Below are 60948 nucleotides of genomic sequence, written 5' to 3'. Positions count from 1 at the left end.
AGTACAAAACTTAAAATTCTAATAACTTTCTTCATCTTTTATATTAATGGCTTTTCCTCAAACCTTCACCAATATATATCATGATGTTTTTTACAACTTTTCTTTAGTTCCACCTCCCCGGGATGTGCATCTCCCTTTGCTCATGCCAGCATTCGCCCTTGGAAATTGAGTTTTGCCAGACGTGTATTAATCAGATATGACTATTTACGTCTGGGACTGACCTTTTGACGTCGCCATCCACAAGACGTTACCAGGGCTCGAACCTCGATTGAACGGTTTATTTCCAATTCGTCTAATGCCAATTCGTGCTATTGACTGCTCGTCTACTATCGTACATTGGCTGCGAAAGCCAACAAAATTAGGAGGGGTCCATCTGAAAAAAAACCTGTTATCAACTAAAATTTTGAGGTGGGGGACCATCCCCACCTCAAATTTAGGGGGGGGGTCTGTCCTCCCACATATACCCCCCCCCCCCCGCTTCCACCGCCTATGAATGGATATTAGACCAACTGGTTATGAGACGAAATGGTCGTGTTGGCAGTAGAAGAATTGGCAATTTACCGATCGGACCTCTCCATAAATTTGTAACTTCACCCACATATCTTGGATGACAGACGAGCGCCACAACGCCCAGTTAAAGGGGACATTCAACCCAAAAAAGTTTTGTGTATAGATAAAAAATATATATATTGGTGGATTGATGGAATGGTTTTCATCAAACCTTCACCAAGATTATGAAATATATTATTATACATGTAATTCAATTTATGGATTTGTGACGTCATAAACGAGCGGCTTCCCCGTACGTTATGTAATATGAAATGCATTCAGGTTTGTAAGGGCGGAAATCTCTCCCAAGAGGGAGGAGGGACCAAGGGCTGGAAAATTTGACAAGCAATATTAAAAAAAAAGGGTTATCACACCAAAAAGTAAAGGTCAAGCTCGTCCAAACTTCGTGTTTTATTTCGATTTTGAATGATGTATTTCTTTCTACCATAAAAGGCAGTACATAATAGGGGGACATTTTATATTGTGTCCCTCCTAATATTTTGGGTGGGGGGGGCACGCGTCTCCCTGCCCCCTGGGATTTCCGCCCAGTCAGGTTCGTGATGACTCGATTTGTTTTCTTTTAGGAACCGGGGGGTGTTTCACAAAGATTTAAGTATGACTTAGGTCGCACTTAAACACTGTTAAATGTCGACGCGTACATGAATTGCAACGCGCAATCTTATTGATCAATACTCGGTAGTGCGCGTCCTCTTGGCATGATCTGACCAATGCTGTCATGCATTTTATACTGCGCGCAACTAGACATTTAACCCTAAATAGACTGGGCTATTTCGACACCTAAGAAGACTGGGGGGGGGGGGCTGATTCAGCCCCCCCCCCCTTATGATCTCGGCCGTCGATCGCGCAATCGCGACAAAAATTGGCACACGTGTTACCCATGGCATTATCTACAAAACTATAACATCAAATTCTGCAAAAAATCTCATGTTTCATTAATTATGCTAGTTTATGCGTAAAATCATAAGTTTGCTCTAATTAATAAAATAATGCCCCAGAAATGCTAATTTTTGTTTCACGTACTCTAGATAAGCATCTGATCAAATTGATTTTTAAAAAAATTCAAAATCGCATTTATTTTCTTATGTATTCTATTGTTTTCTAAATTTCTTATGTATTTCTTTGTTTTTCGACTTTTTGTTTTTTCAATGGAAATTGTCGGGGACTTTATTTTGAGTAATTTTGGGTCTGCACGCACTTACGAAATGTTGCGTAATTTCGAAACCGCGTACCCGGGGGTCACGATTTTGGTCTCAAAAGTTGCGCGAGACTTGAAAGTAAAAAGTCAGCGAGCGACGCGGTCAAAAAATTTTGCGCGGCGGATTTATTGCGAAAAATGTCGAGGGGGGGTGATTCAGCCCACCCCCCAGTCTGTGCGACTCTAAGTCACACTTAAAACTTTGTGAAACACCCCGCGGGTGTGACATGATTTTGCAGCGTCATGCACTCTTCGGTAAATTGCCAACTCTTCCACTCACCAAATAGTCTACTTTCATTTCGTCTAATGCCATTCAGTCCATGAGCATTTCGTCTAACAACCATGTAGTCCAATCATCACTTCGTCTAATCACCATTTCGTCTTATAACCGGTTGGTCTAATATTCATGTTATTTTCATTCATTTTGCACAATTAATACTTAGTCCAATTAGATGTTGTTTGAAGGTTTGCATGGTGGCATGTACAATTGCTGATGTGGTTTATGGTACACCATGTGGAGTGTTATAGAAACAGTGGATAGAAGAAGAGAAGTGGATAGGCGAGAAAGTGGAGATTTGAGAGTAGAGTATTCTTTCTTGAAAATAGTCCTTGAAAGGACTGTAAACCAGAAGGAATGTTGAGTGAGAACAGCTTGAGTAGTAGAGCTGATGAGGAGATGCTGGCTTGAGTCGGCGAGTAGAGATGATGAGTAGTAGAGAGACTCGACGTTTCGGACAGGTTGACTGTCCGTCTTCAGGAGACCAAATTAGACCAAATGCAATATGGACTAAACGGCTATTGGATCAACCGGTTATTAGGCGAAATAGTGAGTGGACGAAATTGCAATTAGATCATGTGGATAATGAAGGCCTACAAATGGATGGTAGGCCAAATGATAGGAGACGATTTGGGAATTGGACGGACTGGAAATAACCCGACGCTTCTAACCTTATAAAGGGAATCATTATCCTTGCTTAGCGGATATTGGATGAAATCGTCATTTTTGTTTTGGAGTTATGACGTCATCATCATGAAATGGTTTTCCGTAGGCCCTGCACAACATTGTAGGGGCATTGGACACGACCCCCCCCCCTCCAAAGATAAATTAAATAGATAAATAAGTAAGTAACAAATAAATATATGAATAATAAATCAATGAAAATGAGAAGTATAACCGACCAATAAAAAAGGCGCCATTAGGGAAAGAAAAAGCAGTAAAATAAATTTGTTGATTAATATGTCTTATCTACCACCAAGAAATGATTTTATTATAAAAAAAAATTCGCACGCGCTCTTCCCTCACTTGCAACTCTTTTGATTTTTTTTATATTTGTTTATAGATTTTGAACAATGCACTACTCTGTACCCCAACAAAATTGTTGGCTGGTTATACCGATATGTTTTCTGTCTACTTCTGAAACTTCAAGGTTACTAAAGTTTGTTGCGGTTTTGTTTCTTCCTTTGTTTTCTGTTCAATACATTTTTTCTTCCTTTTGTTTCTCTGTCTGGCTCGGCGCACTGAAATCGATAGCCCAGTTATTTTTTCAATCGACGAATGTGTATTGGCGGCGGAAGCCAACAAATTTAGGGGGAGTCCATCTGAAATTTTGTGATGGACACAGGTAAAAAATTGGACAAGCCAAAAAAAGGGTTATCAACCTAAATTTTAGGAGGGGCTAACCAAGATTATTTGACAAGCCAAAGAAAAAAAAAGGTCATCAACCCAAATTTTAGGGGGGACCACTCAAGTTTCAGGGGGTCCACGTCAATTAAGGGGGAGACGCAGGAAAAAAAAATTGACAAGCAAAAAAAAAAACGAAAAAAAGCTATCAACACAAAATTTAGGGGGGGGGTCCCCCACCGAAAATTTAAGGGGGAAACGTCCCCCCATCCCCCCCCCCTTCCGCTGCCTATGCGAATGTGCACCTCATCCTAAAATAGCTCCGACATCATGATGAGAGATTAGGTCTCGATTTCAACTTCTCATTTTGATTGTTGTATATTATACAACAACATTATTTGCAAAGCAATTATTAATTACTTTGCAAATCACGAGTCATCCCGATCGCTCAAGCATTGAAATCGATTTAAAATCGATATCCAAATCAATAGGCATGCAGTAATCTTTCTCAATCGAATGTGCACCTCGTCTGATAATAGCTCCGAAATCATAACGAATAATTAGGTCTCGATTTTACCTTTTCATTTTGATTGTTGTATGATTACTTTGCAAATCATTTTCACAACTCACCCCAATCGCTCTAGCTAAACTTTTATCAAGGAAACTACTGATCGAAATTTGGTATTCGAGATCCTATTAAGGCACCAGACTGAAACATAATCGATAAAATGGTAAGTTACAACAAGTTTACTAGAATAAACAATTTTCTTTCCCATAATGATAATATTAATATGCTTATGATAGCGCATATCACTGTCAAATGCCTCCCAATTCGCTTATTGGAATGATTGGATATTAGTATAATGGTATTCTGGAACACTGTCATAGATTTTGTACACTATTTTCTTTGAAATTGAGAAATTATTACTTTAGTCTTTCTTTTTTTTAATCTCTCTTTGTATTTATTTTTTTTTCGTTCATTCTTTCTTTTATGCTTTCTTTCCTTTTTTAATTTTCTTTCTTTCTCTTTCTGTATTTCTTTCTTCCTTCCTTTTTTTTCCTTTCTTTATTACATGCATGCATTCATTCATTCATTTTTCTTTCTTTCTGTCTGTTTTTTCTTTTCTTATTTCTTCCTTTATTTCTTTTCCCCCTTTATTTCTTTCTTTATTCATGCATTCATTCATTTTTATTTATTTATTTCTTCCTTCTTTTTTTCTATTAACAGTATTTCTTTTTGATTTTTATTTTCAACAATTGAGACTATCAATCTCACTGGATTATTTTGCTCAGGAAAATTTATATTTTAATCTAAATGCAAAACCTGATTCGATATCTAGGCTTTTAAGATGAACCACTCTGTGTGTGTGTGTGTTTGAGTTTTGTCAGACGTGTATCAATCAGATATGATTATTTACGTCTGGGACCGACCTTTAACGTCACCATCCGAAAGACGTGACCAGGGCTCGAACCTCTGCATCAATTTGCAACTTCCCCACAGCTTGGATTACAGGCGCACGCCACAACGCCCACGATTCGACAGATATTATGTAAATATAGGATATAATTATGTAGTTATGAGGCCTATTCTTATTTCTTTTTTTTTTCAGATACGAATTTCTTTTTATTGTTTTGTTTGCTGTCTTGGTCGTTGTAGGTCTGATTTATTTAAGAAATGAAGTAGCATTTCAATTCAAATTTAATTTCTTATATATTTTTTTCTGTCATCACGATTAAGAGGCAAAATCCTGTTTCGATTTCTTTAAATGTACTGACTTAACTACATCAATTCTGATGATAAAATTTTCTTTTTTAATCGGTAATATTAATTTCACAGTATAAACTTCGGCATCAAAACAATATGAATTTGTGAAGATCTGTTCCTCTTCTATAATGAATATGCCATAACGCAATCACATAAAACGGACAAGAATCAAACAAAAAATGATAATGATGATTAAAAAGTGATAGCTTTCATTTCCGCAAAACCAAAATCGTTATTTTATTTTGTTCTTATACTTTTTTTGGTTTTTGTGATGTATGAATACCACAATCCCACTTCCGTCTTACGTGTGTAAAAGGTAACGGATCTATTTGTGAATCCCGAGATAATTTGGAAATTCCAAATTTTTAACGTCTATGACAGGGGCGGAAATGTTTCCCAGAAATTTTGACAAGCAAACAAACAAAAAAAAGGTTATCAACCCAAAAGTAAGGTCATCTAGTCCTAATATATATATTTTTTTATTTTGAATAATGAAGTTGTTACCATCATAAAAGACCAGAAATAGAGGGGGACATTTGATATTATGTCCCTCCCACTAGTTTGAGTAGGGGGACACGTTCCCCCTGCCCCCCCCCCAGCCTGTCCCCTGGGATTTCCGCCCATGGTCTATGACAGTACGTGTCATTGTCATGATTCTATAACTTCCCCCATTCGCCAGTGTTTAACTCTTAATTGTTCAGTTTTTTTAAACGATCTTATCTTTTCCGTAGGAACGCTCCGTGAAGTCAGAGGAAAACAATGGTAAAGTAGCATTTAAAGGGGAAATTCACCCTGACAAAAAGCTTATTGTAAAAATAGCAGCAAAAATAATCAAAAATATTGCCGAAGGTTTGAGAAAAATTCATCAAATAATAGAAAAAGTTATTAAAAATTTTGATTATTTGATTGGTGACGTCATATGCGAGCAGCATTCCTACATAGCGAATAGTCATATTAGGTTTTTTTATTTGTTGAATTGTGTTCCTTAAGTCTAAGATTATGTTATATATATTTTATTATGTTTTGCAGTATTTTCGACCTTGTCATGTTATATTTATCATACTTATGTTGTGAAACGGAAATCAATAAAATCAAATCAAATGGTAAAAAATAAAAAAATGTCATTTTCTCAGAAAATTGAAAATGGTTTTCACTGTACCTTTTGTATATCAATAGACAAATCATTTAACACCCGATCATGAATAGAAAACAAAATTAAGTCATCAGGAACCATACACAATTTGAAATTCATACATTTTATATTACATAACATATGGAGCAGCCGCTCGTTTATGACGTCACAAATCCAAAACTTTGAACTCTAATAACTTTCTTACTCTTAAACGGATTTTCCTCAAACCTTCACCAACATTTTTCTTTCTGCTATTTTTACAATAGAGGTTTCTTCAGGGTGAACTAAAGGTCAAGTCCACCCAAGAAAAAATGTTGAATTGAATAAATAGAGAAGTATCAAACTAGAACAACACTGACAAATTTCATCCAAATCGGATATGAAATAAAAGTTATGACATTTTAAAGATTTGCTTATTCTTCACAAATGAAAATGATATGCACAGCTCAGTAACATACAAATTAGACAGACGATGATATCCCTCACTCAATATCTATATTTTATTGTTGAATATTATACAATCATTTATTTGTTTACATGCAGATTTGACAATAAGGACCAAATTGATTGAACCATATGGTATATCAAACAATGCTCATTCCACATGTCGCGAAACGGGCTAATAGGATTATGAAGTGTATTGTACAATGTTGTAGATCTGGATGTGATATGTGCATAGGCGTATCCCCCCTAAATTTGAGTTGGGGGACGATCCCCCCTAAGTTTTTGTTGATAAACTTTTTTTCTTTCTTTTTTTTGCTTGTAACTGTAGTTTCCTGCGTTCCCCTAACGTTTTTGGTTGATATTCGTTTTTTTGTTTGTTTTTTTGCTTGTCAAAAAAATTTGTGGTCCCCCTCTAAAATTTTTGGCTTCCGCCGCCAGTGGATACGTGAAGGAAAGATTGTTGACAAAGCCCAAGCAATAGTCGGTGATCACTCCCATCCATTTAACAAGAAATACAAACTACTTCGTAGTGGAAGAAGGTGGGAATCAGTCAAGGCAAGAACAAGTCGTTACGGAAATTCTTTTATTCCTTTCTCAATTCGTCTTATGAACCATTAAATAGAGAACAAGTCACCTAATTGCAGAATTACATTTACCCTTCAATATTGCCATCTATGTCTCCTCTTTAATACAATAACTGCCACAAATTTAAAGAGTAATGATAGTTGTAGTAATAAAACTAATGAAAATAATAATAATAGTAATGATATGATAATGATATAACAGCAATTATACTGATTACAATAATAGTATCGACAACACGGTCAATGTAGAGTTGTGAATTTTTATGTGTGAATTATGCTTCAAGTTTATGACCTAATACTTTTACTCATCTAACAGTTTTAAAATGATGATAATTACACTGATTATGCCTACTTGTTGTTCTTATTTTAACAATGATCTCTTTTTATTCTTTTAATACGCCAATATTTTGTATTTGTCTCTCCCTGATTATGTGTAATTCCTTCTGTGTTGTAATTTGTATATTTGCATGTAAACAAAATGTATTTCTATCAAGTTGAACAATAAAACAGTACATATATGAATGATATATAAATGTTCAGGGAGGGATTACTAATTGCTTTACTCGACAATGAGAATATAAGTACAATATTTCATATTTCATATAATGCAATAAAAAGAAATAGTGAGTGTTTGACGTCATCAGTCTCCTCATTTGCATACCGACCAGGATGTGCATATAACTGTTTTGTGAAATTAAGAGAAACTTTCAAATGTCGTAACTTTCTTATTCTATAGGCCTATCCGATTTTGACTGAATTTGTCAGTGTTATGCTTGGTGGATTTTTTGTATCTTTTTATTCAAATCAATTTTTTTGCTGGGGTGGACGAGTCCTTTAGTGGTTTCTCATTCATGTCGGTTTAATAAATTTCAATTAAATGAACAGTGTGAATATTTTGGTGACTAGACTTCTCTTACTCTCATCGATGCTATACTGTAATTGTACTGAACATAATAACCAATAATATAATAACACGTGAATGTCTAATATTTAAGATAATAACGATGAAATTCCATCCAAAACAACTGATGAAGTAGATAACACCTCACTCACATATTGGTGGAAATCTCATATTGGTGGGGACATCCCCCCCCCCGGGATTTCCACCTGTGCACCCCCCGCACACACACAAAACAGATTCGCTGCTCGAAGGTAATACATGAAGACTTTCTAATGTTTCAATGTAAAACTTTATTTACAATAAAAAAATTACAGATTAGAAGAAGAAGAAGAAAGAAGTAGAAGAATAAGAAAAAACAAGGAGGAGAAGAAGAAGAAGAAGGAGAAGAAGAAGAAAGAGGAGGAGAAAAGGAAGAAGAAGAAGAGGAGGATTAGGACGACGACGACGATGAAGATTATGTAGTAGCAGCAGCATCCAGTTGATAGTGTTTGTTTCATTCTAGAGGTAGCAACAACTAAGGCCATACATCTTGTAGTTCATTTTTTGTCTCTCTCTACCCAGGGCTAGAAAATATCTTCTCGCTTTTTGCCAATGAATCAACCGGAGAGATAGGAGTTGATGACGTCAACAGAGCATTGAGGTCATGTGGATTCTTACCAACAGAAGAAGAAATTATAGACATGATCCATGAAGTTACGGGAAATAAAGGTATTTACACATTCGTGCGATTATTGTGTTTCAATAATTTTATTTTTTTCTTTTCACTAAGGAGTAAAGGACGTCATTTGTATACGTTCGGTATTTCGTATTCCCATTATAATCAATTTACTTGTAGCAAATGACAATTTTATTTGTTGGAGTGCATTTCGGTTATGCCTTTTTTATCAATTTTGTTTGTATTATCATTATTCTATTATTATTATTATTATTATCATTACTACTACTACTACTACTACTACTACTACTACTACTACTACTACTACTACTACTACTACTACTTCCACTACTACTATCATCATCACCATCATCCTCATATCACCATAACCATCATCACTATCATCAACATCATCGTCATCATCAGGCATCATCATCTTCATCATCATCTTCATCATCATTATCTTCATCAACCTCATCATCATCAGGCATCATCATCTTCATAATCATCATTAACATGTATTATCATTATTATATTATTATTATTATTACTACTACTATTATTACTACTATCATCATCCTCATATCACCATAACCATCATCATTATCTTCATCAACCTCATCATCATCAGGCATCATCATCTCCATAATCATCATTAACATCATCGCCATCGCCATCATCAGGCATCATCATCATCACCACCATTTTCATTTCTTGCAGTAGTGGCATCAATGACATCCTTTTATTCTTCTTTCCTTACAATTTTCAGAGAAAACTTCCCTGACCTACTCAGACTTTTTATCACTTATGAAGGAGGAGGATTCCGAGCCCGACCTGAAAGACATGTTCAAGGTTTTCGACAAGCATAACAGGGGAACCATCAGGTCAGTTACCCGTAGAGGGCGTCAACAACTCTGCTTCTGGAAAGTGTGTGTGGAGGAGGAGGGGGGCATGTGGGCTGGTAATAGTTAAAGCAATGATGAAATTATAACGATATCATGATAATTGTTATACTGAGAAAATGAATACTGCAATACTATATATAGCCAATTTACCAGCACATGCACAAGTCATATATAATATATAGAATTACCACATTTAAAAAGATAAAAAGAAACAAGTCCCACAAAACGTTATATTTGTTTTTTACCCCCGAGAATGCTTCACATATATTTTGTAAGGGACGTTTGATTCTGTAAGTTCCGTTAAAGTTTCGAAAATGATTTCCACAGATCCTTCTTCTCACTTGAACGTAGCGTGTACGTTTTAAACGTCCATTTTAGACTGTTAACAAGTGGTACTGGACGTCATAAAACCGGTTAGGTATCGATTTGAAAATATTATGGTTGCTTGGGCTCTTCCTAGCTCCTACGTTTAATACGGACTTGGGATTTTTTTAATAGACCCTTTAAAGGGCATACGAACCAACAGCCTTAATAACACGACCGGCCACTGGTCAGAATCATTACCCATAATGCAACATACGGAGCAGTGTATTCATGTAGTCTTGCGATATAGACTCAGTCGAATGATAACAGATTTATATCACAATAATTATGTTACCAAGCAGCAAAACAGATTCTTTTCCTGGCAAAAACATCTTAAGGCCATCGCACACCGAATTACGACTGTTCGAGATCCGATTTTGGAACAAATCGCATTTGGCTAATTTTTTGAAAATGTTAATTGAATATGTCATTTTATTTGAGGGTTGATTTAATTGAAATAATACTAGTATAACCATTTTGTAAGCCTTTATTTTGGAGTAAAGCTTAGCCAAATTAGTTTCAAATCGTAGCCACTCTTACGTTTTATTTCAAAATGGAATAGCAGACCAATCGCAAGGTGTGTTGTCGCCTTTGGAGTCTGAGTCTACACTAATAAAATTTGAGGGTAATTCGTCCTCGATTTATAACACACAGTCAACGATGGACAACACGCTTTACAAAAAAAGTGCTGACTAAAAACCTTTTTTTACACCCCCCCCCCCTCCCTCCCAAACTCAAACTCCCATTTTAACCAGTAGTGCATCGGATCTACAGGAGGTCTTGGTCGATTTCGGAATCAAAGCGAACGACCGCGACGTCGACGAGATGATCGAAGAGGTCGATGAAGATCTGAACGGACACATCACGTATTCAGGTAATTTAATCACGCGTCTAAGTTTCCCCACAGTGTGGTCACAGTGTGGTACACAATATGAAACCACCTTCACACTGTTACATTTGAGCATTTGAACAATGTGAATCACATATCCACATAGTCGGCCATGTGAACACACTGTGAACAGTCACACTGTTGAAGTGTCCACAGTGTGAAAATATCTTCACACTGTTAGAATGCTCAAATTCAACAGTCTTTTGAAATTTAATCACGCGTCTAGGTTTCCCCACAGTGTGGTCACAGTGTGGAACACAATATGAAATCACCTTCACACTGTTACATTTGAGCATTTGAACAATGTGAATCACATATCCAGATAGTCGGCCATGTGAACACGCTGTGAACAATCACACTATTGAAGTGTCTACAGTGTGAAAATATCTTCACACTGTTAGAATGCTCAAATTCAACAGTCTTTTGAAATTTAATCACGCGTCTAGGTTTCCCCACAGTGTGGTCACAGTGTGGAACACAATATGAAATCACCTTCACACTGTTACATTTGAGCATTTGAACAATGTGAATCACATATCCAGATAGTCGGCCATGTGAACACGCTGTGAACAATCACACTATTGAAGTGTCTACAGTGTGAAAATATCTTCACACTGTTAGAATGCTCAAATTCAACAGTCTTTTGAAATTTAATCACGCGTCTAGGTTTCCCCACAGTGTGGTCACAGTGTGGAACACAATATGAAATCACCTTCACACTGTTACATTTGAGCATTTGAACAATGTGAATCACATATCCAGATAGTCGGCCATGTGAACACACTGTGAACAGTCACACTGTTGAAGTGTCCACAGTGTGAAAATATCTTCACACTGTTAGAATGCTCAAATTCAACAGTCTTTTGAAATTTAATCACGCGTCTAGGTTTCCCCACAGTGTGGAACACAATATGAAATCACCTTCACACTGTTACATTTGAGCATTTGAACAATGTGAATCACATATCCACATAGTCGGCCATGTGAACACGCTGTGAACAGTCACACTATTGAAGTGTCTACAGTGTGAAAATATCTTCACACTGTTAGAATGCTCAAATTCAACAGTCTTTTGAAATTTAATCACGCGTCTAGGTTTCCCCACAGTGTGGAACACAATATGAAACCACCTTCACACTGTTACATTTGAGCATTTGAACAATGTGAATCACATATCCAGATAGTCGGCCATGTGAACACACTGTGAACAGTCACACTGTTGAAGTGTCCACAGTGTGAAAATATCTTCACACCGTTAGAATGCTCAAATTCAACAGTCTTTTGAAATTTAATCACGCGTCTAGGTTTCCCCACAGTGTGGTCACAGTGTGGAACACAATATGAAATCACCTTCACACTGTTACATTTGAGCATTTGAACAATGTGAATCACATATCCAGATAGTCGGCCATGTGAACACACTGTGAACAGTCACACTGTTGAAGTGTCCACAGTGTGAAAATATCTTCACACCGTTAGAATGCTCAAATTCAACAGTCTTTTGAAATTTAATCACGCGTCTAGGTTTCCCCACAGTGTGGTCAGTGTTGAACACAATATGAAATCACCTTCACACTATTGAAATTGAGCATTTGAACAATGTGAATCACATATCCAGATAGTCGGCCATGTGAACACACTGTGAACAGTCACACTGTTGAAGTGTCCACAGTGTGAAAATATCTTCACACTGTTAGAATGCTCAAATTCAACAGTCTTTTGAAATTTAATCACGCGTCTAGGTTTCCCCACAGTGTGGAACACAATATGAAATCACCTTCACACTGTTACATTTGAGCATTTGAACAATGTGAATCACATATCCAGATAGTCGGCCATGTGAACACACTGTGAACAGTCACACTGTTGAAGTGTCCACAGTGTGAAAATATTTTCACACTGTTGAATTTGAGCATTTTAAACAGTCTTTTGAAATTTAATCACGCGTCTAGGTTTCCCCACAGTGTGGAACACAATATGAAACCACCTTCACACTGTTACATTTGAGCATTTCAACAGTGTGAATCACATAATATGTGATTCACACTCACGCGTCTAGGTTTCCCCACAGTGTGGAACACAATATGAAATCACCTTCACACTGTTACATTTGAGCATTTGAACAATGTGAATCACATATCCAGATAGTCGGCCATGTGAACACGCTGTGAACAGTCACACTTTTGAAGTGTCCACAGTGTGAAAATATCTTCACACTGTTGAATTTGAGCATTTTAAACAGTCTTTTGAAATTTAATCACCCGTCTAGGTTTTTCCACAGTGTGGAACACAATATGAAATCACCTTCACACTGTTACATTTGAGCATTTGAACAATGTGAATCACATATCCAGATAGTCGGCCATGTGAACACGCTGTGAACAGTCACACTATTGAAGTGTCTACAGTGTGAAAATATCTTCACACTGTTAGAATGCTCAAATTCAACAGTCTTTTGAAATTTAATCACGCGTCTAGGTTTCCCCACAGTGTGGAACACAATATGAAACCACCTTCACACTGTTACATTTGAGCATTTGAACAATGTGAATCACATATCCAGATAGTCGGCCATGTGAACACACTGTGAACAGTCACACTGTTGAAGTGTCCACAGTGTGAAAATATGTTCACGATGTGAACACAGTGTGAACAGACTGTGTGACACTTTGTTCTATCCGTCATGACCATGGAAATATACTCCCATAAATCACCCAACATTCCTATGACTTTCAAAAACATTTCCAAATGAATCTTACTCTTTGTGGACCCCTTTGAACTTGCTAAAACGCTTCCAAATCATTTAGACGCCATGGCCTGTATTCTGAAGTCGGGTTTAACTTAAACCCAGGTTTAAAATTGTGGTTGAAGTATGGACAGCCAATTGTTACATAATCAGTCACAGTATCATACTCTGTTCATTCGGCTCTCAAATAATTATAATTGTGTCAGAAGTATAAACAGATGATTGTCTTCCCAATCGATGAATCAGGAAAGAGCGCAGTACAGTAAACATATTAAGAAACATACAACTTGATACAAAATTTAAATACGCTTGGCCTCCCATACTTAAACCTGAGTTTAAGTTCCCATACTTAAACCTGAGTTTAAGTTAAACCCGACTTCAGAACACGGGAACATGGGGAACAAGTCCTTTCTTCTCCTATAGACTATATAGCGAGAGCATTTGGAAAGTCCTGAAAATGTCTTCATATTTTATAGATTTTCTTGGAAAGTGTTTAAACGTAATGAAAAAAGTCTAAAGGATATGAAACATGTAAAACAGACGTTGCGAAAACATTTAAAATTCTTTGGACTTTTCGTAATTATCTTGAACGTTGTGAATATGTTATAAAATCCTTTAGGTGTTTAAAAAAGCCTTTGAACGTTTTAAAAACGTTTTGTTTGTTGGAATATAAGAAAAGCATATTAAAGCCGAAGACATTCCCTATATTATACTAAATGCTGAAGTTAACCAAAGTGTATAAATTTGCACTGTTTACCCGTCGCCCTTCCCGGAAAATGGGCGATTCATTAAACACTTTTGAATAGATCAAAATTACAACGCCATCAAGACAGAGATGTCTAAAGACAAGATCTTAGAGATGTAATTAATATCATTTCATTATTGCCGCAATCTCACATCTAACTACTTTTCAAAATCAATGCTTATATATTTATCAATTAACCTTTACTTTAATTCAGTTTCAATTTATTTCAATTATGCCATTAACCCAATGCAATTATTAATGCATCAATGATTATAGTTACCTTTGCAATTATTAATGAATTTGCATTTTAATCATACCATCGGGTATTTTTATTCAACAATATTTGCGGTTTTTAATTATTATTCATTTCAATGATATGTATTCCATTTTTAATATATTGATTTTTTGTAAATATATGTAAATGCATCACAATTCGGCTTAGCCGCTATGATGTATGAGTTTTACCAAATAAACCATTTATCTATCTATCTATCTACCTAGCAATCTATCTATCTACCTACCTGCCTATCTATCTATCTATCTATCTGTCTGTCTGTCTGTCTATCTATCTATCTATCTATATATCTATCTACATCTTTTGTCCATATAAGCAGTTTGTTTAATAGAAAATGACCAATGTGAAATTTGCCTGGCTATTTTGTATTGTAAAGTATTATGAACAAAAGATGTCGACTTCAAGTCCCACCCCCCCCCCCCCCCTAGATCTCTCGTATCGTCCAACCGGTTCATTTCCAATTCGTCTAGTGCCAATTTGTCCGATTGCCAATTCGTCTACTATCATTTGGTCTACCATCAGTTCGTCCACTCACCATTTTCGTCTAATAACCAGTTTGTATAATAGCCATTTAGTCCATATAACATTCGGTCTAATTGAAATAAATGGTAATTTGTGCAAAATGAATGAAAATGAAATAGACATTAGACCAACTGGTTATGAGACGAAATGGGCATAGGAAATTAGACGAAGTGATAATTGGACCAAATGTGATGGACGGAATGGCATTAGACTAAATGAAAGTAGACCATGTGATGAGTGGACGAGTTGTCAGAAGACGAATTGGCAGTTTATCGTCCTATCACCTTCAATATCTCTCTCCCTTCTCTCTCCCTGCCCCCTCTCATCTTCCCTCTCTCCCGTATTCTGAACTCGGGTTTAAATTAAACCCTTGTTTAAAGTTGTGGTATAACTATGGAGATCCAATCGGAGCAGAAATCCCTAACAGTACACATTCTATACATCAAGTTCAGCTCATATGACACCAGAATTGTTCATGATTGTCTGGGAATATTAAGTGATGTATTTTTCTTCATTATGAAAGCAGAAGGAAACAAAATACTAAACATAAAAAATACAAACAGAATTTTGAACTTTTGCAATTTTAGCAGAGTTAGACCGACTTCAGAATAATTGCCGAGTCTGAGTTTCTCTCCTCTCAGTCAATCTCCGTTTTTCTTTCTTCCTCTCAACCTCCACCCCCCCCTCTCTCTCTCCTTGTCCTTGTATTTCCCCTTTATCTTTCTCTGCTAATATCCCTTTTCCTCTATCGCTCGACCCCCTTTATTTTACTCGTTTTACTCCCCTTCTCTCTCTCTCTCCCACTCTCTTTCCGTTTCTGTTTGTGGTAACTCCCGTAGGAACTCGACAGGACAGCATTTTGCTCGTAAACGCCAAGCTGGTATATAACCAGTTACCTCGGAAACATTTTACGTCTAGGTTAATCAGTCATAGTGGCTGACGTTATAGAAGACAGATGTCACTCTCGGGCCTTTTTATTAAAGTGGAGACAATGGCAGAGTTGGGATTCGAGCCCACAACCTTGCGATTATGATCGTATCGTCAGCAAATTAGAGAAAAGATAAGATATTGCTATAACGTTTGGCAAGTCATTATAAAAGAAACAATAAGGGTCCTAGTACTGATCCTTGAGGAACACCAAGTAATATGTCTGCACGGCACCACGGGGGATTGGCCTGGAAAGGTCTTTGGCCTTTGCCAATCCCATACATCCACTGCATGTTGGTTCTACTCTTTCTATTTGTAATTATATTGATTTGTTTATGTATTGATTGTTTCTTATTGTTCATTTAATATTGTATGCTGTATATTTTTAATGGATGTGAATAAAGTGAATTGAATTGAATTCCAATGCTCTAACCACTGGAGCCCACACGACCAGTGGTCCCTAACCCTTCTCACGCCAATCGTCATCTCATCCATTCTAATTAAATGTCTTCTCTCTCCCCCTTATTTTTGTATTTCTACAGAATTCGAGAGGATCGTGACATCCCCATGAAACGTTCTTTACATTCAAGTGAAATCAATTGATAAGAAATAATAATAATCACAAAAATTACATAAGAAAATTTGCTCTTTTTCACAATTATGAAATCGTGTCTGTTTCTGTGTGGTACACTTTACAAACACTGAGTAAAATGTTACCCAACATCGGGTAATTTTTTTTTACCCGATTTTTTTTCAACGCAACACTGCGTAAAATTTACAAAATATTACCCAACATGCATGTCCCATTTTACCCAATATTGGATAAAGCTTTGTTTTACAGTGTTCACTTCAGAGGATGCAAGCATCATCATAACTTCACCGTAGATGGCGTTGTTGCTGTTGCAGGGCGACAGGTAAAATTTCATGATTGTGAAAAAGAGATTTATTAATGAAATTAATGTCATCACACCAATCTGCTGAACTGTTTCATAGAACTATTTACCAAAATGTCAAATGCAGAACGAAAAATCAAGGACAAATCATGAATTCAATTAAGAGGTTATGATAATACTGTGTATAATTCAGAATAAAGATATAGGCCTACGAGTAAAATGTTAACTTAAAAAAATGGTTGAAAAAATAATTATTTTAATTTAGAATAATCAATCATTTCGTTTTACATCTGCTCATGCGCAATTTTGTTTCCTCTTCAATAATGAAGCTCTTCTCAATAGGTTGAATATTTCGAAAGAAACTGTCACAGGAATTCGAAAAAAAAATGTTACAATAATGTATAGAGTAAATAAGTACTGAAGGATTTTTGAATTCCACATCAGAGAAGTATTGAAACAACGCCAGTTTGGAATCAAACCGATGCTGTTTTAATACTAATTGGTGTTGTATAAACACATTTCTGGTGTTAGACCAAAACGAAACTGGTGTTGTTTAACACTTCTCTGGTGCGGACATATATAGATTCCGGGCTGGTGTTAAATCAACACCGGAGTTTTTGCAGTGTACCAAAATGCCTACAGAAGTCAACCAAAAGCAAATTAAATCATCGAAGACAGAAACCTTCAAACTGATTATTTTTCACCTTAAACAGCAAAAACTGTGGTGTTAACCGGTGTACATAGAGGACCACACCAGTTCTTTTACACCGGTGTTAAATTGGTGGTGTTAGTTTTACACCTATAGGTGTTATTACAACACCTTTGGTTGTTACATTTTTCACTCTTTGGTGTTACGTTCAATCTCTAGGGTGTAGGCCTCAGGGTGTGGTCCTCTATTAAAACCAATTGGTGTCAGTTTTAACTCCGAAGCTTCGTTATACCGAAGGCCGAAAGCGTCAGTGGCCGAAAGCTGACCAGGTGCTTTGTGATAAGTTTATTTATACAGAGAAAGTATCCTCCCGAACAACTAGAAGCAGAAATAAGATGATAATCTAGGTGCCATATGCTCGTACAACCTTTTATCAGAAATCATTTTTTGTCACAGGTCCATTACATTGGAATAAACTACCCGAACACCTCCGATTCATAGAAAACATTAAACAGTTCAAACGAGAAATGGCTAAATGGGGAAAAAAAACCTTTAATATGTAATAGAGACTAATGTTGGAATCTATTTTATTCTTTCTCCTCATTTTGTACATATTTTATCTCTTTTCATGTGCATATATTGTTTTCGTTTAGTCGTTTAGTTTTAGGTAACATCTGTACAGTATCATATTTTATTTGTTCTGTTATTTTCCATAGTTAATTATGCTTATTTAGTATTTATACACTATTCTTTGTTTATATATGAATATGTTACCATGTTTTATATTTGTGTTTGTTGACAAAGGGCCTCAACGAAAACCAGCTTATTGCTGATTGAACTACCCTTCCTTTAAATATTTGAAATAAATAAATTAAATGAGATATGATTCAAAACTACGGCTAGCGTCCATGCCTGGATTCTTTTGCTTCTACATAGAACATGATGCACTGCAACATACGTTGTGCAATGAACCCTCTTCCTTTATATATATATATATATATACATATATATATATATATATATATATATATATATATATATATATATATATATATATATATATGCAGTCATAAATCAAATACAGTGATGTCAAATATGTGCTGGTCGTGTTGACACAATCATGTCGTCTCATGAATGTTGATTGAATTCCCATATTTCTGTATGGCATATAATCTGTATTATAGAGCGCATTATTTTCTCATCATTACATCATGAGGGTGGGAGTTTCTTCGGTGGATTTTCACGCAGAACCACCTTGAGGTACGATTCGAAACCCGGAGGCTGTTCGACCAAGACTAGCAATCCATTCCCTGTTCATGCTCTCAGCCGTCATGTAGAGATCTGTTGGGGTAATTGGACAAGATATGGTTAAAGTGATTGGTTAACATTGGTTTGACTTTTAAAAGATCTGAGCTAGAAGGTCACACTTGTCACCTGTGTCTGTGATTTTTTACAAAAATGAAGCCCAGAAAAAAATCGCGTTCGAAAATAATTATTTAGTGCGCCAAAAATTGACATATAAAGTGACCGGAAACACCATCTTAATTTCATCCCATACACTTATGTGTACTTTTTAGGTGTCTGTAAGACGCCTATTTGTAAATCAGGGTTTGCCTTGTATTTTAGCTTTTCATTCTCAATAATGGTTGTTTTCAGGGTTTATTAGTTCTAATACATGCACTTGTACACATGTTTCATCTTGGTTTGAGAATTTTTTAAATCAGCTGCTCACAAAGTTAAACAATACCTTTAAACGGGCCTAATTTTTCGACAAAGTCCTCCCCAGCTGTGCTTTGGCATTTGTTAGGCATTTTCAATGTATTTACTCTGTTAATGAATCCTCCGTATGTCACTGAGCGAAGAAAATCCGTTATAATAATTACTACACTCTCATGCAGATACGAACCAATAGCGCCATCTCGAGTCCTCAACTACTCATACTTGGCCAGTTTCATTACCCATATTGCCAGTGTAGTCTAGTATGGACCCACTTGAACGATAACATGCTAATTAACTACTCAATTAATTTATAGAGGTGCCGGGCCGAGTTAGAGGTGCCGTGGCCGAGTGGTCTAAGGCACCATGCCGTGAGCATGCAAGGCATTTATTCTACAATGCTCTTTTATCCTGCTTTCAAATAAATGGAAATGCTATATGCATTATTGATAACTAAGTGTGAACTTGTTTTTTTTTAATAATAAATAAATAAATTTACGCCGCAATAATTATGTTACCAAATAGCAATACAATTATTTTTCCTCTAAAAAGATTTGTAATTACAGGTCAATTTATTCTCTATAGTTACTGTATTAGTAGATATCTGAAAACGTATATTTTAAGACTGTGTATTTATAACACACAGTTAATGAGAGACCACACACAGTTCTTTCCCCCTTTAAGTAGAAACTGTGCTATATTGATATAATGATAATTGTTATTTGAATGAGACAGGAAATAAAACAAAGCAAACATGGCACAACACATGCCCTAAGCTATACAAAATCAATGCCTGGATATATATTGAAACTGTTTTAAAAAAATATTTTGAATAATTGATATGGGGGGGGGGTTGTTTTACAAATATTAAGTATGACTTAAATGCCTGTTACGCGCGGTATAAAAGGCATGGCCGCATTGGTGAGATCAATTCTTTTATTTTGTCACATATATCATATTGCAACATATTGTGGGGTAATTGCAACAAAACCAAAATAGACTCAATTCTACGCCTCCAAAAGAAAGCACTCCGCATTTCTCCGCACTCGCAATTTCTAACACATACTGAGCGTATTTTTTCGGAACCTGAAAACATTAATAATTCATGACATTTATACTTTCTAAACTGCCCTTTTCATGTACAAGTTTTCCACTAAATCTATACCTACACTCTTTCAACATTCATTCATATCCTACACGCCACTCATCCAACATCCACCTCACAAACCCGATAACAATATTCGCACATAAAACGATCAGACATCACGGCCCAGACATCTGGAATGATTTGCCCAATGATATAAAACTCACTGCATCTATCTTTTCTTTTATAGCTTCATTGAAAAATATCTTTTATCGAAGTATTCTTAGTTTCACACCTGCACGTTCACCCACTTGCACACACACGCACTCTTCCTTTCTCCTTTTCTAATGATCTGTGACGTAACATTTTCTTCCAGACCAGCACCAATAAAATATTAGGTTTCCATGTAGCGCTTTTCCCCCTTTGGCTGCTATTGCTCAAGCATTTTTGTTTTGCTTATATAGTGTGCCACTGCATTTGTTTGTTTTTTCATTACTTTGTCTTATTCTTTAATTGTATTCATGTCTAAATTTTGTTATGACACTACTATAAATCTGTCACATTACAATGTACTTTCATGTCGTATTACGATTATGCTTTATGTATTGTAAAATTTATTTTTGACTTTACAAGAAATGCAGAAACTCCTGCAAAAAAATAAATCATGCGAAGAGAACCTCCCACTACTGCGTATTGACCAATAAGATTACGCGTTGCATATCATGTACACAGTAAAAACGCTGTTTAAGATTTTACACAACGCTGTTTAGTAAATGAACCTTGCAGTATTTGTTTAACAGTTTAAACAATCATGTTTAATTTATGAAAGATTAGATATTGAAAATTAAACTTTGTTGCTTAAGATTTTAATAGACACTAGTTTAAACTGTTTAAACAATGACTGTAAGGTTCATATAGTAAACAGCGTTGTATATTTATTTTTACTGTGTACGCGTCGGCATTTAAGTGCGACTTAAGTCATACTTTATTCTTTGTGAAACAGCCTCATTGTCTTACCGTCGTTAGTGTTTGCTGCCTTGATACGGGTTGAACCGGTAGGATGCAATGTCAAGAAAAAGAACTTGTTATTCTGTGGTATCTGCCTACGAGGATCTCTCATCCAACTAGGAAACGCCTGACAAGAGAGAGAGGGGGGGGGGGGGTTAGTGGATAAGTGCTAAGGCTGTGCATTGTTTTACTTTGAAAATAAACGGGATTCCCAGCTACATTTCTCAAAATAGCCAAACGATTAATAGTGTTTTATTTTTCTTTTTCATCCTCATAACATTCAGGTTTTCTTCTTTATTTTGATATCATACATGAATATTTAACGTCAGACGTAGGACTAGCAAGAAGAGTTTCAAAATTCAATGTAAGAAAAACCAGGTTGCGCAGGAAAAATGGGTCGAGATTTGTTAAAATCTTTATTTTTTTAAAAAAAGTTTATTTTACTAAAGATGGGAGTGGGTTCAGATTCACAAGTGAGTTTCTACGCAAATTGTTTCTGACAAGCTTCCGTGTTCATTTTTATTCATCCAACGTCTGAACAGTTCACTTAGTAATTGATCTCGAATCAAATCATAATAGAAATTCCACTCTTAATATTGGTGTTTAATTTTATTTCATTTCTTCTTTATTTCACAAACCGACTAATATGTCAGGTTATTAACAGAATAGTCAGTTGCTGTGATATCTTTCTCTAAAGACACGTTTCCAATTCTTTTGGACACACTTTATACAATATGACAACCATGAGTGTAACTATTAATGGATATCAGACAACCCAATAAGCAGATTAAATGAAAAGGCCGTATTAGACATTGTGTTAGTTCGACCAACACAATGATGGTGACGACGACGAGGATGATGACGTTTGATGAAGATGATGGTGGTATTGATGATGGCGGTGATGATGATTTTGATGATGATGATGATAATGGTGATGGTGGTTGTGGTGATGATGGCAGTGATGATGATGTTGGTGATGGTGATGATGATATGATAATGATGATGATAATGATGATGGTGGTGATGATGATGGCAGTGATGATAATGTTGATGATGATGATAATGATGGTGATGATGATGATAATGATGATGATGATGATAATGATAATAGTGATGATGATGATGGTGATGATGATGATAATAGTGATGATGATGATCGTGATGATGATGATGGTGGTGATGATGATGATGATGATGATGATTGATAATGATGATGATGATGGTGATGATGATGATGGTGGTGATGATGATGATGATGATGATAATGATGATGAGGATGGTGGTGATGATGATCACGATAACTATGATGACTTTTTCGGCGTTGAAAGCGATGAATAATGACAGTGTTGCAAACATTCTCGATTATTATGACGACATCTAAGACGACCACGTAGGTCAATTAACTTACTACCACGTCAAGGGCGCCCGCACTGACACCCTCAACGCACATCGGTCTACGGGGTGACCCGGGTTGGGAGATGACGATTGGATTTCCAGGAGGGTTGCCACCACCTACAACTTGATAGTAGTTCAGGGTCACGTTTTCTGTTGACAAATTCACAAAGAAAAGAAAAAGACGTCTGCACCTAAATCTCTATCAGATTGCAGGGGAATTAGGGACATGATGAATCTCGGTATTTACGAGATATTCCCGTTTTAATGAGGTGATACCGTTAAAACGAGAATTAAAAAAATACTTTAACCACCATCCGCCCCGGACTCCGGTACATTCACCAGTACAAGAGGTGCGACTCTGCACATTCACGAGTTCAAGAAAAGGCATGTTTCTTCACCGTCCTGCCAAATTTACACACGTCACGCCATTGCACTCGACTCAAAGTTGCTTGACGCCATCATGTTGCGGTTAAGTGCCATCGGCTTGAGGAGATGGATATTTTTTTTATTTGCACCGCGACACATCATTTACATATATATAAGAATTTGAAACAATAATGATTTCATGTAATATCATAAGAAAAGGGAGAGTGGGGGGTGCGACATAATCAGCCACCTAATGAATATTCATGAAGACATGCCCAGGGAGCCTGTTGCAGAAAGAGTCGCGTTTAAACGCAAGTCAAAATATTAAGCGTAAAAGCCACCGCAGACCTCACGACCCGACTGGTCTACGACTGGCTTGCGACTGAGTTGAGATGAATCGCACGGGTAGTCATAAGCCTCGACACCGCACACCTTGCGATGTTGTCTTCGAGTCACGCAAGCGTTTTTTGCTCTTTGCCATAGCAACTGAGAAAATGGCGCTTACTATGTGTATGTGCGTTAGCGTCGTGCAACTCTGCTGTCTGATTGGCTGGAGGTTGGATTGAGCTTGCGATCCAGTCATAAGGATTTGACATGTCAAATCCTTCCGATTTTCTTTGCAGCTTGTCTTTGCATCTCCCCTCACTCAGTCGCAAGCCAGTCGGAGACCAGTCGAGTCGTAAGGAGTGCCGGTGGCCCTAAGTCCCGAATACTGGTGCTTCATTGGCTAAAAATCAAGTTGCACAAAATTTTTTTGAGTTGCGTTTGATCGCAACTCTTTCTGCAACGGGCCCTGGAACTGTTTCATCAGAATAATGCAAATCTTTAAAATTCAATAACTTCGTTATTTGCTATCCGATTTTGATGATATTTTGAAACAGTTTGCTGTATGAATTTCATTTTATTTATTTTGATATAGATATCTTCAGCTTGGAGCATCCTTTTAAATATCCCCGTATTTAATTCTTTATATGCATGAAGCTACGTCTATTAGCGTCTATGCCTGAATTCATATATAATGTATATCCACCTACACCCCGCAAAGGAAATTAAAATTAATATAGTGTCGAAAATCTGTCTATCTGACGGTCAATCGGATCGGGGTCGTCCTAGCCGCTAACCCGTCTCTGTGGTCTAGTGGTTAAGGCACTGGCGTTCAAAGCTAGGGGCCTGGGTTTGATTCCCGGCAGAGACATTTTTCGGCATGACCATTTTTTTTTCCAAAGGGTAGGTAGCTCGGGGGAACCTTGATTCAAGCTACGCCTACCATTCTTCTGTTAAAGGTCTAGTCCACCTCAGAAAAATGTTGATTTGAATCAATAGCGAAAAATCAGACAAGCACAATGCTGAAAATTTCATCAAAATCGGATGTAAAATAAGAAAGTTATGACATTTCAAAGTTTCGCTTATTTTCAACAAAATAGTTATATGAACGAGCCAGTTACATCCAAATGAGAGAGTCGATGATGTCACTCACTCACAATTTCTTTTGTTTTTTATTGTTTGAATTATACAATATTTCAATTTTTACGAATTTGACAATTAGGACCTCCTTGCCTGAAGCACAAAATGTTAAAAAAATGGAATTCCACGTGTTTAGGGAGGAATGAAACTTCATTTTACATGACAATGACGAGAAAATAAAAAATATTTCATATTATTTTCATATAATAAAATACAAAAGAAATAGTGAGTGAGTGATGTCATCAACTCTCTCATTTGGATGTAACTGGCTCGTTCATATAACTATTTTGTTGAAAATAAGCGAAACTTTAAAATGCCATAACTTTCTTATTTTACATCCGATTTTGATGAAATTTTCAGTGTTGTGCTTGTTGAGTTTTTCTCTTTTATTCAAATCAAGTTTTTGTTGGGGTGGACTTGTCCTTTAAATGTTCAAAGTTGAATACATATTCTCGCAAGAAATAAACTTACGTGTTGTCGAAACGTACGTTGCCTGTGTTGTACCGATCTCTGTGAATCGATCCAGCCTCATTTCAATGAGTTCAACTTGTGCTGACCTCCTGTATTGATAGGTCGGTGTCACATCAAATGCAGTCTCTACCGGAAGCAATTCAATGAAAGAATTGTCCTCACTTCCGCTGTCCAACAGATGCCTTGAAATGGTTGCTACAATCGGTCGTCCATCTATCAACATGAAGAACAAAAGGTCCTATCCACATTTCTTTTCTTCATAAATTCGACTCATCACATTAAAGGTCAACTCCACCCCAGAAAAATGTTGATTTAAATAAATAGAAAAAAAATTAGCAAAACGCTGAAAATTTCATCAAACTCGGATGTAATGTAAGAAAGTTATGACATTTTTAAATTTCACTTATTTTTCACAAAACAGTGATTTGCACAACTAGGTGAGTCAGTTGATGATGTCTATCACTCACTATTTCTTTTGTTTGTTTTTTATACAATATTTGATTTTTTATAGATTTGACAATAAGGACCAACTTGACTAAACCGTATAGTATTAAACAATGCTTATTTCACAGGGAAGAATTTGTCATTGTATCACTTGAAAATGAAGGGGAAATTAGAACATTTCGTATTTCATATAATAAAATACAAAAGAAATAGTGAGTGGATGACTTCATCAGTTTCCTCATTTGCATACCCACCAGGATGTGCATAAATGATAACTGTTTATGAAATCAAGCAAAACTTTAAAATGTCATAACTTTCTTATTTTACATCCGATTTTGCTGAAATTTTCAGTGTTATGTTTGTCAGATTTTTCTCCGTTTATTCAAATCAACTTTTTGTTGGGGTGGATTTGTCCTTTAAATATTTGTAAATAGCTGTGGCACATATAATTTGTTTGTTCGTTTTATTTCTGTGTGTAATCGTTAGATTTTAATTTTTAGTATTCTTTTATATTTATGCACGTATTTCATATATTCGAAGGTGTCAGACAACTCAAGCATCTGCTTATATTATCATACCACTGCATGTCTGCAACGTTGGTATAATCAGTCATAAAATGATCATAATTATACATTATTATTATGTAAAATTTAATGTATTTAATTTCGTGATGGTCATACAATGTACATTGTCATGACATGCAAAAACGAATAAGTAAATAAGTAAATAAGAAAATAAGAAAAATGTGAGCCGTATACTGTATCCTCAATTATAATTGACTATCTGACTATCAAAACGGCCCAAGTCCAATTTTTGGCAAAATTGGGTTAAGTATGGGAAATTGATCCTTACACACTGACTCATCTTGTGTATAAATGATAAATCTGAAATCATCTCAGAAATGCCTTGACTTAAGGAGGAAAATCTGGTATGAGTGCAAGAAAAGCCCAATTCCAACTCTAGGATTTGGGCTTTTCTTACATTCATATCATAGCGCCCTCTCTCATTACTTCTACTACTTACTACAGAATTCTACCACGTATATATGACTGTAAGAATGACCCAATCCACCACACAAAAGACCTGCCTACAAGGAACGTGAATATTAATGTTCATAAAAATGTACACTAAAATTTGTTTTCATGATTTCCTTCCTTATTTTTTGCCTGTTTTTTTTTTGGGGGGGGTCGTATTTTCTTTTCTCTTTTTTTGTCTTGGTTGTTTATTTGTTCGGGAGAGGGGCAAGCGCACCTGTCTACCCCCCCCCTACATCTCTACTATATTTTGTGAAAAATAAATGTCACACCTTTTTCGTCGAGATGGAAAGCATACAACCACTTTTCCTCGTCTTGGTCCTCTTGCCGTTTGATAACCTACAATTCAAAGAAAGTTGAGCAAAACACTTTTTAGGGCTACATCAGACTTAGGCCATTCGGAACTCGTATTTCGAGTCCTCATTCATTTGTCTCTCTAATTACTATTCTTAATTCAATTATTTATAATTGGGGGCAATTTTATGTCTCAAATACAAAGAAAATGCTGATCATTAGAAATACTAACTGCTTGTAAACTTAAAGTATGCAGATATTATAATGCCCTTTCCTTTATTATCAGATACGATACTACGTTCATTGACAATAAATGACATTTGACCTTGATCATGTGACCTAAGACTTGTGATACTTGATGACCCCTATATCCACATTATATAATCTATGTCTATAAACTTTAAAAGTTATGACAACAATCTAATAATTACCTCCAAAATTGCCAAAGTTCAATAACCTTAAATGACCTTTGACTTTTGACATGTAACCTGAAACTCGCATGAGATGTACAGTTATACTTGAGTACTGTACATATTCAGAGTTATGATGGTTATTTAAAAAATACTCCCAACATGGCAGAAATTCATTGACCTTTGCCTTGGTCATGTGACCTGAAACTAGCACAGGATGTTCAGTGCCACTTGATTACTCTTACGTCCTTGTTTTTATGAACTAGACCAACATACTTTCAAAGTTATGATAGTAAGTCAACAAATTCCCCCAACTTGGCCAAAGTTCATTGACCTTAAATGACCTTTGACCTTAATTATGTGACCTGAAACCTTCACAGGATATTCAGTGATACTTGATTACTCTTATGGCCAAGTTTCATGAATGAATGAATAGATATCAAGAGAGTGAGAACAAATAAATGAAATTATTCTATTTTTTCATCTTTCGATACATACTGAATGTAATAAATCATCATCAACAATTAAAAAAATAGGTACAGATACAAAATTACAAATCATGTAAAAATACATATTCTTAATTTTGCAATACTCGTTGCAAGCAGGTCATGCTGAATAACTGTTTTTTTTTCTTTCTTTATATTCTCGGCGTTAATGTATATGTGTATTGTATGCTTTCATATTATATACATATACATGTATAATTTGTTATTGCTTTTTTCTTTTTTAAATCGCAATTAGCCAAAGTACCTGCTCCTGCTGCCCGCTTTCTTTCTACGTCATGTGCACTGCACTTCTCTATCCCTCCCCTCTTCTTCCCCTAACCCCCCCCCCCTTCCACCTTAATGCTGTTTGTATTTATTTGTAAACAAAAGCTCTACATATCATTACGACTCAATGTTTTTTTGTGTGTAATGAAACTAAGTTTATTTAGGGTCTTGCCTTTTGTACAAGCTTGGCTTTTTTCGGCAAGACCCTCCGTTTTACTTTCAAATACAAATGTCATATTAGGTTTTTTTTTATTTGTTAAATCATGTTCCTTAAGTCTAAGATTATATATGTTATATATATTTATTATGTTTTGCAGTATTTTCGACCTTATCATGTTATATTTATCATTCTTATGTTGTGAAACGGAAATCAATAAAATCAATCAAAAAAATCAATCTATCAATACACAGGAGTGAAATATTATTGAAATTAGGTACTCAGATCAATATTTGCGACAGATTGTAATAATCCAGAAAATATCTTCGAACTTATTCAACCCTATACCATCTTCATTTCTTCTACGTGTAATTTAGTCCCTTTTTCGGTGTCGCTCGTAGAAGTTTTTTTCTGGGGGAGGTGAGGTGGTGCACCCGGCCAAGCCCCCCCCCCCCCTCCCCCGATCCGCATTCATTCGTAATTTCGAAGCTCCGTTATTCCGAAGGTTCGGATATTCCGAAGGTTCGTTAGTTCGAAAACAAAGTGAGGTTCGTAATTCCTAAGGTTCGTTAATCCGAAAACAAAATGAGGTTCGTAATTCCCGATGGTTCGTTAGTCCGAAAGGTCATGATTAACGAACCTTATTTCGTTTTCGGACTAACTCGGAACAACGAACCTCATTTCGTTTTCGAATTAACGAACCTTCGGAACATCGAACCTTATTTCGTGTTCGGATTATCGAACCTTCGGAATAGCGCCACAAATGTTCGGATTAACGAACCCTTTTACGTTTTTGGATTAACGAACATCGAGGTATAGGCAATTTACGTGTTTCGGAATTACGAACCTTCGGAATAAAGAACCATCGGAATTACGAAGCGTAACTCCCCCCCCCCCTGGTCGCCAGAGTGTGCCTTACCAATCCAATACGAGTACCGATATCTGCCAAACACTCAAGGACTGCTAACTGAATTGTATTGGTCAAATCAGTCTCTATGTTGTTGATACTCAGCAATTCATCATGATTTCTGTAGCAAAGAAAAAAAATAAAACGTTTTTTTTATATATATAACTGAAAATAATAATTACAATAATACTAATAAGAACAACAATACCGATTATTGTAGTAATTGAATGATAATAATAATAATATCAGTAATGAGTATAATGATTATAATTATAACTCTAATAATAAAAGCAATGATGATAATAATACCAATGTGCTACTACACGGTGCTTTTCAAGTCTCTAGGTATTAACCAGAAACTATAATAATGATAATAATAAAAGTAATAATAACAATAATAGCGTTAATGATTATAATACTACTATTACTAATAATAACGTGCTCACATAAAGTACGTATCAAGTCTCTGAGCGCTCGACAATTATTCTGCATAATAACCCTGGCTTAGCAGAGCATTTGTTACGCGCACTTCATTTCGAGGATTAAATTCCTGCCATGTACCATTTTACATCAACTGGGGGCCGTTTCATAAAGCTGTTCGTAAGGTAAGAGCGACTTTAAGAACGACTGGTGAACTTTTCTTACTCGCTATATAATCGTCAATCAACATTTAATGGTGAATATCATTTGCCACAAGAAAGGATCACTACAAACTAAAAATAAAAGTTCAAAATTGAACCCCGAAAGGTTGATGCAAAATCAGCACGCTATGGGTTCAAAAATTGAACCCCTGATTTGGGGTTCGAAAATTGAACCCTGCGGTTGGGGTTCATTTTGGCACCCTGCGGGTTCAAACCGCCCCCTAAATTTTAATTTGAACCCCTAGGGGTGCAGTTTTGAACCCGCAGGGTGCAAAAATGAACCCCAAACGCAGGGTTCAACTTTTGAACCCCAAATCAGGGGTTCAATTTTTGAACCCATAGGGTACTGATTTTGCATCAACCTTTTGGGTCTCACAGGCCTAATTCATTCCCCATAGACTCATGTGTTAAATTGGCACTTTAAAAAATTCATAAAAAATAAGGATGAAATTCGGTGGTCGAATGTTTACTACCAGTGGATAGGATTTATATCTGGCAATCCATATCTGACCAGAAAAGGGTCCCTCGACCGGCTCATTTTAAAAATAAATTGGCGTGTTTGAAGACACCGTCGGGTGGAGCAGATTCATCACCTCAAACAGCAAAATAGCCCTAATCCTTTCGCCAGTCAAAATATAGTCCAAAATTGGTGATATTTCTTCCCAATTTGGGAAAAGGAAGTTCAGTAATTACCAAAAATAGAATCAGTTTTAGATGGACAATCATATGCATACACTTTGTCAATCAGCCATATCAAAATAAAAAAAATAGCAATGGGTTGGCTCGAATGAATATCTAGGGCCTGCCACTAGTGATTAGGCCCGTGAGACCTTTGGAGTTGAATTTTGAACGTTTATTTCTTAGTGTGTAGCCGTTCTTAAAGTCGCTCTTAAAACCCCTTTTCCACTAGGGCCAGGACAGCGTCAGGACAAGGCGCGGAATGTAATAATTGCAATCCGCGACCCTTCCGCAACCTGTCCGGACATTCCTGGGAGTGTCCGCACGCTGTCCTAAACCCTTCCTAGTGTTCGGGAAATCAAAATTTGTCCGCATCCAAATTTTGGTCGAGACCAAAATTTGGACGCGGATATTTAATTCCTGACACCTTCGGGACCCTGTCCTGACGATGTCCTGATGATGTCTTGCCCTTCCTAAACCCTTCCGCGTCTTCCGGAAACCATCCGCAATCAGGTCAGCTTCAAGAAGGAAAGAAGAAGCCATGCGGAATGTTTCAGGAACGTGCAGATTGGAATAAGAAGGCAAGCGGACAGTTTCAGGAACGTGCGGACAGGAATAAGAAGGCAAGAGGATTGTTTCAGGAACGTTCGGACTGGAATAGGAAGGCAAGCGGAGTGATTCAGGAATGTGTGGATCCGATGCTAATATGTATGGAACGAGTACACAAGTAGCAAAAGCCATTTGTGGTCAGTACACGAGATGGGGCAACGGGATAATACAAGACAAGAAAATTATTAAAGATAACGAAGTAAGGTGTCAAGGGGCCTAATTAGTATATCGCTAAACAAATCTGATAACTTAATATTTCAAGCAGTGTTTTATACAAATTACGCGAGCGCGAAGCACGAGTTGTTTATTTTTTTTTTTTTGGGGGGGGGTTACAGACTTGAATGAGGAATATTTCAAGCATATTCTACTAATCCGAAAACTGGACTTTTCAAATATTTCTTGCAGTAGTTAAGCTGCAAATGATGCGAGCAGATTATTTTGTTCTGTACTGAACATAAAAAGATGCAACGTTTGATTATGAACTAGATTATTTTAATGTACTCGACTGAAAAAAGGACCGTATAGGCAGCGCTTGACTTTACGAATAGGACAAATATCATAACAAAATTAATAATACAGGTATAGATTTCAAACTGAAATTCAAGTTTATATTCCTATTGCATTTTAAGCACTTTGTTTGATCATGAATGAGGTGTCATTAATAAGAAATAATAATAAATGATAGCAAGTTTGTAAATAACGCTTTTCTCAGAACGGCTCAAAACGGTTTACAGCAGGGGCAAACCGATTTATCCCAGGATTCATTTCAATCCCACATGAAAAGTGCACGATTTCCACACCAAGGGAAGCATTCCTTGCGTTCATCGCACTCTTCTTCCTTTTCCCCTCTTCTTTGGTTATTCTATTTTTCCTTTTTTACGCAGCCATTAGGGCGTAGCGATCGCATTCGGCCTCCTGGAATTGCCCATTTACATTTTCTTTCTTAGTCTATTTCATTTAGTACAAGAGGAGGCAAGGTAGATTAGACACTGGCATGGGCGGAAATCCCAGGGGGGACGTGTCCCCCCTACTCCAAATAGTAGGTGGGGGACACATTATCAAAAGTCCCCACTACTATTTGTGGTCTTTTATGATGGCAAGAAAAAAATCATTCAAAATCGAAATAAAACATGTATTTTAGGACGAGATGATCTCACTTTTTGGATGATAACCTTTTCTTGTCAAATTTATTTTCGTCGAAATCACCTTAAATTTGGTGTGATAACTTCTTTTTTTTTTTGCTTGTCAAATTTTCCAGCCTCTTGTCCCCCCCTACCTTTTGGGAGAGATATCCGCCCCTGGACACTGGATTCACATTTTCGTCAAAAAAATGATAAGCGTGTTTCTAATCTTATACATTCATAATCTCGGCCAATTATTTTCTGTTCATTATCGCGATTTTTTTCCTACTTGATTCTATTTCACCTCATTTCATTCATCTCCTTTGTTTATTCCTATTTCTTTTTTGCTGTTTGTATATCTCTTTAATACAGGGAGGGGTAAGCCAGCAGCAGAGAGATGGGGGCCGTATCAGCACGGCATCCCCCTTTTTCTTTTCCACCGTATCATTTTTTTAAAGGGGGAGCAAGACCACCTCGCCCCTTGATCTGCATGTGCCTGTCGAATGCAATTTGCATCCTAACTTCCTGTTTTCTTCCTCTTTTGAAGTATCAATTTGTGGAAAATTATAAGAAAGCAAAGAGAGCCCCGACTTTGCTATGAACATATGCAGTCTTTCAAAAGTTACCTTAGTTGAAAAAATCAAGATCCGAGATAATTTATTGTTATGTATGAAAATTCACAAAATCTGCTTTCAAAGAGTGAATACTACATTACACCGACAAACACACTTTCCTTTAGCCTACATATTTCAATAATCAAATAATGCGAGCGCGAAGCGCGAGCTGAACATTTTTTACATTCCGACCAAAATACTGGGCATTCTAAGCACCTTTTAAAAGCATGAACAGGATAGGTGTATGACTATGCACCTGATATGTGGAGCGTTGTGGCCCAGTGGATTAGTCTCCGGACTTTGAAACAGAGGGTCGTGGGTTCGAATCCCAGCCATGGCGTAATTTCCTTCAGCAAGAAATTTATCCACATTTTGCTGCACTCGACCCAGGTGAGGTGAATGGGTACCCGGTAGGATTTTTCCTTGAACGCTATAGCGCCTATTAATATGGCGGCTCAGCTACAGCCGGGGTAATGATATGATACCAAGTATCAAAGCGCAGTTGAGTATATGCACATAGTAACTGCGCTATATAAATGGACATATTATTATGATATGAGCGCGAAGCGCGAGCCGAAACGAAATTCGACATCTCACGTTTTGTAAATGAGGAAAAGGATGGATAATTAGATAAATAGATAATATTCCTACATAATTTGATAATCTGATCTGGAACTGGCACAAGATTCGTATCTAAATAAACATGCGTGCGTGTGTTTAGATTCAGACCTAGAATTTGGACATTCTAATTACATTCTTTATTATAATATCAATAATAAGAGCGCGATGAGCGAACTAAAGATATTTGATTTCCCGATCTAAAAAAAAAAAAGAATTTAAGCGCAGTTACGAATTGGATATGGTCCACGCTTAATAAATGACGCGAATGCGAAGCTCAAGTTTATTTTTTTTATCATTACATATATTTTGAGTTGCGACTGGGACATTTTAAGGACATTTTTGTCTTCATATGACTATGATGACTATCTTCCTAAGAGAGAGGTGAAACTTGTCGATATTCCATTCTAAAAAAAAACGGACAATGATTATATTGGGATATCATGAAAATATTATTATCGTAGTTATCAATCTAATAAGCCCAATGAGTGCGCAAAATTTATATTAAGGTCAGAAAACTGGACATTTTATAATCATGAATAGGATGCATGGGTTAATATAGTTTTAACAAAAATAATGCGAGCGCAAATTGCGAGCCGAAAATTTTGATCAACTGTCATGAAAGAGGAATTTATAATAATTCGTTACAATTGATACAGGTATACATAACTCCCCAATCAAAATGCAAGCGCGCAGCTTTAGCTGATACTATTCACAATCAGACCATTCTAAAAAGAGATATTTTTCAAAGAAATTATGGAATATACAAAGAGAATATTTATTTGACAAATCAAATAATGCAGCAGCGCGAGCGGAAAATGTTCATATTTAGATTATAAAATGTAGTTATTTTACAAAAAACTATAAGATCTATTTGTAAATCAAACAAATTGAAAACTTAATGTAACTTAATGTCCGGGAAACTTTTTTGTATATTTACTTTAAAACTTGATATTTTAAGCTCAATATAAGTCTATTGAACAAGTTATGTATCTCATAGATTAGGCAATGCGAGCACAAAGCGTGAGCGAAAAACATAGTAACATGAAAATCCCCCCCCCCCCATTTATTTGATTCACTCGTTTTTATCCTCTTGTTTTTCCTCTTAATTTTCTCTTCTTTTTTCCCTTCTGGTTCTTTCCCTCTCTTTCCACTTTTTTCTTTTTTGCTCGTTCCAAATAGTGGGGAGGGGGGCAATTGATATCAAATGTCCCCCCTTTCCAAAAAGTGAGGGGACGCGTCGCCCCTGTCCCCATGGGATTTCCACCAATTTATGCAATTTGATTTGAAATAAAATAAAATCCTATTTAGTATTTGTAGTCGAAAAAAACAAATAACACCCCTAAATTCATTAAAAAATATATGAACGATAATTTTTATGGAGTATTCGCAAGTTGTCCGATTGTCCTAGTCCTTGAATTTACCACTCGTGAGGTTGTCCTAAATGTCTCCGGTTCTGTCCTAATACGATCTGCATGTTGTCCGCACCGAACGCCGACAAATTTATTTAGATAATCTTGTCCTAGGACAGTCCCAGGAATGTGCTAAGACAATACGCAGACAGTCCTGATCGTGTCCTAGGACAAGATCATTTGCATAATCTTTTACGGAATTTGGTTGCGGACAGCATGCCGAAATGACAAAAGTAGCTTCCGCAACCCTTCCTGGTCTTGTCCGCGCCCTAGTGGAAAACCGCCTTAAGGCGGCTTACGAACAGCTTTATAAAACACCCACTTTGGTTGAGCGCAGGCTGTGCAGCACAGGATGACTCAATTTCTTGCTGACGCCATGGCTTGGATTCGAACCCAGGATCCTCTGTTTCAAAGACCGATGACTAATTCACTGGGCCTCGATTAAACATGAGTTCTTTTACTAGGTCACACTTGGTAATTCCGAAGGTTCTTAATTCCGAAACACGTAAATTGCCTATACCGCGATGTTCGTTAATCCGAAAACATAAAAGGGTTCGTTAATCCGAACATTTTTGGCTTTATTCCGAAGGTTCGTTATTCTGAAGGGTCGATAATCCGAAAACGAAATAAGGTTCGTTATTCCGAAGGTTCGTTAATCCAAAAACGAAATAAGGTTCGTTGTTCCGAAGGTTCGTTAGTCCGAAAACGAAATAAGGTTCGTTAATCATTTCGTTTTCGGACTAACGAACCTTCGGAATTACGAACCTCATTTCGTTTTCAGACTAACGAACCTTCGGAAATACGAACCTTCGGAATTACGAACCTTCGGAATAACGAAGCTTCGGAATTACGAATGTGTGCGCTTTTACTAACCCTTCGTCCACAAATCCATATAATGTATACTTTTTTTGTCCGAAAAGCAATTTTCTGTTTTTTGCCCTAGGGTACAGTTCACTGTTCCTTTCAAATACCGCAGACTAGTAATATGCCGCAAAATATTTTCTGCTTGTATGGAAACAATGAAAGCTTTTTTCATGAATCAATGACTATCTTTATGGTTATAAATGCCTCGATAGTATGTATTTTCCATGATTTATAAGTCTACCCTATTGCGCGTTATTCATGCATGCTTACGCGTGGAAAGCTAGTATTCCGTCTGCTTTGAATGTAAAATTAGTTGGGTTTTTTTTTTTTTAAATGTAAGGTATATGACAGCAATAAAGTGATTCAGTGTTTATAATGCAATTTTCCTTTAAAACAATGCAATGAAATTCATTTGCAAAGGTTTTTTTTCATTCGATTAATGTGAGAATTGTCATTTAAAAGTGCGCATTTAATGATTCTTATGTTCAATCTAATTCAATTCAATTCATTTACAAAATATAACGTTTAAATCATTTCATAATACAATAATAGCATGAAATCGAAAGAGAAGACCAACTAAAAAGCAGGGCTTGTAGGGTGAAGGTCACATTTTATGAATAAAAATAAGATAAAATAAAGAAACAAACAATATATACATATATATATAATGAATAAGAAATAAACAAATAAAATATAAATAAATAGATAATAATACAAATCAATGATTCAGTATACACTGTAAACAGTATACAGAAATCATAAATCATAATTGAATTCAAAAGGTATTGCAACGAATTTTACTGCATTTCTTGTAGGTTATTGGCTGTTTGGATCGTGAATGCATTCTATGTAGTCATGACATTCATTGGCGGAAATAATATTTCATATCATTATAATATCCTTTGATTAAATCCAAACTTAGACATATAAACCACGGAAAGATGGTATCATATTGTTTGAGAGAATATGTCCATTGAGAGCCCAATAATAGTTATTCATTCGTGACAGAATTTCTCCATAAATTGTGCTTTTTAAAATTTATTTTTGGGTTTAGGTTTAAAGTATTACTCATTCAAAATGTCATTCCATGTAAGAGAATAAGTCGTTGTGCAGAGTTAAGAGAGATATGGGCCTATTTCGAAATAAGGGGAAGGGTCCCCGCCCCCCTCCCCATTTATGGAGCTCTGAAAAAGTGCCCTTTTTACGCAAGAAAAATGACCCCTTTCGAACATGTTGTGCCCCTTTCACCTGAGAAGGATCCGTTTTATACCTTCTTGTAAGTGCACTTTCTCGAAACAGTACCCCTTTTTACCACACAAAAGTGCTCCCAGGAACATGTCCTGTGCCCCTTTTACCTGTAGAGGACATGTTTTGTGTGTCAACGAGTTACACTTTGCCTTCTCCGGTTCTTTATAATCAGATAAGTTGTCCTGAAAAACACATTTTTTCGTGCCCGGTGTGCGCCCGGTTTTTTCTATTTAGCGCCGTTCTGATCCCTTCTGCAAGTGCATAATAAATAAAAAAAAGTTGGGCAGGTGGTAGTTACCCCAAGATTTTTTTTTTTGAAAACTCACATTTATTTTACTGCAGATTTTTACAAAATTCACAAAAAGTATACCAAAAATCATTCAATTTCACATAACAAAATGCGAAAGCACCTCAATGATAAACTCGGTCGCTTCACTCCCTCACTTTTAAGCTTTTTCCCAAAAGTTTACACGTGCTGCCCCCAGAGAAAATTTTCTGCATACGGCTATATTTAAGATAGTACGTTTTCGGACTAACGAACCTTCGGAATTACGAATCTCACTTTGTTTTCGGACTAACGAACCTTCGGAATTACGAATCTCACTTTGTTTTCGGACTAACGAACCTTCGGAATTACGAATCTCATTTCGTTTTCGGACTTACGAACCTTCGGAATAACGAACCTTCGGAATATCCGAACCTTCGGAATAACGAATCTTCGAAATTACGAATGTACACACTAAGAAATAAAGGTTCAAAATTGAACACCGAAAGGTTGATGCAAAATCAGCACCCTATGGGTTCAAAAATTTAACCCTGCGGTTAGGGTTAATTTTTGCACCCTGCGTGTTCAAAACTGCACCAGAAATTTCAAATTGAACCTCTAGTGGTGCAGATTTGAACCCGCAGCGTGCAAATATGAACCCCAACCGAAGGGTTCAATTTTTGAACCCCAAATCAGGGGTTCAATTTTTGAACCCATAGGGTGCTGATTTTGCATCAACCTTTCGTGGTTCAATTTTGAACCTTTATTTCTCAGTGTGTATGCACTGTCGAGTAATGCCTTGCTCACGGTCATAGGTGCCGTGGCCGGGGATCGAACCCCGGTTTTTCAAATGTCTAGTCGGCGCCTTAGACCACTCGGCCAGGGCACCTGCTTACCTCAGTCCGACTTCCTCTGCCAGTCCGGAGCCAGCGATATCCCTGATCACGTGACGACAATCACGAGAGTGAAGCCGAGCTCCAAAGTAAGTGACAGCGTACGGTTTGTCAGGGACGTACTGTACGAAGATCTTTCTTGTTTTGGGAAGCTGAGTGTAGATTAAATTTTCAAAAATTTGAATTAAAAAGATACGTAAAGATATACAAAGGTAAACAAAAAATTAAGTCAAAAATATATGGATATGTATATTCCTAATAATTTAATTTCAGATGCATATATGTGATTATATAAAAGATTGAGCAGAAAATGTTACTAGAAATATTAATTTCATTTCATTTATTTTCCACAAATCAATCAAAATACAAAAAAAAAACATACAACTCATTCCGAAATAGTATGCATAATTACAATATAAATGCAGATTCTAAGTGGATGGACCTAAAGTAGAGCAAAGGCTTGTTGTGGATAGGCCCTTAACAAATAATTCGTGTGTAATCATTGATAGCTACAAATAATTATAGAAAAAATAGAGCTGAGGTCGGAGAAAGTTACAGAAACTGGGCAAGGACGAAAACAGAGAACTGTTCTTTCAGGGACACACAGGTTATTAGACAAGACAAGGAGGACAAAACAAGACATAAAAGAAAGAAAGAAGGAAAGAAGACCCGTCTATTATATTGCTGTTCACGATTGCGAGTAAAATATTTTGACAGAATTGATCGTATGCCAGTGAAATAGAAAATAGTAGACGTGCCTTTTGTAAGGGTATCTGCAGCTGTAAATATGAATACATGCAATTTATTTACAATGACAAGAATACGGACATCGTGAGAGGATGGAGCACCTGGCAGACGAGGAAAAGAAAAAACTTGATAGTTGCTAGGTGAGAAAAAGTATCAAAATAATAAGATGTGAATAATAGTCCGATATATACGTATAATATTGTGCAGTTAAAACCATCAAAGATATTACAAATATCAAATTACCATATGTATATGTTTATACTGTGCATATCAAATAAAAGTTTACACTTTGAAAATGTCCTTGCAATTATAAACAGGGGCGTGGTTATTGGGGGTGGGGGCACGTGTCCCCATGGTCCTCCCCCCCCCCCCGAAATAAAAGCAAAACAAAAGAAAAAAAGGAGAAATAAAGAAAAAAAATCAGGCAAGCATAATGCTGAAAATTTCATCAAAATCAAATGTAAAATAAGAAAGTTAAATGATTTTTTTAAGTTTCGCTCAGTTTTCAGAAATGGTTACATGCACAATATTTAGTCACAAGTAAATTCAAGAATAGATGATGTCCCTTAGTCATCATTTCTTTCGTTATCGGTTTGAATTATACAATATTTCAATTTTTACAGATTTGACAATAATGACCAACTTGACTGAACCATAAAATGTAAAAAAATGGTAATTATACAGATCAGGAAAAAACATTGTTTCACATGACAATGAGGACAATTTAGAATATTCTACATTTTATATATTAAAATAAAAGGAAATAGTGAGTGGTGTCATCAGTTTCATCATTTGCACACCGACCAGGATGTGCATTTAACTGTTTGGTGAAATTAAGCGAAACTTTAAACTGTCATAGCTTTTTTTTACATTCGATTTTGATGAAATTTCAGTGTTATGCTTGTTAGATATTTCTCCTTTTGTTCCATTCAACTTTTGGTTGGGATGGACTTTTCCTTTATATAAGCACATAAGATTAAAAAATAAGAAAATAACATTTTCATAAGTTCCCAATAACTAAATTGGCCCTTTTCAAAATGGAATATCGACAAGTTTCATCTCACGCTTAGGAATAATAGGAAAATAGTCTCCATTTTCATATGATGACAAAATGTCTTTAGAATGTCCCGGTCCTTGGTCAAAATAATAAAAAATATCAGCTCGCGCTTCGCGCTCGCATAATTTATTAAGTGTGATCCCATCCACTTAGTAATTTTCCTACACAGTGCTTGAAATAGTGCTTAAAATTATTTGAGACATTCAGTTTAAAGTTAGGGTTTTCGATCCATATTTCGAATTGAGGGCTGGGTAAAAAGAATATTAAAATTTTCGTCGCGGTCAATCTGCAAAATTTTAAGAAAATTTTGCACAAGAAGAGCTCTTAAATCATGATGATTTTCTGCGTATAATAGTATTTCAATGTCAAGTAAAATGGTTTCACAGTGCCTTCAAATGCATTTTCAAACGTATTTTGCACTGGAAACTAGTTTAAAAAATATTGGAGGAGAAAATTGATATGTTCGGCCCTGCTCCCCCCCCCCCCAAAGAAAAAAAACAGGCCTCAGGTGAAATTATTTTGACTCTATTCTCTGCATTAGTACAATAGTCTAATTTTGTACTACTTTGTTATACATGGGCAGAGATCGTGTGTTAAGTTCTTTTTCAGAATCACATGCAGGAATTTAAAGCAGTTGTAGGTTTACAATTATATAGAAGTTTATGATAAAATTCTCTCAGGCCCGTCACCACCTTCCTTAATGAAGGGGGCCCTTTTGAGGTCTTATCCCTGAAAATTCAAAGTATCACTCTTGAAAATACGAATTTTAAGGCCGGTCACACCACCCGAGCGTTGTTGGAGCGGTCGTGGAGTAGAGAGAAAAAATCATTTGCTCGCTACCGTTCACCATTTTTTATTTCGATTTTTTTTTTGCTTTCAATTTTTTTCTCGATTTTCTCCAATTTTGTGAGCGAAATTCGACCCTCTCTCCCTTCCGCTCCCCGACCGCTCCAACAACGCTCGGGCGGTGTGACCAGGCCTTTAAGTTCTTTGATTAGGCTAACTCCTGTCAAGTTAAGTAAATGAAAAGCCTTAAAAGTGTCACATTGCACGCCATCTTCTTAATCGCTGGCCCTTTTATCGTGAAGTGAAATCATATACACCCATCAGGTACTCAGCAAAAACTGTGGTGTTAACCGGTGTACATAGAGGACCACACCAGTTATTTTACACCGGTGTTAAATTGGTGGTGTTAGTTTTACACCTATAGGTGTTATTACAACACCTATGGTTGTTACATTTACTCTCGTTGGTGTTATGTTTAATCTCTAGGGTGTTATTTTAATACCTCAGGGTGTGGTCCTCCATTAACACCAATTGGTGCCAGTTTTAACACCACAGTTTTTACAGTGTACCTTCCTTAATGAAGGGGGCTCTTTTGAGGTCCTTGAAAATTAAAACTATCACTCTTGACAATGGGAATTTTACGTTCTTTGATTAGGCTAACTCCTGTCAAGTTAAGTAAATGAAAAGCCTTGAAAGTGTCAAATTGCACGCCATCTTCTTAATCCCTGTCCCTCTTATCGTGAAGTGAAATCATATGCCCTCATTTACATTATATCACACCAATCACTAGCTTATGGGTGTATATACAAGTAGATATAATGGTTATGACATCACTCTGTTGACGTGCCTAATGTAAACATTAAAGGTATGAAGGTATGTGGAGGAGCCGTGGTGTAGTGGTTCTGACTCTCGCCTTGTAAACAGAGGGTCGTGTGTTCGAATCCCACCGCGGTCTGGCGTCCTTTGGCAAGGCGTTAATCCACACTTTGCCACTCTCGACCCAGGTGCTAAATGGGTACCCGGTAGGATGTGAAAGTCATTGTAGCTTGTCCAGTATTGTGTGCGCCTCACAGGCGACTGACTGGAATACTCCCCAGGGAGTGGAGGATGTGCACACATTGTGTGCGGGAATGACTGATTGAATCCGATGACCGGGATAATAATATATCTGTAAAGCGCTTAGAAACGTCGTTCCGATGGATTAAGCGCTATATAAAAGCGGATTATTATTAAGGTATTATTTAACTTTGTGAGCAGCCGATTTGAAAAATTCTCAAACCAAGATGAAACATGTGTATACGTGCATATATTAGAACTAATAAACCCTGAAAACAACCATTATTGAGAATGAAAAGTGAAAACTACAAGGCAAACCCCGATTTTGTAAATAGGCGTCTATAGCACACGTAAGTGTATGGGATGAAATTAAGATGGTGTTTCCGGTCACTTTATATTTCAATTTTTGAAGCACTAAATAATTATTTTCGAACGCATTTTTTTCTGGGCTTCATTTTTGTCTCACCTGCGAAGCAAGTGAGACTATAGGCGCCGCTTTTCCGACGGCGGCGGCGGCGTCAACATCAAATCTTAACCTGAGGTTAAGTTTTTGAAATGACATCATAACTTAGAAAGTATATGAACCTAGTTCATGAAACTTGGCCATAAGGTTAATCAAGTATTACTGAACATCCTATTAGAGTTTCATGTCACATGACCAAGGTCAAAGGTCATTTAGCGTCAATGAACTTAGACCATGTTGGAGGAATCAACATCGAAATCTTAACCTGAGGTTAAGTTTTTGAAATGTCATCATAACTTAGAAAATATATAGACCTATTTCATGAAACTTGGACATAAGGTTAATCAAGTATCACTGAACATCCTGCATGAGTTTCACGTCACATGACCAAGGTCAAAGGTCATTTAGGGTCAATGAACTTTGGCCGAATTGGGGATATCTGTTGAATTCCCATCATAACTTTGAAAGTTTATGGATCTGATTCATGAAACTTGGACATAATAGTAATCAAGCATCACTGAATATTTTGTGCAAGTTTCAGGTCTCATCATTAAGGTCAAAGGTCATTTAGGGTCAATGAACTTTGGCCGAATCGGGGGTATCTGTTGAATTACCATCATAACTTTGAATGTTTATTAGTCTAGTTCATTAAACTTGGACATATGAGTAATCAAATATCACTGAACATCCTGTACGCATTTCAGGTCACATGACCAAGGTCAAAGGTCAATGAACTTTGGCCGAATTGGGTGTATCTGTTGAATTACCATCGTAACTTTGAAAATTTATGGATCTGATTCATGAAACTTGTACATGTACATAAGAGTAATCAAGTATCACTGAACATCCTGTGCGAGTTTCAGGTCACATGAACAAGGTCAAAGGTCATGTAAGGTCAATGAACTTTGGCTATGTTGGGGTTTTTTGTTGAATAACCATCATATCTCTGTAAGTTTATTGGTCTCGTTCATAAAAAGTGGACATAAGAGTAACCATGTATCACTGAACATCTTGTGTGAGTTAGAGTAGTATTCAAAGTCAGCACTGCTGCTATATTGAACCGCGTGATGCAGGTGAGACGGCCAGAGGCATTCCACTTGTTGTAACATATCACAGACACAGGTGACAATTGTGACCTTCTGGCTCAGATTTTTTAAAAGTCAAACCAATGTTAACCAATCACTTTAAATCTTGTGTGTGTCTTAATTACCCCGGATCTTACCCGATGTTCGTCGTCATCAAGTTCATCTGGTGATGTCTGCGGTGAAGCGGTGTTTGCCGCGGTTCTTTCCCCTCCAACCGCTTCCTTCTCTACCGCCCGCTTCACGCGTGTTTCTGCCGGGCTCGCTCCATCACTTACGCCAACGTCGCGTTGAACTTGGCCTTCCGTTACCGGTGATCCCTCTGCGAAAACCCCATCCGTTCCTCGGCTTTTAGAGGCTGAAGACCTACCTTTGGAGGCGTGTATTCCCATTGTCGAATCCACGATTTTGATGCGCAGGAAAATATCGCGACACGCTTGGTCCACCACGGCCCGTTGAAATCAAGTTTATATACCTCAATGGCGCAGCATGCTTCGAAGTTTGGTATTTATACAAATTCTGATTTCAAAAGAACCATGGATCGGCGGATCGAGATAATACGCGGGCATAAACTTTTGTGAAATATTGACAGGAATTCCATGTAACTTAATAAATGGGTTTCAACCTGTTTAGAGAGAAAATATATTTTCGATTTCATTCTGAATTTACGAAATAACATTAGTGTCCTAGTTTCTGTGCCGAGGGAGGCCGTAGTTCCTGGTAGCCACACCCTCTATTATGTTTATTGTATTATTCTCTCTGGCACGTATTCTGAAGTCAGGTTTAACATAGAACATGGTCTAACTCTGTGCTAAAATAACCAAGTGTCATAATTTTGTTTTTATTAAGTTCTGTGTTTCTTGTGTTTACTGTGCTCTTTCCTGATTCATCGATGGTGAAGACAATCACCTATTTATACTTCCTACAATTATGAATGACTTAAGAGCCAAATGAGCTGAAATATGATAGCTTAACTGTTGGTGATTTATGCAACAATATGCTATCCATGCATCAAACCACAACTTTAAACCTGAGTTTAAGTTAAACCCGACTTCAGAATACGGGCCAATGGGTCTGTCTCTTTCTATCTATCCATCTCCTCTCAATCTGTCTGCCAGAATCTGATAATGATCATTGTTCCATCTTTCTAATTTCATACCTAATTTCCACAACTCGGCCACATATAGGCCTACGCAGCAAAAACTGTGGTGTTAACCGGTGTACAGAGAGCACCACATCAGTTATTTTACACCGGTTTTAAATTCGTTGTGTTAGTTTTACACCTATAGGTGTTATTACAACACCTATGGTTGTTACATTTACACTCTTTGGTGTTATGTTCAATCTCTAGGGTGTTATTTTAACACCTCAGGGTGTGGTCCTCTATTAACACCAATTGGTGTCATTTTTAACACCACAGTTTATACAGTGTACTATATATATTAATAAATCCAGTACGTATAGTATTAGCTATACTTAGGCTACAAGCTAGACTTCACCCTCTTTCCTATACCCCCCCCCCACACACACACCCGGTCCTCTCTCTTTCTCTCACAAATACACACAAACTCTCTCTCTCTCTCTGACTTCCTGTATAACCAACTCTCTGACACACACGCGCACGTCCTAGGTCGGTCCCACTTTTAACATGTTTGACGATGTTTGACGATTGTCAATTCGGAGATTATGCATCATTATCCTTGTTTTATATGCTCTTAGTTCGTCTCCCCCTTCATTGCCCTTTTAAACTTCTTGAACATTTAACCATATAGGGACACTCACACCCAGCCTGCCCCCCCCCCCGTCGCCCTTCACCCCTGCACATTGCACACCCACACGAACACTGTTTCACACTATCACATGCACTACACTGTAAAAACTTCGGTGTTAAAACTGACACCAATTGGTGTTAATGGAGGACCACAACCTGAGGTGTTAAAATTACACCCTAGAGATTAAACATAACACCAAAGAGTGTAAATGTAACAACAAAAGGTGTTGTAATAACACCTATAGGATAGGTGTTAAACTATAACACCGCCAATTTAACTCCGGTTTAAATGAACTTGTGTGGTCCTCTATATACACCGGTTAACACCACAGTTTTTGCTGTGTAACATTCATTTTCATCCCATTTCCTCCGCCCAGGCTAGCCAAAAATAAATTATCACCCCGATCTCCCCCACCAAGATTTATTCATTAGAAAATAAAGAATTCAAAAGGGGACCTTTGAGCCCCATAACATTTATCACTGATCCGTGACTTTGTAGAAATCTCATTACAGAGCGTGACGAGTATAAAAGAATTCCATTTAACCATGGAGCTATTAATAGCTCTATGATTTAACTATTCCAGATATTTTTTTTTCTATTACACACTCAAGCCGGATGTTTCCAAAGGTTATATCACAGAATAAGGGCCTTCGTCTACTTTAGAGGCGTTGAGTTTCCGAGAATATATCATTGCCATGAAAAGAATATTGACCCTTTATATGTGTTTTGGGATTTCCCGGGTTCTTTTCCTTGTGAATCCCATTACGGGAAAGTCACTTGCGGGCTTTATCGCCAATATACTGAAATATGGCAACTATATAGATTTAAAGGGGAAGTTCACCCTGACAAAAAGTTTATTGTAAAATTAGCAGAAAAAATAATAAAAAATATTGCCGAAGGTTTGAGAAAAATTCATCAAATAATTAAAAAGTTATTAGAATGTCAATTATTTGATTTGTGACGTCATATGCGAGCAGAATTCCTACACTAGCGAATGGTAAAAAATCAATGAAATGTCAGTTTCTCAAAAAAATTGAAAATGGTTTTCACTGTAACTTTTGTATATCAATAGACAAATCATTTCACACCCGATCATGAAAAGAAAACAAAATTAAGTCATCAGGAACCATACAAAATTTGAAATTCATACATTTTATATTCTATAACACATGGGACAGCTGCTCGTTTATGACGTCACAAATCCAAAATTTTGAACTCTAATAACTTTCTTACTCTTTAACGGATTTTCCTCAAACCTTCACCAATATTTTTTACTATTTTTTCTGCTATTTTTACAACAAAGATTTCTTCACGGTGAACTTCCCCTTTAATTGGCTGAATACATTCAGCCAAAACATAGATTATGCTTCTACATGAAATAAAAAGAAATGACATTTTGCCGATTCACAGAAAAATTACACATTTCGACTTAAAAATCCAAAACATTTTCCATGCAATATCGCAATTTTAGCTTTCTACTTTTGTTTCCCCAATGTTATTTTTTTTTTCTTTTCCTTTCTTCCACCCCCAACCAATTTTGACATTTTGATTACCAAAATCAAAGTTTATGATAAATTTTGATATAACATTAAAAAAAATAATAATAATGAAGTTTTCATAAAATCGGGGTAAGGCATTAATTTATTTTCGTATGCAGAGAATATCCTATATTAAATTCCTTATTGTCTATTGTACAAAATGTTTTCACTACACATATATTTATAATAATAATAATATAGGGTATTTATATTGCCCACATATCCACCTTGTTAGGTGCTCAAGGCGCTCCTACATGTATATTACCCGGCTAAGCTAGGCGTTCAAAGCGCACACAGCTTCTGAGGAATTACTTCCTGCCGGTACCCATTTACCTCACCTGGGTTGAGTGCAGCACATTGTGGATCAGTTTCTTGCTGAAGGAAATTACGCCATTTATGATATAACGTGTGTACGAATAGGGATAAATGAACCAAGTACTAAAAAATCCTGGGAGTAGTTGGACAGTGGTCATTAAATAAACACTTATCGACATAACTACTAATACAAGACAGCTACGAGTTTTTGATAATTTTATTTTACGTAATGAAAGCCCCGTTCAGAAATGATGTATTTAATACATTTTTATTTATGGCAAGATCTGTATCATGTTGCTTCATATGGGTGCGTCGTGTTCTAGTCTCTCGCCTTCAAACAGAGAGTCGTGGGTTCGAATCCTAGCCATGGTGTGTGTTCCTTTAGCAAGAAATTTATCCACACTGTGCTGCACTCGACCCAGGTGAGGTAAATGGGCACTGGCAGGAAGAAATTCCTCAAGAAAGCTGTGTGCACCAGAATCGGTAGACTAGCTTAGCCAGGGTAACATAGGAGCGCCTTGAGCAAGGTGGATACGTGCGCTATACAAATCATATATTATTATTATTATTCATACCATCAGATTAAAAAAAATAATGACACCTCATTAACCCCATTTAAGAAAAAAATAAGCCATGAACGCATAGTGATCATATAATTATGTCTTGAAAGAGTATTTTCTCCAAAATAATTGAATACCATATTCGTATGTCTTCACGCGTGAATGGTCAGGTGTTCTTTGCCGTGATGTAAATTTTGATTTTCGCCACAATAGGGCACGACTGCAATACTACATGAGTTTAATGAACATTTGAAAGTCCCTTTTCAATGTTAAATTAACTTAAGAATTGATATAAAAAATGCATATTTAACTATTTTGATGTAAATTATTGAAAAGGTGTTTTTAAATGGATATAAGTTTTACCTTGTACGACATCTGGATCACTGCCAAGAAAACCTCCTGGGGGTTATAGTCCGGCAGCCCAGGAGGTTTATTCAACCGAAAGCCGGACAAGCAAATGACCCCATAGCTGGATGGTATGGACCCTGAAGTTTACAAAAATGCATTGCTGCCGGGTTCTTTGCGTGGTCTTCCCTCCGAAATGACGTAATATATGACGTCACTACAAAATGGCCCTATTTTACCATTTTGCAGACATTGTAGGCCTACACATAGCATGAAGTCAAGGGAAAATATCTCAGCCAAATCATGTGTGTTTTGTATGAAACTTTCACAATATATTGTTCAAGTAGTGCGAAAGAGATATGCAAAATTTCACGAACAGAAAATTATTGTTTACATATGCAAATTACGTAATGAAATTTGCATATCATTAGTTTTGGAGATTTCTCGCATAAAAAATTGTCAAAAATCGATTCAGAAATTTATTTTCTTTTTTAGTGTACTTTATTTGATATTTTTCCTCTCAAGCATAATATCATTGTCTTTATCTATATCTCTACTTTAAGAAAATATATAACAGTAATTGAAAAAGACATTATAGACTGTGATTTCAGCCCCCTTTCCAATATGGTGCGCACGTAGAAATCGTGCGTTTTGGGCCTATTTTCACCATATGGCTGAGGTGTGCGAACGATATGCCTACTTTATTGATGTTTCCTGCATTTTGCATGATATTAAATCTTCCAAACAACATATTTTCCTCTTCATTATGTCTCTGGTGATAAATCAATGATTTCAGCAAAAATTGATTGCCCACTGGGCAGTCTATAGGCTACGTTTTCAGCCTAGTTTTCAACAACGAACCTATACCATGTATGACTGCATCGTTGTAGTCGTGTCGGATAAGGGGGTTTCTATGTACCATCAAAATATTTTTCACTCAACGTTTTGGTATTTGCCTAAAGTGTCTAGTTAATGAATCTTGATGTTCCCTTCCCAAAATCGTGTCCAACGGAGTTCAAATTTGATATCTTTGGCGGCCCTCTTGGACTTTTTTTTTTGCTAAGGCGTGTTTTCCTTCAGCAAGAAATTTATTCACACTGTGCTACACTCGACCCAGGTGAGGTAAATCGATAGACTAGCTTAGCCGGGGTAACATAAGAGCACCTTGAGCACCTAACAAGGTAGATACATGCGCTATACAAATCATATATTATTATTCATACCATCAGATTAAAAAAAATAATGACACCTCATTAACCCCATTTAAGAAAAAATAAGCCATGACCGCATAGTGATCATATGTGTCTTGAAAGAGTATCTTCTCCAAAATAATTGAATACCATATTAATGTGGTATGTCTTCACGCGTGAATATGGCCAGGAGGTTTTCTTTGCCGTGATGTAAGTTTTGATTTTCGCCAAAGTAGGGCACGACTGCAATACTACATGAGTTTAATGAACATTTGAAAGTCCCTTTTCAATGTTAAATTAACTTAAGAATTGATATTAAAAAAATGCCTATTTAACTATTTTGATGTAAATTTTTAAAAAGGTGTTTTTAAATGGATATAAGTTTTACCTTGTACGACATCTTGATCACTGCCAAGAAAACCTCCTGGGGCCTATTGCAGAAAGAGTTGCGTTTAAACGCAAGTCAAAAAATCAAGCGCAAGTCCAAAATGCGCGCTGTTGATTGGTTGAAAATCAAGTTTCGCGTGATTTTTAGAGTTACGATTGATTGCAACTCTTTCTGCAACGGGACCCTGATCATCCAAGAGTTAACACATTCCACATGAATATGGTATTAAATAATTTGGGCGAGCATACTCTTTCAGGCCATTTATCATGAAAATGTTCATGACATGATCTTTTTTTTAAATTGGGGGTTGTGAGATGTACATTTTTTTTACTCGGTGGTGTCAATTATATCATGGTATTTATTGGAAATTTTTTGTATTATTTATTGGAATATTTACATTAAATTTGGGTATTATCCTCCGAGTCTGAAAGTCATTTAAAGGAAACCAAAACCCAATATGAGAAGCACTCTTATTGAAGAGTAAAATGAGAGGAACAATTTAAAAAAAATCGTCAAAATCGGTTATGAAGAAGCAGGTTGTGGACGTTTAGAAAGTCTTGTACTTTCTATGGTGATCCTCAAATTGGCAATGTGCTTCAACATGGCTGATTTTGTGGACAACTCTCAATTTGTTTTTGAACACACAAATTGTCAGATTTCCCCCTTTATTTTATACATATTTCACATTATCTCCTCCTGACCTTGACCTATATGGTTTGAATCAAACTTTCCCATGACATATGTTGTGCTCAGAATGTGGCAACATGCAATTTGAAAAATAATGAGGAAAATCTGAAGATTTGTGTTAAAAAATGGAGAGTTGTCCACAAAATCGGCCATTTGGATGCACGTTTGCCAATTTGAGGATCACCATAAAAACTTCAAGAGTTTTCAAACTCCCGCGACTTGCTTTTTTCATTACCGATTTTAATGAAACTTTCTTTTTATTGCTCCTCTCAATTGGGGGTAATTGTTGAATTACAATCCTATCTCTGTAAATTGTATTGGTCTAGTTCATAAAACGTGGAAATAAGAGTAACCAAGTATCACTGAACATCTTGTGCGAGTTATAGTAGTTTTCAAAGTCAGCACTGCTGCTATGTTGAATCGCGTGATGCAGGTAAGACGGCCAGAGGCATTCCACTTGTTTTTTTTTTCGATTTATGTTTTCGATTTTTTCCCCAATTTTGTGAGCGAAATTCGGCCCTCTTTCTCTACCGCTCCACGACCGCTCCAACAACGCTTGGGCGGTGTGACCATGCCTTAAGTAGCTAACGAACCGAATTAAGAATGATAAAAATGTTATTGTGAAAAGGTTAGGTCACTCGTGTCCCGTGAATTGGCGAGTAGAGCCGGCTTATGTGTAGACAAACAAGTGCAGGCAAAAGACCATGTGCATCATGGTGACAAAACTCTATAGTTTTCCCAACCACCACAATGCACCAAATCACCAAAGCACCAATTCCTTTGAGAATGAAAGTCATATCAGAGCTGAGCCGAGGATTTTGTCGAAAGTTGGTGAACTGGCCGAGACAATGCACGTCGGTATCGTGACTCTGAACAACGACACAAGCCAGCTCGTAGTTCCTTTCTGCGCGTGATCAAAAGATTCTGCGCATGATCAGAGGAAGGTCATTTGTAATAAAGTGACATAGTGGTTTAAAATTTAATGAGATAAGCACATCTTTGATGTCTTGATCATTCATATATTCTTTTAAATTGTGTTTTCATTTACATTCACAAACTACAATGCGTCCACGAACGACTGGTATTTGGTATTACAGTTTGCCAAGTACATTGTACAACATGCTATAATATGCATTCAAAGTAGAAATGCAACAAATACCTTCTTAGAGTGTCAACGGTGTTCTATTCTAGTCACCTGGCCCTTTTCAATTTCTTCCTTCATCCTGCTATATAAGCTAGGCATCCTTGCATAATATTTGACTTTGAAATCTGCCTATCTCAATGAAAAAAATGAAAGGTAATTTGACCAAAATTGTCCATGAAGTAACTACGAAGTGGTCTATTATTTGCAATTGTTCATCTAGTCCAAATGCTCATATGATCTGCTAGCTAACAGATGTCCCGGTCCACCGACTTTCGACAAAAGCCTCTCGGCTCTTTATTTTGTTTTTATTTGCATTTTCAAAGGAATGGGTGCGTTGAAGAGAAGGCCGCGTCGTGAATGCGAAACCACTATGTCCACTTTCAGCGTATGTGTATCACCATCCAAATTGCAGGCGTTAAAGGGATGGTCCGGGCTGAAAATATTTATATCCTAATACATGAGTAGAATTCACTGAGCAAAAGGCCAATAATTCCATCAAAATCGGATAACAAATAATAAAGTTATTGAATCTTAAATGCTAGCAATATTTTGTGAAAATTCATATTCATTAGGTGGGCTGATGATGTCACATCTCCACTTTCCGTTTTCTTATGTTATTACATAAAATCATATTTTCTTCATTATTTCATACTTGGGTGAATAATATGTCTCCCTTTAATATAATGAAACAAGTTGCAGCAATAAAAATCTAATGCATTAAATCAATTGTCAATCCAATTTCACTACTTCTTGGAGGGAGTAAATTGGAAAAAACCTAATTTCATATATTAAAATACAAAAGAGTAAGTGGAGATGTGACATCATCAGCCCACCTAATGAGTATTCATGATGACCGTTTTCACAAAATATTGCTAAACTTTAAAATTCAATAACTTTGTTATTTGATATCCGATTTTGATGAAATTTTCTGCATTTTGCTCAGTGAATTCTACTTCATCTATTAAGCCATAAATATTTTCAGCCCGGACCATCCCTTTGTGAAGGCGACTTCAAAATCGGTGTCAGAGGCAGCTTCAAACCCGACGCATGTGTATCAGTGTCCTTTGTTGTCTCTTGTTGTCTCTATTGTGGTACAGGCCCCTGCATGGTTCACTCTTAAAGACCAAGTCCCGTATTCTGAAGTCGGGTTTTAAACTCGGGTTTAAAGTTGTGGTTTAAGTATGGGAAGCCAAACGTATCAAATTTGTTATTAAGTTGTATGTATCTTATGTTTACTGTGCTCTTTCCTGATTCATCGATGGTGAAGCCAATAATTTTTTTTATACTTCCTAGGCAATTATGAATGATTTAAGAGCCAAATGAGCTGAAGTATGATGTCTCTACTGTTAGTGATTTATGTGACAATTGGCTCGCCATACTTAAACCACAACTTTAAACCCGAGTCTAAGTTAAACCCGACTTCAGAATACGGGCTCAAGTCCACCGAAAAATGTTGATTTGAATCAATAGAGCAAAATCAGACAAACACAATGCTGAAAATTTCATCAAAATCGGATGTAAAATAAGAAATTTATGACATATCAAAGTTTCGCTTATTTTTCACAAAATATTTATATGAACGAGTCAGTTGCAAACAAATGAAATAGTCGATGATGTCACTCACTCACTATTTTTCTTTTGTTTTTTATTGTTTGAATTATACAATATTTCAATTTTTACGAATTTGACAATTAGAACCTCCTTGCCTGAACCACAAAATGTTGAAATAATTGAACTCCATGTGTTCAGGCCGCGGAATGAAACTTCATTTCAGATGACAATGATGAGAAAATCAAAATATTTCATATTTCATATAATGAAATACAAAAGAAATAGTGAGTGAGTGATGTCATCAGTTTCCTCATTTGCATACCGACCGAGATGTGCATATAACTGTTTTGTGAATATTCAGTGTTATGGTTGTTGAATTTTTCTCTTTTTATTCAAATCAAGTTTGTGTTGGGGTGGACTTGTCCTTTAAGTCAGTTCAGCAGTTTCCGAAGATCGATTTGGCACACGGCTTTAAATCTGTACTTATTGCATTCACCGCTTCTCATTATGTTTGAGTTATTAATCCGAAGGACGGAACGTAGGCAGTTATCTGATTCGAAGCTTTCGTTAGGTTCAAACGACATCCAATCTGGATACAAAACATATATTAATGAAAATAATAATGATAATAATAAGAAGAAGAAACATAATAAAATAATATATCTGCGTTTATATAACATGGATAGCGCTCTATACGTTACACAGTAAAAACGCTGTTTAAGATTTTATACAACGCTGTTTACTACACGAACCTTGCAGTATTTGTTTAACCGTTTAAACAATCATGTTTAATTCATTGAAGATTAAATATCGAAAAATAAAATTTGTTGCTTAAGATTTAAACACTTGTTTAAACTGTTTAAACAATTACTGTAAGGTTCATATCGTAAACAGCGTTGTATTTTTTTTTCACTGTGTAGGCTAAGGTCGCAACACCCCAAATTAGCTTGGTCGGCGACCGGGCGGCGAGTTTTTATTTTAGCCAATTTTGCCAGGGCACCGAGCGGCGGCCGTCCGGCACCACTGGTATTGGAGGCATATCGCTCGGTCGTCGCTCAAGATTAAGCGCGGAGATAAAATTCTCGCCTCTTGTGCTCACTTTTCCCCCGCCGCCGTATAATACGCTAGTTGCAATGGTGTATGATCGCCGTCTGGGCGTCAACGTAATCGAGCGGTTACCGTCGAACGATTTAGGTCCCAAATTGAACTCATAAGATCAAGGGCTGTCGAGCGGTCGGTTACACTTCGTAATTCCGAAGCTTCGTAATTCCGAAGGTTCTTTATTCCGAAGGTTCGTAATTCCGAAACACGTAAATTGCCTATACCTCGATGTTCGTTAATCCGAAAACGAAAAAGGGTTCGTTAATCCGAACATTTGTGGCGTAATTCCGACGATTCGTTATTCCGAAGGTTCGATAATCCGAAAACGAAATAAGGTTCGTTGTTCCGAAGGTTCGATAATCCGAAAACGAAATAAGGTTCGTTGTTCCGAAGGTTCGTTCATCCGAAAACGAAATAAGGTTCGTTGTTCCGAAGGTTCGTTAATCCGAAAACGAAAAAAGGTTCGTTATTCCGAAGGTTCGTTGATCCGAAAACGAAATAAGGTTCGTTTTTTTCCGAAGGTTCGTTAATCCGAAAACGAAATAAGGTTCGTTAATCCGAAAACAAAATAAGGTTCGTTTTTCCGAAGGTTCGTTAATCCGAAAACGAAATAAGGTTCGTTAATCCGAAAACAAAATAAGGTTCGTTAATCCGAAAACAAAATAAGGTTCGTTAATCCGAAAACAAAATAAGGTTCGTTAATCCGAAAAATGAAAACCGGGAAAGCAGAGGCAGAGGCAAGGGAGGGGCGGGGGACACTGTTGCCGTTCAGTTATCATATGAGGATGGGAAGGCAAGGGCGGCCGAACGAATTTTCGTTGGGGGTAAAGCCAAAAAATGAAACTCATACGTCAAAATTGGGACTGTGGTGATATTTTCACCTGAAGATTATCATCTGCTTGAAGTCATTGTGTGTTTGATAGTGATTAAGTAGAGAATAACTTTTTTGAAGTGACTTCTTATTATGGCAAAATGTATATTTAGGCTTTATTTTTCGGGAGAGAGTATAATGAGCGAGCGGCTTGGTAAAACAAATTCAAAGGTGAAGTTGTATAACGTTTTTTGTGGTCAGTTATTCTTAAAATGGCATTATTGCGAGGTGTTGCGAGCGTGAATCACAAGCTAAACTTAAGTTAGTTTTTAAAAATCCGAGCAGATTTCTGCTGTCATTAAAAAGATGTGCATCTAAATAAATAATTAACACGAGCGCAAAACGCGAGCTTGAACATACTGACCAGAAAAGGAACCTGTTAAAGAAAGCATTTAGTGACCTCTTTATAGGATGCATATTTCACCAATCGAATGAAAGTGCGAAGCGCAAGCTGAAATTTTTCAATATTCCAGCCTGAAAACTTAACTTAACTTGTATACTTTAAAAAGAGTATTTTATTTCGAAAAAACATGAAAAACGGCATATTTATTTTTGAAAAAGGAACTTTCCCATTTTGGAAAATATTAATTCCCTGTTTTTTATTCCATTTTTGATGCCCCCTGCCTCCCTCCCGGCGGATCCAACTTTCGTCAAATAGAGGGGGGGGGGGATTTTTTTAGCCATATTTTCCTTAATCGGCAGTTTAAAGTTAATTTTTGTTTGTTTCTTTGAAAGGGTAGTCCTAACAGTAAATAATTAGCTTTATCCTTATAAAATAAAGTAAATATGTAATAACATGATAAACCCTTTTTAAATAATGCGAGCGCGAGCTATATATTTTTGTTAATATGATGGGCAATATCAGGGGCGTAGATAGCGGGGGGGATGGGGGGGGGATGCATCCCCCCAGAATTTTAGGTGGGGGGGATGGTGTGTACAATCATCCCCCCCAGGTTTCTGTGGGGGAAGAAGCAAAACTATACAGTATTAAATAAAGCAATGAATGCTAGTTAAAATCAATCAATAATAGCAGTAATAATCATAACGTACAGCAATGACAAACATGATCAAAATTGGACTTTTATTCAGAGTCAATCATCTTATATGCATTTACAACTTGCAAGTTTTAAGTAATAACAACTGTCTTGCGTCGTCATATACATTTAAGGATCGTTATTCAGAGTTTCACCAAGTACATTTCCTTATAATAATTATGTATTTGCAAAGGAGATAAGTTCAAAATAACCTGATACTGCCATATGAAGCATTAGTATGCCTGTTTTTCCTTCATGTTGGGCATTATAATCCTTTACTGTTAAGGACTGTTTTGCATAACTATATTGGGTGAAAATAAACGTCTTCCAGTTGCAAGAAGAAGTAAGTCGAGGCGCAATGTATTTTGGAATTACTTATACCAGTGATTTCTGTACGTGCGCAGTCTTCTAGGTTTGAAGGTTATAAACTGTTACATTTCCTTACCTATGTTTTTATCATAATCATCATAACAAGGTACATAATAAGAAATGAATCGAAAATATAACAAGTTACTATCTATACAGTTTACTTCCGACAACCCGGTGAGGTTTATTTCATTTCCATACTTAATTCAATCAAGCCTTTGTAATCATGGTAATTTTAAACAGAGTGTGCTTATCATTTTAGTGTCCGCATATCTGCACGTGGATAAGAAATATAATGTTGAGCTTTTTTTAATTTACCCCTATTACTATAATTGTAATTGATATTTTTTTAGTTATTTGGCTGTTTATTTGTTTATTCCTTTAGTTGTTGATTCATTCGTTTGATCATTAACAATATCGCTACTTTTAAAAGAGTATACTACTATATTAGTAAAATAAGGAATACTAGTTATTCTAGATCATGTTTAGCAGGACTGTCATGACCGAGATGATAACTAGACATCCGACAAATGACATTTCTCTTATGATCATCTTTACTCATTGTCATTAATCAAACAAAAGATTACTGCCATGAAAAATGTGCAAGGAAGTTTGTTTATTACTGGATGCCCTGTTTATTGCTGAAAGCAAAGTGATTAAAAGACACACGAGATAATCCATGAGGCAGATCGTGTTATTTTGTTATCTTTAACTCGTCTGCTTTGGCCCATGATATTTTGTTTTTATCGAGTACGTTATCTCCTTCATTCTTTATATTTATATATTAATTACATATATATATATATGTGTGTGTGTGTGTGTGTGTGTGTGTGTATATATATATATATATATATATATATATATATATATATATATATATATATATATATATATATAAAGTATAACCCACCTAGGGATCATCCCCCCAGGTCTAAGGACCTGTCTACGCCACTGGGCAATATGTTTGCGATCTTCAAAGCGAGATGCCTATGTAACTAAATTTAGATAATAACTGCTAGCAAGAAGCGCGAACAGAATTTTCAAATATATATGCTCTGACCTGATCTAAAGGGGACATTTTAAGAACTTTTTGCAGTTAGCCATGAAGATGATGCGTGTTTTAGCCAATGGCGGCGGAACGTATTTTTTCACGATTTACGATTTCTCACGATTACAAAAAATGCTCCGAATGCTCACTTCACGTCTTGTTACATGAAATGTCTACGAGTTTCATCCTGCGATTCGCGCTTTCAACATCTCACAAGGATCATTATTAGTATTATTTTTATTTTTATTACCAGTAGAAGCCGTTATTAAAAATGACATCCCCTCCAATACAAATCCTATTATCTAGAGGTTGCTCGCACGCTTCCAACACGCTTGATCCCTTGCATCTTTAATTAAACCATTTGCTTATAGGCAGCAATTGCTCAGATAAAATCGAAATTGGCCTATGCTTGATCAGGGCGCCATTCTTAATGAAATACGTGTTTTGCCCCCAACACACATCATCGATCGTTATTACTATATCATTGCATAATATCGTGTAATCTTGTAATGACAACATCGTTTTTGTTACCAAAATGAATTATTTTCATTTTCGGAAATACGAACCTTATTTAATTTTCGGATTAACGAACCTTATTTCGTTTTCGGATTAACGAACCATATTTCGTTTTCGGATTAACGAACCTTCGGAATTACGAACCTTATTTCGTTTTCGGATAAACGAACCTTCGGAATTACGAACCTTATTTTGTTTTCGGATTAACGAACCTTCGGAATTACGAACCTTATTTCGTTTTCGGATTAACGAACCTTCGGAATTACGAACCTTATTTCGTTTTCGGATTAACGAACCTTCGGAATTACGAACCTTCGGAATTACGAACCTTCGGAAATACGAACCTTCGGAATAACCGAACCTTCGGAATTACGAAGCTTCGGAATTACGAATGTATGCGCTGTCGAGCGGTCATCGGCCGGCCGGTCGCCAGCTGCTCAGAGATCGGTCGATTTTCTCGCGGCGAATTCAAGCGCCAATGTTTGTTTGTGCTGTAGTGCCACCTTGTGGTGAATTGGTTTTAGTGTCAATGCAACGATGGTTATTCCCCCCTTGTCGGCGCCGCGGTTGAAGTCATGAGCTGCCTATTAAATTAAGGTACAATTATACAACTATTGTGAGTGAAGTGTCATTCCTTTATTATCGTAGATCGGCCGGGCGATTACTTAAATTAGGCTGGTGGTTGGTGGGAGACCGCGCATGCAGGAATCGGTTGGATCAGCGGATCAGTACTGCACGGACGCCAAACAAGTTCCTCACTTGGCATACTACATAGATTTTCACATGGCAAAGTGTGGATTGGCGTCTTGACAAACATGGGCGGCAGACGGGGGGGGGGGGGGGGTGGTAAGGGGGACAATCCCACACAAAATTGAGGGTGATGGACACAATAGTTGATGCCCCTTTAAAGTAATACATATATTTCGGTTGGTTAATTAAAATTATCCGCATGAGTATATCTAAAATGTTCCTTTTAAAAGTCTGAATAGAAAGGTATTGGCTTGCGTTAGCAGTATTATACGTGCCATATGATTTATTAAGAAATATTCCATTGAACATTCAAATTGCACGTCACTTTATAAGCAATCGTAGCGCGTGCATCACAACCACATTAGCTGGAGATAAGTCTTACTTTCAGTAGGATGATTACACAGAGAGAGCGTTGAATGCCCAGGGGCCCGTTGCAGAAAAAGTTGCAATCAATCGCAACTCTAAAAATCATGCTTAACTTGATTTTCAACCAATCAACAGCGCGCATTTGGGACTTGCGATTGATTTTGAGACTTGCGATTGATCTTGAGACTTGCGTTTAAACGCAACTTTTTCTGCAACGGGCCCCTGTTCTTACACCATTATCACCCAAAACATTCTGCTCGCGATTTCTGATCGCATAATAATAATAGGCATTTTATAAAGCGCCATCTATCTAGAAATATTCTATTCCGAGGCGCACAAGAAAAGAAAGAAAGTTTGGATGATTGTCAAAGTGCCAATAACTAATACTTTTGGAAAAGATAAGACTTCAGTTTGGATTTGAAGGTCCAGTGATAGTTTATTTTTTTTAATTTAACGGCAAATGATTCCAGAGATATGGTGCTGAGGCAGAGAAAGCTAGCGCACCATAATGCTACACGTGTCTTGGGAATTTTGAAGTTGCTGGTGTGATGATCTTAGGCTACCAGCTAGGGCATGACAAGGTCTTGTAGATATTTTGGTGCCAAAGCATTTAACACTTAGTTCACATTTAAACACATTCAAAATTAACACATAGTTCATATATTGTCATACGTATCCTCTTCATTATTTTCCTGCGTAAAACGTTCACGTCAAAATTGACCAAGATAAAATTTCTGCGCGCGCTTCGCTCTCACATTATTTGATCAGTGAGATATGTATCCTCTTCATGAATCACTGCACACAGTTCTTAACAGTTCCCCTTTTCAGACCAGTTTATGATTTAAAAAAATCAGTTCGCGCCTAACGCTCGCATTTACTGTTTAGTTACAACAAGTGCTTAGAAATTAAATTTCAGGTCAGATTATCAAAAAATTCAGCTCGCGCTTCGCATTCGCATTCTTTGATCGGTGGAATATCCTCCTGCACGAGTCAAAGCATACAGTCCTTAGCATGCAGGTTCATTTTCAGGTCAGCATAATAAAACAAAATTCAGCTCGCATTTCACGTTCGCCTTGATGGTTTAGTGCAGTGGCGTGGGTCACGGTATTGGGGGTCACCAGCAAACATTTTGAGTCACTTATTAGCGCGCAAAGCGCGCTCAATTGCCAGGTATACTGGCCTAATAGAAACATTTTAGGACTATGCCATTAAACGGATATGATCTCATCGATCCAAAAATCCGAGCGCGAAGCGCGAGCTGAAAATTGAATTTTCAGCAACTTTGTATAATCCTGATACGTAACTGTTCCGCTCAGCAAACAATGCGAGCGCGAAGCGCGTGATGAAATTTATATATATATATATATATATATATATATATATATATATATATATATATTTGATATTCCGATCAGAAAACTGGATATCTTAAGGATTGATTTTAGGAATTCGTGAAGAGCAGACATACCTCACCAATTCACTAATAAGTAATGCACTTAATCAGTTGTCGATCCAAATAGTTCTTGGTAGAAAATTATTGAATAAACCTAATTTCACAAAATAAAATACAAAACAACAAGAGTGGATATGACATCATCAGCCCACCTAATAAATATTCATAAAGACATGTTTAGAATTGTTTAACCGGAATAATGCTTATCTTAAAAATTCAATAACTTTGTTATTAGTTATCCGATTTTTGATCAAATTTTGCTATGTGAATTTTACTCTATTTATTGAGATAGAAATATTTACAGCCTGGACCATCCCATTAAATATGAAAGTACCAAGAAAGTTTGGCATAATGTGAGAATTACTAAAATCATATTTTTACTTTGCGGCAAGCCCTGTGGTCCTAGTCCAAATCGACATCAAGTCGCAGCCAGTGATGACGCGTCATTGCGATTTGCAATTGAATTTGTTTTATTCAT

At 36.6% G+C, this 60948-nt stretch overlaps 2 protein-coding genes across 2 annotated transcripts; one reads left to right on the top strand and one right to left on the bottom strand.

Annotated features, from left to right (window-relative positions):
* Positions 1–3765: 3765 nt before the first annotated feature.
* On the top strand, positions 3766–16855 carry LOC121417427 (calmodulin-2/4-like). Its single transcript, XM_041611135.1, has 6 exons — positions 3766–4117; positions 5883–5913; positions 8774–8920; positions 9637–9751; positions 10894–11009; positions 16802–16855. The coding sequence occupies exons 1-6, from the start codon at positions 4115–4117 to the stop codon at positions 16828–16830; spliced, it is 441 nt and encodes a 146-aa protein (XP_041467069.1). The 5' UTR covers positions 3766–4114; the 3' UTR covers positions 16831–16855.
* A 1359-nt stretch (positions 16856–18214) lies between these two features.
* On the bottom strand, positions 18215–43935 carry LOC121417426. Its single transcript, XM_041611134.1, has 8 exons — positions 43616–43935; positions 38288–38436; positions 29334–29442; positions 27056–27122; positions 25306–25518; positions 23018–23154; positions 21619–21736; positions 18215–19142 (listed from the first exon to the last, which is right to left on the bottom strand). Exons 1-8 carry the CDS (start codon positions 43865–43867, stop codon positions 19042–19044), a joined length of 1146 nt encoding a protein of 381 aa, XP_041467068.1. The 5' UTR covers positions 43868–43935; the 3' UTR covers positions 18215–19041.
* Positions 43936–60948: the final 17013 nt, after the last annotated feature.

Source organism: Lytechinus variegatus, chromosome 6 (assembly GCF_018143015.1).
Source record: "Lytechinus variegatus isolate NC3 chromosome 6, Lvar_3.0, whole genome shotgun sequence".
Classification (NCBI taxonomy): Eukaryota; Metazoa; Echinodermata; class Echinoidea; order Temnopleuroida; family Toxopneustidae; genus Lytechinus; species Lytechinus variegatus.
Note: the sequence above shows the minus strand (reverse complement) of the source record. Positions and strands in the feature narration are given on the sequence as shown.

What these genes read in the sequence shown, in the direction of transcription:
- LOC121417427 (XM_041611135.1), top strand. An exon ending in GAAGTCAGAGGAAAACAATG is followed by an intron (nt 5,914 to 8,773) that starts GTAAAGTAGCAT and finishes CTCTCTACCCAG; the next exon opens with GGCTAGAAAATATCTTCTCG. An exon ending in CGGACACATCACGTATTCAG is followed by an intron (nt 11,010 to 16,801) that starts GTAATTTAATCA and finishes GTATTTCTACAG; the next exon opens with AATTCGAGAGGATCGTGACA.
- LOC121417426 (XM_041611134.1), bottom strand. Translation starts at nt 43,867, where the DNA reads ATGGGAATACACGCCTCCAAAGGTAGGTCTTCAGCCTCTAAAAGCCGA. An exon ending in TCGGTACTCGTATTGGATTG is followed by an intron (nt 27,123 to 29,333) that starts GTAAGGCACACT and finishes TTTGAATTGTAG; the next exon opens with GTTATCAAACGGCAAGAGGA. An exon ending in GGCAGCAAACACTAACGACG is followed by an intron (nt 19,143 to 21,618) that starts GTAAGACAATGA and finishes TTACCCCAACAG; the next exon opens with ATCTCTACATGACGGCTGAG.